Raw genomic sequence first — 68,795 nt, 5'->3', positions numbered from 1 at the left:
GTAAGTAATATGTATATGTAATCTTTAATTTTGTTTTTTATATTTTGACTTTGATATTGATTTCGTTTTTTGTTATTTTATAGAAATTAAAATAAAATAAAAAATAGAATAGGGAAAAATAAAATATTTTTCACTATTCAATTTTTTTTGACAAAAATTCGAAAACCGGCTAAAACCGGTTTTTTTAGAAATATCGAATTCGAAAACCGGTTTTTGTATAAACCCTAATTTCTACCGAACGATCGTGATTTTGGAGTGGAATTATCCAGTAACTATTCAATCCAGAAACCAGTTCCTTGCATATTCCCCAGAGTTACTATAAAGCAGAGGTTCCCAAACTTTTTTTTCTCGTGGACCATTTTTAAAGTTTTACTATTTTCGGTAGACCCCCTGCTGCTATATTTCTACTGTATTCCCAAAATTCCTAAAAAATATCACCCTAAATTGGGGGTGTTAAGAAGAAGAAAAAAGTAGCTCATTTTCTTGTGTCCTATTTATTAAAATAATACTTGTGGGTATACAAAATTATAAACATTTATTATTACAAACAATCAACAATTGACAAAAAATCAACAATGAACTCTGAAATGTAAATCAACAATAAAAAATAGTCATACTTTTAATGAGACGGATGTACTTGATGAATTCACAGCAAATTATCAATATTTGGCTTCAGTTTTGTAAGAAGTAATCTCAAATCTCCCCATTCTGTGATGTTCAATCTGCTCCTTTATTTTTGTTAACAGGTTGGTAACGGCGCTATAACTTCTATGACGAGGGAAACGCTATCAAAAATTTTCTCGCAATTTCCCACAGCCCAGGATATTTTTCGGGGATTTCTGCCTGCAGCCAAAATGTTTGATAGCCTTTTTTAAATTTCACTTCCAGTTCCTCGTTGGTGCTGAGCTCAAGTAGCTCCTCTTGTAATACCACATTCGCCTCTTCCGTTTCATCAAAAGGGGTTATGATCCATGGTGATATTTCCATCGTCAGAATATCTTCAAATATATTTTTGAAGTCATGATGTAGGGTATTTAAATGTTGAGCGTATGTCTGAATATCCTCATCAAGACATTCTATCTGTGACAAGTGCGGAAACTGGGAAAATTCGCGCCGACTAATATTTTGCTTCATTCATTTCAATTTACCAAGAAAAGCCGAAATTACACCCTTTGTTTTTATTAAATTAAGGCTGTCCCCTTGTAACTGCAAGTTAACGTCACTGAATTTTATGAACAAATGTGTTAAGTACGCAATGCCCGCTTTATATTTGATCAGATTTTCTTTTTAAATCTGGTGCTTTAGTTTCCAGACACTCTATCACTGATTCGAAAAGTGAGTAAAATCTCGATAAGCATGCACCTTTCGACAACCAGCGTACTTCAGTATGTAAGAGCAGTCGTTGGAAATCTTCATTGTTTTCATCGCACACTAGTGCAAATAAATTGGGTATTCAAAGCATTGCTTCTTATTTTATTAACTGCGTTAATCACAAATTGAAGCGATTGGTGCAATCTATCACTCAAATTTTTCGCTACAAGGTGTTGTCGATGGCTGACACAGTGAATTGCAATTAGTCCTGGTATTATTCTTTTAAGATGGCTTATAAACCCAAGATATCACCCGCATCACTTAAATCCCCTCGAAAGTAAAATCAAAAACTAAATTTTATGATGAATCTGAAAAGATTTTGTTGAATAATTCTTGATATATAACTTAAATTATGAAAATTATTCTGTAGTACACACAAAACTTAAATGCTCAACGACTTTATTTTCAGTACTCATATTGAAAAATAAAATGTTTGGTTTCATAAAAAAAGTTATTTTTTATATTAATTGCAATTTTATCATTTCCACTTCAATTTAATGTAATTTTTACGGGACCTGATAGAAAATTAGAAAGATACATAGTATATTATGACTTAAGGCCTCCATAATAGGATGGTTGAATTATATGACTAACAAAATTTGAAAGGTAGCTAGTTATAAATAAAAATAAGGAAAAAGAAGATGTTTCATAAAAACAATAATTATTTTACAGGAAGTATTCGGTTAATGTATAAAATCGACGGTTTTTTTTCAATGAATGCATGTACAAATAAATGTTTTATGAAAATAAATCTTATAATATATTAAAAATATGAGGTAGATGAAACATAATTTTCCTTAGTACTCAGAAAAAGAACGAAGTTTATGATAATTGCGATTTATCTATTTCCTATTTTTTTAAACATGATGATGTTTATTGATTAGACAATACCTATAAATTGGATAATGAGACTTGGATACGCAAAAATCATTCAAAAGACTTTAGAGGAAAGGTCGTTTGAATTTTAAAAATCAAATTTAACACATAATTATTTTTTAAGTAATAATTAATCCCCAAGGAAAAACTGCTCACAATTTTAATAGATTTTTAATCTAGAATTAACTGACATATTAATATTATTCCTTAATAATCTCGAATATTACTCAAAAATCAAATTTATATACAACCTTAAATATAAAAAAAAATTAGCTTTTCATCGATAATAATTTTATTTCTTTACAAATTTTCTAAATTCAGTAAATATATTTCCAAGTATATATTACAACAATACTTTTCATTATTTTAATTGCTGCATTTATATACCACCATTTTGCGATGGTATTAAATTAGTTTTTGTTTGCCCAATGTCGTTACTATAATAAAGAGGAAGCATTTAAAGCATAAGGCTTAAAGCCTTATCACGCTGCAATGGTTTTGAACTATAGTTTCGTTTAATTTCGTTTATTTTAAACTGTCTTCCCTTTATTTCAAAAGTATTCTTAACTTTTCAATAAAATGTCATCAGATGCATGAAATTTTTTAATTGAAAATAAATAATTTTACTATATAATTTATCTAAGGCAGAAAAAATAGGATTAGGTTTTTTTTTATTGATTAAATAACCTTTTATGGTTTTTATCTTAAATTTCAATTGATATTTCCAATTTAATTCTGTTTTTAATGTTTAAGTTTTTTGATCATTCATAAGACAACTTCAGTTTCTTTACTGGATGTCAATATATTTTAATCATTATACAAAATTTAAGTTAATTTAAATATTTTTAAACTTTAAATAACTACTTACTTATCAAAGTGAAGACGCAAGTGTATTTATCTTAATAACCTCTCATATAGTATTTTGTCTGTTAACTTTTAAAAAAAATAGCACTTTCATGGTGTATTTAAATATGTGCATTTAAATAAAATATTTGGTGATATTATCGTTCTTTTCCCCTGCTAAAACAATATTGTCACTTTTTTTTTCTACTGAAACTACATTTTTCACTTCTTCTTTTTTTTTTCTTTTTTTTGCCATCAGTTAAAGTGCAAATGTAGTTCTGACGGTCGTTACATTTTTGATATTCCTGAACAGGGATTGCTCTTTGATAAAGTGAACAGAAAAGGACCAACTGCTTTTTGATGTTGTGAAAGTCAATTACCTTTTGTTTCATCAAACACTAAAAGTAAACAAGAAAGTCACGAAACAGGATGACAGAAAAGTAAACACGCAGCTTTAGCGGAGTTACCTGGTATTTTGACCTAGAGAAGGTCTTCTACAAGCGGGATTCCCTTTTTTAAGATATCAAAAATATAGTAATACCCACAAATAAAAACCTTTTATAATACCTATAAATAAATCTTTAACTAAATAATTAATTTTTATTCCAATTGAAGCAACTAAAATAAATGTATAAAATATACTCTTAAAGACTCCGTTTTGAGAAAATCCAAATATTTTGTTAAGGTTTCAGACACCTCTTTAAATAACCTCTCGCTTTTGAAACAACACAAAGGATACTTTGAGACAGACCGCATACATTTCAAGAAACGGGAATAACACTTGTGCTTGCATCGCGTCCCCAGCATACGCTTAAGAATTAATTTTCAACAATTGGACACACACGGCTCACGCATAAACTCTTGCTGATGGGGTTTGGTTGGGTTTAGTTAAAAGAACGTCCCATTTTAAAGCAACACTCAGGCTATTTTGGGATGGACATCGTCATTTTGAAACGCTGTCAGATGATAAGGACAACGCCTGAACTTGCAAAAATGTAGCAAAATAATCATTCTTAGACAATATTAGAATAATATATCGTATATTACTATTAGAAATACCACGAATAAACCCTTCTTCTACATATGAAGCAATAGTAAGTTTTTAGAAGTTGAATAATTATGTGAATTTTAAACATTTTTTTTTATTTTTAAATTCTTTTAAATTAAAATAAACATCACAATAAGACATCTTATATTTTGATTGAAAATTCTACAAATAAATGATTTTTGTAGAAATGAAATTCGGAAGTTGAATGATTGTGTGTTAAAGATCGAAAAGTGATTAGAGTATCTTTTCTTATTTTTAAATTCTCTTCAATAAATACGGATCTTTAATTCCAATACAACAATAAAATATTAATAAACTAGCAGACCCGGCCACGTGTTGCTGTGGCTAAGGTTTTTGTTGTATTAAACGTTGCTACTTTTAACACAGCGCCATCTGTTAGAATACTTACTCAATCCAGTCAACAGATACCTCCATCTGTTAGAATCGCTTGGAGCTAACAGATAATTGTGACTGTCAAATAATGAACAAATAATTTGTTCCTTCTTAATACCTTCCTTCTTAGTATAAACCCTTTATGATGTATAATAAATCCTCTAACTTCAGTGATACAGATTCTGGTTTCCTCAGCTTAAAGGAAAGATTTAAAAAAAAGTTCTATATTCCACACATGAAGTTGCCATGAGATTTATTCCGTCATTGATACATTTGTCTGTTGCAATAATTCAAAACTCATTTACAAAATGAAATCAGTTTCAGAAACATTTATTAAATAATGATAAGCATTGTAGCTGAAGTGAATGATAGCTGAGTTGATGATAGCTGACATAACTTGATACGTACATGCAGTTTATTAGTAAAGAAATGAAAAACTGAAACGATTATTGTAACCATTTTTTATTATCATATCTAATGAAAAACTGAAACGATTATTGTAACCATTTTTTATTATCATATCTAATGAAAAACTGAAACGATTATTGTAACCATTTTTTATTATCATATTTTCAATAATTTATATAAAAAAAGATTAAATTTCATTTAGCATACAAATGAGTTAATATTTTTTTATTATCCGATTAGAGGAACTTATTATTGGTTCGTTCACTTACCTTTTTTACGATATCCTTAACAAAAGAAATAAAATCATTTAATTGAAAATTCAATGAAGGTAACAAATGTTATTGCCGTACAACATTTTTCTTAGTAAACAGTCAGATAAAGAATCGGAATTCATTCAAAACGAAAAGTAATAATTATCCGTGTGCACCTCCAAGTATTTTTCCAAACTTCTTTATAATTAAAAAAATGGCAGAATTTGAGTATGTTATATTAATCAGTGATCCATTAAAACATTTGTAATTAATCATTTTCGAATAAAATATCTTATTTCTGAGAATTGCCACCGTGCACAGTAATACAAAATTCAAACATAAGATCGTGATACTTTATCCGTTGCAACGTATCAAATTTATTGTATGCATTAAATAATTGTGGTAAATGATATCTTATTCCTGAGAAACGTTTTCGGATAGGATCATGCATAATTCGAACATTCGGATTCGAAACGTAACGCAAATGCGTGAGTTTTTCTACGCCAGTTGGGGTAACGCTATGCAGATTAGAAATTTCTATTTCCTTTATTCTGTTTTATTTTAATTCAAAAGTACTTAAGAATGAATCTGAAAGATCGATTAATTAACAACATTTAATTTTAAATGCATCAAACACTAAGAAAATAAACAGAATCGTTTGAAATAATCAGCCGAAAAATGTTAAGCTAAGCCTCATTAGAGTGGGAAAAAATACTGAAGCCGTACTCATTTGGCGGTGGGGAAAATAAAGAGTTTTTTGGCGGGAAAGTTAGTTTTTAATTAATAATTAAAATTCTAATTAAAAATTCAAAAAAGGCCTATCCTATCTTTTAAGTTAGATCAAACTGCACACGGTGTGCAAATTTGATTAAAATCGGTTAAGTAGTTTAGGAGTCCATCGTGGGCAAACAAAGTGACACGTAATTTATATATATTAAGATAAGAATGGAGATACAAAATGAATACATTTTAATAATCTGTTTTTGGATTGAAAACAAGTACTCAAAATAAAACAGACATAGGATTTTGGTTTTTATAAAATATGAAATTCGTTTTTCACATTTTGCTAAAGGTGAATAATAAGAAGGTGGTTTGCAAAAATGGAAAAAAATGAAAAGCTCCAAAAAGAAAATAGAAGTACTTCATAGTCAAGTAGGCATTATAAATCAGATACCAAATCCTTAAAACAACGATTAGAAAAGAAGTATCAAGCAATGGAAACAATAACATATGAATAATTTTTATATATTGTCAAGAGAAATAAAATATCATAATTTGCATTTAATATATCTCAATTTACGTTAAGTTTTTGACATAAATTCATATTCAGAAATTTAATACTGTTAAATTGAATTGAGTTAATAATGTCCATGGAATATATTTTATCATCTTATATTTCGAGGTCTTAACACTTGTATTCATAAAACTAAACCAAAATTAGGTCATTCATCATTTTAAATATAATTTACATCGAATTTTTGCAAGTATTCTAGAAACTCTGATTACAGAAACTACAAATAACTATATCGAAATGTGTCATTTTAATTAGATAATGTAGAAAATTAAAAATTTGGAGGAAGAATTTAAAAAAGTGAAAGAGGAAAACTGAGAGGAACGAATAAACACAATCCATCTGCCATAAAACTTTACAATATTAAATTAATATTAATTAAAAATATGCTTATGCTGCATTTTGTTCAAATATGGCAAAAATTGTTTTAGATTAAAAATTTATTCGCCTTTTATTACTAGATTACTATGGATAGAAAGTTAATCTATGAAATGCTTTTAGGGATCTAAATTTTTGTCGGCATTCATAAATAATCAAATTTTGAAACTTATTTCAATACGGATGCTTCATTTCTTTTACCGCTTTTTTTCTTGTTGTAGAAATATGTTCTTTCAGTATAAGCTAATTCCACAGTGGTTGTAAATATAATAATTCTATAATTTACTTCGTTCTTTATAAAAAATTGAATAAAAAATTATTTAAATTCTCAAGGCAATGGAATATTTTGATACATAGAGAACAGTGTCATAATAGAACAGAAAATGCTGCACCCAATAAGATCTTTGAAATTAACAAAGACTTTAACTAATAGCTTTACATTAAAGTTGAAATTAATAATTAACTTTTACTACTCTAAGAGTCCAGTTTAGAAAGAAAACAAATATTCAGAAAACAAATATTTTATTCTTCAAATGAGCCTAAGAAAGTATAAAACTTTAATTCAGAAACAGAACAAGCGATTTACATAAAAAATGACACGCATAGAAAAAAGAAAAATGTGAAACAGTTTTCAAAATATATATATTTCATTTTTTTCAACTGTACAAGAAAAAATACATACTAAGAGTAATTTTTAAAAACACAATAACAGATTTCTCATTTATAAAAAGGAAAGAAATGCCTAATTATTTTGAAAGAGAAAAAAATTTCTGATTGATACAAAAAAGAAAAAAAAATGATTAATAATTTTTGCAATAAACATTTTTTTTGTTCTGTAAAAGAAAAAAGTACAATAATTCCTCCTAATAAAAAAAAGAAGGCCGATTTCTCATTTATTGGCCAAATTTTGAATTATCGTACGAGATTGTCTACTTATTTAAATTGCCCACATTTTAAAATCTCCTGTGGCAACATTTTTTTTTTTTTTTTTTTTTTGATGGCATGAATAGATTTCACAAGGAAATGACATAGATTACAAATTTTGGTTAATATTCCGTGATTATGTTGGGTGATATTTGAGAAAAACCTTAACATTTTCGACTAAAAAAGTCTCTTCCCTATTTAGATATGTAAGCTACAGGCATTTTTAGTCATCAGTTATATTATTTTTTTATTTTTGTGACACTAAAAGCATCTATAAAGATATAAACTACATGTTTAAAATCAATCGCTATCTCATGTACGATAAAATATTTACAATGAAACTTTCTAGAAGAATTTCGATTCTTTTCAGCTAAGAAATATTCAAGATTATTGAAATTATTATTATTATTATTATTTAATTGTACCTAATCCCGAATCACCATTACGCTGAAAGTATCAAAATGGAAAGTGTTTTTTGTAAAAGTGTATGAGATTCAACAAAATTTTTATTGTGTAAAAGAAATATTAATTTTCTTGTTAGAGTTAATATCTCACCAATAAAGAAAAAATTAATTGATATTTATTCGTTTTCACTTTATTACTATATTATTAGTATATTATTGACTATATATCAGTATATAATATACCATATCAGTATATAATTTATTGCTTATAAATAGACATGAAATTATACATCCCTTTATTCAACGAATAACGTAGTGCGTTTCATTCACTGATTAAATAAACCAGTTTTTCCAGTGCTCAACCGGTAACTTAAGTCTTTATACAAATGCTTTTCGATTGCGGAAGATTTCGTTTTTTGAAGACACATCTGCAACGCCTATGCGGGCGAGAAAACCAGCATAATTATACTTTAAAGCTTAGAAACAGATACATGCTTAATCGTTACATTCATTCTTAGAGGTTTTTAAATTCATTTTAAGAGGATATCAGGAGAGTGCTTTAAAGCACTTGAATAGAATTATTTGGCAAATCACGATTGTTCATATAATTGATGTAAAAAAAAATGGCCTCAAATATTTTATAAAAATATCAATTAGAATTTCTCGTCTTCTCTGAATGTATTAAACCTGCTAAAAGATTTAATAACTTAAAAATGAATTTCAATCGAAGTTCTGCGATTTTTTTTTAAAAAAATACTTTTGTTTATCAAGACAAATTCTTCTAAAACCTTAGCTTCCAAAAATTCTATTCATTTCGACATTCAAGTAAGCTGAAATTTCTTGTTTCAAATTTTTATTAGATCCGATTTTGTCCTTCATTTGCTTATTAAGAAATAAATGTTTAATTATTTTATATATGCAAAAATAGTAGTAAAGTTAATATTAATCAAGACTTTATGAATCATTAAAATTATTTAAAATTCTTCATTTTCCTATGGGCAGGGAAAAAAAAGTAAAATAGATTTTGCATTCAAAAAAATGAGTACGAAATTGGTTATTGAATAAAGTATTGATACCTGAATTTCTCTATTCTGTATATGATTGTATACAATATTATAATAGTTACAATTACAGAGATTACACAAAATTAATTTTACAGAGATTAATTTTGTGAAATTTGTGACAGCTGAAAGAAATATTGAGTATATAAACTAATAATACAGGTTCAAAAAAACACAAAAATCCTTTCTTCTGAGAAGAAAAGAGCCACATGAGCCAAATATGAAGCTAACAAACAAATAAGAATATGGAAAACTGTAACGAAATATGAATTCCATTCTACATTAATGTTAAAGAGAAATAATTTGGTAAATATGTTTGTAAAATTAAGTAATTTCAATCCTCACAAAGGATTTATTAGGGAATAAAATTTCCAGTAAGTACCCCATTTACTTTCAGTAATATCTTACATTCTGTAACATTTTAAATGAAACTACGAATAAAAATTCGAATTTACTGAAAGGGGAGGCTTTTTTTTCACGTTACTGAGCCTCTTCATGCATCGTTTTAGAATACAAAATTTAATACAGCGTAAGAATTATGCGCACGAATGAAATGAAATTTCGGAAAGCGTCTTATGCTGAAATTTAGATTTTTTTTGCTCTTTAAAAAATTTTAATTTCTAATTTTGCGGTATTTTTTCGCGTATTAAAAATCACCTTTTGATGATAAATATGTGTAGAATATTTTATGTTTTCATAAAATAAAGATCTAATTATATTACTTTATAAGATGTAAATAAAAGTACAAAATTTAATTTTAACATTAAGAGATCAACATTTTGTCAACTTATAATTTCAAAACGAATAGACTTAAAATAATGAAGTTTGGTTTCCAGGATAAAGTTTGGATATAATTTTGAAATTTCATAAAGATAATGAAGGTTGGCATTGGAAATTTTGTAGCTTTCTCTTATTAGAGGGCGCATGAAATTTTAAATTCAAAAATCTTTAAAAGTATCTAAATTTCTTTCGAATGATAGGAATTAAGATACTTTTAAGAAAGGAACTTTTAAAGAAAGGGATTAAAATACTTAATTCCTTAATTCCTTTTTTAGGATTGTACGATGAGCGATGGCAGAATAAAACCGGTGTTTTCTTCCCCCCCCCCTTATTGTATATATACATCTAAAAATAAAAATGTAGTTTGAAATTTTTTAAAAATTGGAACATTAGTTATTCGAATCCTTTATCATTTTTTAGCGAATCTATTCATATTTCCTTGGTTGTAATAAAAATATTTATCAACAATTCAAATTTGGGATCTAACTTATTTTTAGTTGCTGCTGCTCAGTCTTTTAAAAGCAATTTATTGATACTTCCTATATTAATTTATTTTTTCTCCATCGTAGAATTTAATTCTAATTCTACGATTAAAAGTCGTGTTATGATTTCGGATTATTTTGATTGAAAATTATTTAATTATTTTTTTTATTTTTAAACAATTACAGCTTTTTTTTTCAAAAGAATTATCACATTCGATAAGATTAGATTAATCTAAACTACGATTAAATTTTTTGAATTTATAATTTATTTAATTATTTTTCAGAAATTATTCATTGAATTACTTTCATTTTCTGTGTTAGCGGATAAATAAAAGCCAGTGTGGTAAAATCCCTTTTAAATGAAGTAATATAGTAAACAATATGGTGAAAATTTAAAAATCCCCTTGAGGTTTGAAAATCCATGGTTTTATAAGGGTTGTAAAATGGAAGCATGAAAAACTTTTTCATGTCGTAATAACAGTCATCATTACAGGAAGACAATGAAAAGCTGAAAAATAACACATTTTTCAATTCAAAAATTCACGCTGAGCATAAAGGCAGAATAGGATATTATACAAACTTATTCACGCTCATTACTAAATTTAGTTGTATGTTTAAGTATTATGCATACTTTATATTTAATACGTAACATTTTCAAGATTATTTTTACAGCCGTCCATTTCCATATGTTTAAGTCAGTTTCATTTAAACCATTCATTATTGAACGAGTTCAATAAAAATAAAACATTGGACTAAATTATTTTTTGAGGAATATTTTACATATGAAAAAGAAACAAAAGTTTGTGTGTGAATCAAATTATCGGTTTATTTATTGTCCTCGTATTCAAATGAAGACTGAAACTGTCAATACATTTTTATAAATGGAGTAAATTTTTCAGTAATTTTTATAAATTTTTTGTCAGTAAATTTTTATAAATATAAATTATTTGAATGTTTATTATGATCCTACTTTTTAATGTTATAGCATTTTTCATTTAATAAAATCAAGAGTTTGCGATTGGAATATATATATTTTTAAATATTCTTATACTACCTACCTTAAAATAGTGGATCTCGAAATGGATGGATAGAAAGAAAACTGTTTGACTTTTTCTAAGCTTTTATATAATTTATACATCATAAATGATACATAAAAAATCATAACACAGAAGAAATTAGAAAGGCATGAACTTAAAGGCTTTTCTCAAATGACTGATGTTTCTATCAAATTATTTACTCAGCTGGAAATTATCTAGAACCATCCTTAACTGATTCTTAGTCGTATAATTCAATCGTTATTTATCTGTTCTAAATGTTGATTATGCTACATAATAAAAAATATGGAAACCACCGAAGATATGGAATGAACTTTAACGCCAGTAAAAAACTTGTGAGCAATGATTGTAATTAAATAGTGAAGTAAGATTAATATTTCGAGAAAAAAAAGAAATTGATTCATATTTTGCTCAAATTAAATTTGAAAAATAGATGAAATATCGAAGAAGATTGTATGACAATGAAACAGATGTTGCTGAAATGCCATTTTCTTTTCAGTTTTTATGATGATTTAAAACACATTATTATAGAAAAAATTATTTTTGAACGATAATGTACTCCCAATTTAAGGCAGAAAAAATGCAAAATCTTTTTACCCCATTTGATCTTCATCAGAAGGGCAAAGAATTGTTTTAATAGCGCAGTTAATCCTTCCAGATGCTAAGAAACATGTGTGCCAAATTTTTATTTGTATTCATTAAGGGATTTGAAATTGCATAAATTTCAAAGAAACAAAGAAAGAAATTACAAACTGCAAAAAAAGAAAGTATGAATAAACGAATATTCAATTATATATATATATATATATATATATAAACTTTTAGTCTAAGAAACCTTTGTAATGGTTTGCAGCTTCAAAATAAATATTACTCTTTCTTTTTCTAATTTTTCTGAGGATTTATATTTTTATCTTGATGCTGATCTGAATGAATATTTTTCTATTTATTTGGCATAATTCAAGTTTAATGCATGATGATGCCCATATTTTAATTCTTAATGATTTAATTTTAAGATCATTTAGAAATGTCATGTTAGAGAAACTTCAGAAGATAAAAACAACTAAAACATTTCCCCCCCCCCCTTTCAAAATGTTTCTTGGATGAAATTTAATCAACATAAGCGAATTCAGACAACAAATTTATGAAAATAGTTTCAATCTTGTATCACAAGAATTCTCTATATTGGTTATAAATCGTAAAAAATAACAACAAACCAAAATCAGATATTTCTTAGTCATAAAATATTTCTTGAGTGAAATTTAAGAAAAATGAATTATATTTATAATCAGTTTTCTGAAAAATTGAAATCAAACATTATCGAGAAGATTAAAATTTTTATGAAAATGAGAAATAATCAAAGACACTGCTAAACAAGAATTGCTAAAAATTATTCTCCCATTCATTGCGCACATTTGAATTAAATCGCACTTCACACAAAACAAAACAAAAAAAAACTCGTATGAAACAATATCTGAAATCATACTTACTCAACTCAATTCGGAGAACTCAACTGCTTATGATGGAAACCAAAAATCGTAACGTTGCTTGAAAAATTCATGGAATTGCGAACATTGAAATGTAATTAAATTGTATGCGTCTTGAAAAAAACGTGAAGGGAAAACAAACCATATTTATCTTTCATTTTCTTAAAACTAAACTGGATGCGTATTGAAACCAAAACTTGTCGTGAGGATTGTAAAATTTATGAAATTGAATAAGTTCAGAACGAATCAAATTGACTACGTCTTTTAAATAATTTCATTTGAAAAACGTGATTTAACAATGTCAACTATATTTACAAAATTTTATGAGAGTTGGTTGATAGGTCTAGAAAGTGAGAACTCGCATGCCAACTCTCGTGTTTGAAAAGTTTTAGGAAATGAGTGAGTCCAAAAATAATTCAATAAAAATGCGTCTTAGCATAATTTCATTTCATAAAACGTGAAACAAAAAAAATCGAAGATGATATAAAATTGATACAATATTGAAAACACCTGCTTATGTTTATTTTGTACATTGTTTCTAATCAAAATAAAGTCACGAGTTGGAACCTACTACATGCAAATTGCCTGGTTTCGGTAGTTTGCTTTCATAAATTGTTGTTTATATAACAAATAACATTTAGAAAAGGCTGCATTTTTGCATCACGGTATGCATACGAAATTTCAGAAAGTTAAACATATATTTCTAATACTAACTAAATTAAATTTGAGAAGGTCAAATTTTATTTCGAAAGTCGTCCCAAATAAAGCGAAAAAATTTATATTATGCAAATGCAATCAACTTTTGTGCGTCACATGCTGTTACTGATAAACGCACATTCATGCACAAAAAAAAAAATGCTCTGATAATGCAGCTGCTGAATAAAAATAAAAGAAAATTTCAATTAATTTCAATACCGTGAGGTTTATTGTGATAGTATTTTCTGAAAATTCTAGAAAATTTATTAAAGCAATTAAAGGAATTATTTTTAAACAAATGCAGTTTAATTTTTTAAAAAATAATAATGTTTCGAATATTAGAAAGTAGATGACTAACAATCTTACTTTACTTTCATTTAGATTTGAAATATAAAGATTTATTATCTGGCTATAATATACAGGAAATTTTATAACTTTTGATATAATTTATAAGAAGTGTACAAATATTGTTGAATATTTCATCTCCTTTTCTTTTTCCAAACTATAAAAAAAATCAATAATATCTATTTTTCTTTTAAGTACAGTTGAGATTTATTGAAAGATTATGTTTGAAATAAAAGAGAGGTAAATTTTTTTTTTCATATTTTGATATCTAGCTTCTAAAATTTGATTCAATTCAATTTTAAAATTTAATATTTTCCTCTTTCAAACGATATTTTGTTTATTTCAATATTTTAAAATAATTTTAAAATATTAAAGATAAAGTAATGACTGAAAAATTTCTTTTGTAACAATGCGTAAGAATTTCTATTAAAACAAGAACAAAAGAATGATATTATGAATGAAAAATTATATATTTTTATAAAAATCGAGATGATACAGCAAAAAATTCTATTCATTTCAAATTAGATCTTTATTTAATTTTAAACTCTAATATCGTGTTATTAAGCTAAATATTAATTTTATATTCAAACACATCATTCATTTACGCACTATTACCTACCATAAAAATTCAAAGCTAAAATCAAATGCCCTCATATATTTTGTTTGCCATACATTCTAATGTATGGACTCCTGAGAGAGTAAATCGGTACAGATTTCAAAAACATATCTGGAAAGATAAAAAGAGAATGTTGAATAAGTAAGATGTCATGGGTTAGTTTGTTCTCATCATATTTAAAGGTGTCATTTGGTAATCTTCAACGAAAAGGAAAATTCTTGAAAGTTTAGATAAAAATAGTTGTTTTGATAATATCAATTGACTCTTCCATGGACCACTGGAAAATAGGCAAGTTATTTGTATCAAGCAAATTTGACATCATAGAGAAGCAATAACAAGAGTGCCCTCAAGATTCATGCAGTAATCTAAAAAGTTTTTTTTTAATGATTGGTCAGTCAATGTCAATCAATTTCTTTATAATGTATTCTAACATCAGAAAAGAGATCACCTATAGAATGCCGGAAACATTAAATAAATTCAAAAAGGGGGGGGGGATCAAAATAAATTTTTACGTTTAACAGAATTTTTATATTTATTAATTATTATAAATTTATTATTATATTGAATTTTTATTTATTATTTATATTAAATTTTTATATTTTACTCGAAAACAACATGGGAGTCTTAGGAAAACGAAGCTATAAAATTTAGATATTAAATTCCTTTAAATATCTTTGGGTGCATCTGAATTATAAACTTAACTAAAGGGATAGGACTATATTAAAAAACAGGCAGTAAAAGTACCCAAATCTTCCCTTCAAAATCTTTGAAACATCTGCAACAGCTAGGGTATCAACTAAAGCAGAGGAGATCGTATATAAAACTATACCCTAGCGCGTACTTGTTCAAGGAGAAATGGTGGGGTACACATCACTACCTGTAAAAATGGTTTCAAAATTATCATTAATACAAAGATTTTTTCTCCTCTTCATCACATGCTTATGGACTAACCAGACTAATAATACTTGTCCATGTAATACTTGGAATCCCTTCCTTGAATCTGCAACTGCAGTACGAAACTCACCGAACAATATTCTATTAATTCAAATTTCCGCTTCAGTCAAATGTAACCACAAAGTAGACTAGAAGAAAAGGAGAGAAAAAAATAACCTGCTGTTCCACTTACCAACAAAATTCTTTCACCAAGACAAAATCTCGCTGAATGAAAATGAAGCTGCAAAAACAATTATCATTCAAAATTGTCTTAAAATATATTGGATGACTGTCAAGCAGAATTTGATGTCTTAATAGCATTCCTAATTAGGGATTGCAATACCGGGATACCGAATACCGGTATTTTGAGCCATTTGTACAATATTGTAATACTGGTATTCACAAGTTTCAATACCGGTTTTTCGGTATTTACTAGAAATATTTAAAATGGTCTCCACTATATGTTCAGGGATCGCGAACATAGCAAAATAGTATACATTTTTGTTTTCATGTCTCCCTAACAGGCGAAATTAATTAGCTAATTAATGGCTTCATTAATTGCTTAAATCTAAATTAGAGGAACATGGATTATCCCTGAAAGAAAGTATTGTATCCATAACGACTGATGGAGCAACAATTATGAAAAAAGTTTTAAAGTTGATTGGTGCAAATCAGCAGTTGTGCTATGCACATGGAATTCAATTAGGAGTAATAGATGTATTATACTAAAAAAATAAAGAACAGAAGTATCAAAATGCTGTAGATATAGAAACTTCGGATTCCAACTTTGAAGAGAGTAAAAGTGAGAGTGATATTGACAATGAAGATAATGACAATGTAATTGTTGAAGAAAATATTACTAATGACGATGAAATATTAATCTATCAAGAATTGCTTCCTATAATTTATAAAGTTCGAAAAATTGTTAAGATATTTAAACTTTCCCCTATAAAAAAGGATATATTACTAAAATATATACTAACTGAAAATAAAACAGAATATATGTTAATATTAGATTCTAAAACACGTTGGAACAGTTTACTCCAAATGATGGAACGATTTTTGAAACTGAGAAATCCAATCCAAAAAGCAATAATCGACTTAAACCTGTAAATTATTTTTTCAGATAGTGAATTCGACTTAATATCCAGAACTATATCAGTTCTACTTCCAATAAAACTGACTATTGAGGCATTATGTCGGAGAGATTCTAATTTATTAACAGCTAATGTAACAATAAATTTCATGTTGCAGTCACTGAAAAAACAGCACACATCACTATCTAAAGAATTATATATTACATTGAAAAATCGCACAGAAGAAAGTCATACCGAAATAGAAAATGTCTTATGGTATTTACATAATTATAAGGATTTTAAAAATGAAAATGAAAAAGAAGAAAAGAAAAGAACCAATTCAAATCTGATTAAGTTTAGAGTAAATTTTCTTAAAATTTTTTACACACAAACTTATCCACAATCAGAAGAATTCCGTTCAATTATCGAAGATTATGATGTTCCTTTTCACTACTGTCGATAGTGAAAAGGAATTGTCTCTTGAACAAAAATTAGAATTAGCGGTAAATAAAAAAAATTTCAACGAACCAAAATACAATACAGAAATCAGCTATATCCAAAATCATCCGACAAGAAATCGATTTATTTGAAGATGAGGGATTTAGAGGTAAATACTTGAAAAAAATATATCGCGCATTGCTAACAGTACCACCAGCTAACGAAAGAGCGTTTTCGAAGCTGTTAATTTTTACACAAAATTACTTTTCAGGTTTAATGAGAGTACAATGGATGCATTATGTTTTTTTAAGATCACATTTCAAAAATTTGTAATAGTACCACAGACTGAATAGTGATATTAACACTTTTTTTTGTGATTTAAATAAATGAGATGTTCCTGTACTTTTTTGTGATTATATACTGCTATAATTTATAAGTTACAAATTCCTTTTTGTTATATTTACACTCTCTAACAAAACTGGCAAATAAGAGAAAGAAACACCTGTGTTTTCTTTCTTTTTCTAAAATTTCTAATACCCGTATTAAAACCGGTATCCCGGTATTAAGATCTGAAGAATACCGAATACCGGTATTGAAATTTTGATCCGGTATTGCAATCCCTATTCCTAATATTAGAAATCAAGATATTGTCGGCCAAATTTAATGATAATAGCAAGTGGAAATTACAGCTTTGTTGAAAACATCCAACTGAAAAGCTGAATTGAAAAAATACAGTTGAAAAACTTGCAACTGTAAAAGACAACAATTTATAGGGGCACCAAGACAAGCGCTACATCTAACTTCGAAGCAAAAAAGTCCACCTTTTTTCACCCAGTTCATAACTTACCCAATAAATTCATAATTTAAAAAAATGATCTCAAAATGATTAAAAAGGAAAGGATAGATAGTATGGTTATAGTAATATGTTATATTACTATAACCATATAGTTATATAACATATATAGTTATATTACTATATGGTTATAGTAATTGTTAAAATTCAGAAACATAAAATAAATCAGAATATTAATTACTTGTTTTTAATTATTATCTGCAAAAAAGCAGATAAAGCAGAGGGTTGCTGCAAAGAAATGGGAATATAATTGACAAAAATCACAAAAAAATATACAAAACATTTCACAAGGAGAAAGAAGAAATATGCTTATTTGACATTAAGAATAAGTATGAACAAAAAATCCTTGGCTAAATCACAGACAATTAAGAAGGAAAAAGTGCAAGATAATTTGAAACATAAATATGGCCATTATAAAACTACTATAGTTATTTTAAGGTAAAGTAAACTAATGTTGTTATTTTTTTCTCTCAGAAAATATCTATTTCTAACGACCTGAAGAACAATAAAGAAATCATTTTTGAAATTTCTTAATGATGATAACATAATAATAATAATAATCTCACAAATATTCTATTTCGAGGATTCAAGCGATATTTGCTTCTTTTTTTCTGTGAAATATTGAATTATAGAGAAAAATAGAAAAGTAAGAAAGAAATGAATTCTGTAACAAGACATTTAAAAAATTTTTAAAGCTTTATAAATATAAAATTGCATTTGTAATTTCAAGATTTTTTTTCATGCAAATTATAAATAATTAACATTACTGGAGTAATTAATACCGAAATATATCTGATAAACATTAGCCTAAAAGAATTCTATAAGTATATCAGTTCAAAAATTTTTAAAAATGCATAAATATTCTTAGTTTTTTTTTTAATTAATGTTCATAGAAAACGCAAATACTCCCCTCTCCATCTCAAGAAATAAATATTAAAATCCATTAAATAATGATTAAAAATGAATTCTAAGACAATATTATTTTAATAACACTTCCATGAATATTTATACTCTCTCAAATACTCTTGAGGATGGCGCAAAATATTTTCCCTTCTCCAGGATATCAATATTGAACTTCATCTGATTTTAATTAATAAAATTAAGTAATTGAATAAACCCTATAACTGTGACATTTTAAAATCAAAATTTTATAAATTTCAAAGCAAATATTCTCCAAATCAGGTACAAATTATTTCCCCTTTACTAGAAACGAATATTAAATTCCATTTAATTCGAATAAGCAAATTTAAAAAAAAACTGAATCCAAATTATTTTACAAAATATGCAAAAAATTCCAAATGCACTTACAAATATGGAAATTTTTATTTCCAGCATCGAAATAAAAAGTAAACATAATTTTGATTGATTCCGGCTTTTCCATTAAATTCTGAGTCAGACGCTGGAGCAAATAGTGAGTAACACGCATCTCTTTCTTCCATGCGCAGATATCGTCACGCAATCGTGATCAATCTCAGTATAAAAGTGCGACCAGGCTGCCGAAAACTTCAGATCACTTCTGGAGACCAAAGCAGCAATGGTTCGCTTTACCACAGCAGTGATATTTTTGCTCCTAGCGCAATGTGCGACGACATATGCGAGAGGTATCCATGTATCGTCTTACACCCTTTTTTCGAACCCTTATACGGCTGAGAATTTCGCTCGGACCTTCGTGAACAACATCGTCAATAGTGGAGAATTCGGGGCTCAAGATGCTGCGGACTTCGATGACATCATTCAAAGTCTTCTGCAGGCCCAGAACATGCACAAGGGGCATGACACCAACGCTAAGGCCAAAGCGATGCAGATGGCATTTGCTTCCTCCATAGCTGAATTGGTCATCGCCGAAAGTGAAAGTGAAGGTTCAAATGTTCAGCGAAGGACCAACACAATTTCCAACTGCTTGAGAAATGCCTTGTATAGCACCACAGGAAGAGTCAACGAGGATTTCGTGAGAGAAATCGAAGACCTCATCAACCTCTTCTCGCAGGAGTCATTCAACGAAGTTGAAACCTATTTTTACAAACTCAGGTTCTGCAAAGAAATCTTTACGACGGTTATTGGAATAAACATCTTTATTAACAGCACAGCACAGAGACATACACAAAAAGACGTACAGTTTTACAGAGAGAGGTGCATTTATACTATAATTCTACATATGACATCATTTTGTGATGTAATTAAGAACCAATCCGCGACCGGCGCACATGACATCGCTTTAATCTTTGCGTCATAGTTTGAAGCCACGTTCGTGATCAGGGAAAGTTCAAGTATAAATAAATGGAGTTGCAACATTCTCCCACCCTTTTGAGTGTATTGCTATCACTCAAAAGCATGTAAAACCTCATTAAATAATCCAAGTCTTTCAGGTATTTTAACTAATCTACCTGATTTAGTGATTCTATTTCTTATGACTGCATTACTGGTTAATTCATTTTCTTTAACACTAGATGTCGGAACGCCATCAATTTTTACAATTTCATTATTTATAAACGGTACTTCGAGTGGATAAACTCTTTGAATTGGACGAATCAGTTCCGAGTTCTTAAATTTTAATTTCAAGGTACGGACTTTACCATCCCTACCTGGAAGCAGACTTATTACTTTTCCTAAAGGCCAATACACGCGCTTTTTGGATGGTTCTTCAATCATCACGACTTCGCCAACTTTGAAATCATGACCAGACTTTCCTGGGCGTTTTTGACGTAGTTGACCAAGATATTCTTTCCTGAAACGTGATCTAAAATCATGGATCAGTTTTCTACGATACCTTATTCTTTTCTGAAACTTAGAGAATTCACTTAAATCTAAATCTATGGTATCATATGAAGATTTCCCGTTTAAAAACAAACTTGGCGTTAATGGTATTAAATCATTCGGATCTTCCGAAATATAGGTTAATAGACGAGAATTCACCACCGCTTCACAATCACACAGAACAGTTAAAAGTTCTTCATATTTTAAAATTGCCTTACCTAAAGTACGCTTCAATAATTCTTTAATTACTCGTACTAATCTCTCCCACCATCCTCCCCACCAAGCGGCAGTTGGAGGATTGAACTTCCATTTAATAGGTTTAATGTCGGTCTCTCGCATTATCCCATCCCAATCTAGATTTTTCAATTCACTATTGGTGCCAACAAAATTAGTTCCGTTATCTGTATATATAGTTTCTGGTCTAGTACGACGTGCTATAAACCGTCTTAAAGAAAGCATGAAACACTCAGTGGACAATGAACTTACTAGCTCTAGATGTATCGCCCGATAAATGGCACAGGTATAAAGTACTATCCACACCTTACCTCCATCTCTAGTAAAAAGAGGTCCTGCCAAATCAATACCTGTGATGTCGAACGCGTTAGCATCTTTAACACGATCTGCAGGCAGACTCACCGGATCACTCATAGGAGAGTTTGAGCTATATCGACGACAAGGCACACACTTCATAACTACTTCCCTAACCGTTTTTCGCGTTTTCATTATCCAGAATTTTTCACGCAGTATAGACGTAAGAATTTGAACCCCAGCGTGACAGTTTTTTAAATGATAATACTCAATTAATCTTGTGGTTAAAAGGCATTTACTAGGCATCAAAATAGGAGCAATAAAATTTGGATCATCTTTTCTCTCGGTTATTTTAGTTTTAACTCTAAGGATTCCCTCATTGTCTTTAAAGACATTTACAATGGGTATCGACTTCAAATTAGGAAACATTTTACCTTGCACTAACCGAATTAACACCCTTTCAGCTTTTTCTATATCGTCCGACGATAGTTTGGAAAGTTTCCTTTCCTCAACAGGAACCCTAGAATTATTGATGAATCTTAAAATCCAACCCATTAAACGAACTATTGAATTGTATTTGGAAAATCGTACAGCATACCACGGGACCACTTCCTCAGAAATATTTACATTAACTAATTCAGACTTCCTTTTTTCCAAAATAACATCCTTAGGTTCACAATTAATTTCACTGGCAGGCCACTGTTCTCTACTTTTTTTTAACCATTGAGGTCCCTCCCACCATTTAGAATCTAACATCTGTTTGGGGGTACAACCTCGTGATAACAAATCTGCTATATTCATATTACCTGGAACATGCCTCCATGACTGAAATTTGGTAAGTTCCCTTATTTCTTTTACCCGATTGGCCACAAACACAGACCAATTTCCTTGCTCTCTTATCCACCAAAGAGCCACTTCTGAATCGGTCCAGTAAGTTACTTTTATTTCTGGTAGATGTAAAGCACGGACAATTGAATTTGCAAGTCTAGCTCCAATGCAACAGGCCATTAATTCTAATCTAGGAATGGTAAGAGATTTCAAGGGGGCTACTCTAGTCTTAGAACGTAAAAGTGAAACTTTTACATCATTTTCTACAACAGTTCGAACAAATACACATGCACCATATGAGCTTTTAGATGCATCAACAAAAACATGGATTTCAGAAGTTCCATTTATGGCAATATATCGAGGCACAGTAACTTCTTTTAACAAATACATTTCATTTATCCATTTCACAAATTTATTCACAATATTTTTAGGTAATTCTGAATCCCAAGGCAGTTTTAACCTCCAAGTTTCTTGCAATAATAATTTGGGAGGCAATGTAGCTGGAGATAACAACCCGTTTGCGTCAAAAACTTTTTGCACTGATGATAAAATGAACCTTTTAGTAATTTTTGTTTCACACGTTAAGATTTCAAAATTTATGTTACATCTCAAGGTATCTTCGTCTAAATTCCATAACATGCCTAAAACTGACGCATCTCCTGTATGTTGAGAAACATATTTACAAGCTACATTGCTTTGCCAACCTCGTAAATTAAAACAACCTTTTGACAATACCTTTTTAGCAGTATCAATGAAATTTTCTTCCTCCTTTACATTATGTACACCAGATAAACAATTGTCAACATAAAATGAACATTTTAATTTCTCTACAACATCATAGTATTCAAGTGGGGCGTTATCTAATAGATGCTTTATGGATGCGTTTAATAGGAAAGGAGAAGAATTTAAACCAAAAACAATTCGACAATGTCTATACACCAATTCTCCCTCTTTACTAGGGTAAAAAAATCTAAGATAGTCTCTATCTTTTGGATGTACTGACAACATTAAAAAAGCTTTCTCTATATCTGCACTTAATCCTATAGGATAGAGTCTAAACCTATCTAAAATATCGGGTATTACTTCTAAAAGATTTATACCTTTATATAAACATTGGTTTAATGATGGTTTACCCCTTTCACAAGCCGACCCGTCAAAACAGGGACGGTACTTTGTGGTTTCACTTTGCAGTTTTATTACGGGCCTATGCGCCAAATAATGACATTTAGTTGCTTTTACTTCCTCTTCCGGTACACTTTCAATAATCCCCAAATTTTCCCAATCCTCGAAAACCTTTTGATACTCTCTGAGAAAGCCATTACTTGCAGCCCGTTTGATCACTTTCTCATGTCTAACCCAAGTTAAACCTTTGTTATCAGGTAAATTAGCTGGATCATGTTTCCACGGAAGCTGTAACTCGTACCTTCCGTTAGGAAGAATTGTTAACTTCTGCTGAAAATCATTTAAAGCTTCTTCATAAGAATTGTGTTTGCTTTCCACTAGTGTTGGATTTGAGATGCCTAAATTTTCGAGATCCCAGAGATCAGTTAATTTAATACTTCTTACATACATTGCAAGTGTTGTCATAACATTTCTATCAATATGACACACTTCATTCTGCATTCCTATAATTGTATTTCCCAGTTTAGTCTCAACCACAGATAAACCGGAATCTAATTCACAACATTTCTTCAGTAAAATTCGACCCAACACGTTCGAACCCACTAACACATCGATCTCTAAATCTTCGCTGAATGAATCCGAAAACTCTATGTTCAATTCTCTTAAATTGTTAAGAATTCGCTGATCTGTTATTTTCGGGACACTGTTGCATATCTTTCCCTCTGAAAGAACTTCTAAACAACAAGAGTAATCTCTATTCAAAGCTGACAGCTCGATAGAATAAACTCCATGTTGCTTAGGCTTCGTTTGCGTTCCTCCAAACAGGGAGTGAATTACGTTTTCATATCTATGTGGTATTAATCCCAAGTGCGCAATTAATCTTTCACTCACGTGAGAATACTGGCTAGCTGAATCTAAAAGAATTCTTACGCGTTTTTCTCGACCTTGACCTCGCGCAATTACGCAGAGAGTCTGCAAATAAACTGTTCGATTTCTGCTACATTGATTAGAAAGAGTAATAGTGGAAGGAGAATTTTTAACACTTGGAGATTTATCAGGTTTTTTACTACACATAATATCATAATGAGATAAAGAGCAGAAATTACACTTCAGTTTAGATTTTAAGTCACACTGCCTACTGATATGATTTGATTTAGTTAAACATGAATAGCAGGCTCCCTTTTTAGACAATATTTTTAACTTTTCATTAAGAGATATTTTCTTTGCTGAAAAACATTTATGGCTTGGATGGGGTTTATCACAAAAAATACAGACAACTTTATTGTCAGTGGATTTTAAGCTTACCAGGGCTGCGGTAGTAGCCATATCTCCACTAATCTCGTTTAGAGGGGCAGGAACATATTCTTTTTTACGGGTAATTTGATTCGCTGCAAATCCTGTTCTTGCTAACACAACCATCTCTTCACCCTGCACCTCTTGACGGAGAAAAGTCATGAGATTCTCTAAGGAGCGAGTGTTCTTTTCGGCGGTGTTGTCGCATAATTCGTGGTGATTTCTGTTGCGTTCCCACGTCTTAAGCACTTCTTCGGGCAGGCAGCTCTCAACCAGGGGGGCTAGGAAATCGCCGAACTTTTCCTTTGTTCGTCCTAGGCTCTCCAGGGCTCTCAGCTTTCCCTCCAACTCGTCATATAGTCTTGAAAGGTCTGTTTTCGCTCTACTGGACACAGCATTCTTCATAACCATTGTCAGAAGATCCCGAACATAAATTTGGACGAGCAGATCTTCTCTTCCAAACCGCTCTTTCAATTGCGCCACTGCCTTAGGATAATTCGCTGCAGTAGCCGGAAAACTAAGAATGAGTCTCTCCGCCTTTGACTTGGGTTCGACAGAAGCCACAAGATACTGCATCTTGTCTTCGTCAGGGATGTCCTGGTCGTCGTGAATTTTTTGGAACTGGCTCCAAAACGAAAGGAACTCCTTTGGGTCTCCATCAAATTTCCTCAGTTCGAGCTTGGGTAACTTGAACTTTCTTGGTGTGTCTGGTACTTCAGAAATAACAGTCTCTTTCAACTTCTTATCGATGAGAGAGTAGTATTCTAAATACCTTTCACGGTAGCCTTCTGCCTCAGTGAAATCAGCCTCGAACTCTCTTCCATCATCTTCTAACTGTAGCAAAGCTCCAGACACTGCTTCTTGCACAGCTTCTAATCTTAAATATTTATCTTTCAATTGCACTTGTAGCAACGAAATCTTTCCTAAATCTACTACATCATTCTTAAGCTCATTTTCTATCTTATTTGCGACTAAGGTAAATGCAGTCCTTAGTACTCGTCTCTGTGCCTTTTGTGCTTTAAGATCCATATCTAATTCTATTTATCAAATTCTATTTCCAATAACACGTCCTGTCGCGGACGCCAGATTTTACAAACTCAGGTTCTGCAAAGAAATCTTTACGACGGTTATTGGAATAAACATCTTTATTAACAGCACAGCACAGAGACATACACAAAAAGACGTACAGTTTTACAGAGAGAGGTGCATTTATACTATAATTCTACATATGACATCATTTTGTGATGTAATTAAGAACCAATCCGCGACCGGCGCACATGACATCGCTTTAATCTTTGCGTCATAGTTTGAAGCCACGTTCGTGATCAGGGAAAGTTCAAGTATAAATAAATGGAGTTGCAACACCTATGGTCCAGGCACCTACTACCAAACTTCTACAACAGGAGGACAAGGAGGAACACCTGTTGTCACAGAAACAGTGACTGTCTCCGTGTCTGGAGGTGGAGGTGGAGGAGGTATGTTTCCACAAACTTTTTTTTATCTTTTCTTGATTTAGATATATATTTTTCTTTTTTTTTGGAATTCAAAAAATTAGCGCTGATTTATCTCTCTTTAATAGTCACCTTTAATTGCACTTCTCTCTAACTTAGCATTGTGATGTGGATTTATTTCGAGAATATTTTAATTGTATGATTGTTATCTGTAGCTTTCTTTTCAAAGAATCGCCTCTTTCTTAGCGGTAGCTGTGGCCTCTTTTTTTCCTTGAGACATTGAAACCCATTTTAAATTATCTACCTCATCACCACCATTAACAACAAGACTGGTTTGTAATCGTTAGCAGAGGTCTTAAATAATTAATTAGGTTAAAAATCTTAAATAGTTAAACAGGTCTTAATAGTTAAAATGTAGTTATCAATTATTTTTAAGAGAACGAATTAGGTACTGTTTCCATTTTTCATGAATCTTTGGAAGCTACCTTGCACTGTCATCTCCTTCCATATAATATTTATTTCCTTTCAATAATAAAGTTTTGCTTAATAGTCATGTTTATATAACCCTATTTACCTTAACGGATGCCTTCGACTTGGTTTTTCCAACAAAACTCTGAAATGTGAGGGGTTGTTCATATTCGCAAAGAATTAATTACACATTCTCGTCTGAATCATGTGTATTTTTGAATTCTTATACATAAATACAGTTATTTTACTATAAGAAGTTTTAATATTTGTGTAATCAAACGATAATTTAATAAAATGTATTTTGTTTATTTCTTCCTTACGAAATTATAATATTCATTATAATTGTAGAATAGGAAATTATCTAGAAGGTGATCTCTATTCACGTATTTCCTTAAATTAATTTCTAAATTACGTAATTACAACAAAATCTTAAACACTCTCTTAAAATGGATATTTTGCCAAAGAAACAAAGCAGATTCGTCTTTCCAAGTCAAAAGAAGGTAAAATATGTTGCCTTTTTCTACCATTGATAGAATCGTATATTTCTGCTGTTGTTGGTTTTCCCATCGTGTACATATTTAAATAAAAGGATGTAAAAGTTGAACTAATGAGTGTTTAAAACTGACAGTACATCTGTGTCTGCACAAGATTCCGAAGATCTTAGGAGGTCTCGAAATCTAACACAAAATCTATGCCGAATACCAAGGACTTATTTTAATTTTAAGAATTCATACTTAACATAATTTCACATTCCTGCAAACAAATTTTATGTGATCTTCTCATACTTGACTGACAGCGGGGTCGAAAGCTATTTCAGTGGATTCCAATTGACTTTGTGTGATCTAAAGTTTGAAACAATTGTCCTATTTTAAAGTCTTAAAAAAAGCTCATTCCAGCTTGCATGGAATGATGATCCTCTCAAAGAAAGCGCTCAGAAACTAAAAGAATGTCTTTCAAAAATAGATTTTAACGAAAAATAATTAGTGTCCTACAACTAAATTTCTTTGGCAGACAAACAACAATATGTGAATTAAGCTTTAAAGACGATATCAGAATGAATCAGAATTGTCACTCTATCTTTACAATTATAAAATATTGGACCATCCATCAAATAATTTGAGAAGCATAGGTCTATACCACAGCTTTAAATGCTCCAACTGCCATTTTCATTGAGTAGACATATATCAGAATTTCGGAAAGTGTATTAGTCGAGGATTTTGCAAACTGGAGAATAAAATCTGTTGAATTTCATAAAGTAATAGCCTGATAATCTTAGTATTTCCCATTTTAAAAGAAATATTTAGTGAATGGGATGGTAGCATGGGAAATTATTGAGTAAAAATTGTTCTAAGATGTTGTTTCTCTTTTTATCTGAAGAAGTTTCATTAATGGTCATAGGATTAAGGTGGTCTGTTGCCAGATCCTAGCTCTAAAAATACAGTCATTCATTCAAGACTATCCTACAACATGCAAGGAGATCAGATCACATGAATTCGTTCAAAGGCCAAAGTACCAAGGCGCCATTGGCTAAGAAGAGGCGCCAAGTCGATTCTAATGTCTGCTAACTCATTTTAGCTTAAAAGAATTATAATTTTAAACAAAAGGCCAAATTTACTAGGTTTATTGGTTTTGATTAGATATTTCTTTCCAGTTTTGCTAAGAATTATCGCAATAATGAAGAATAAGGATTTAGTGAAAATGGTGATTAAAAAATATCGATATGCATATATTTTCTATTTTGCGGAAAAATTAAAACATGGGGAAAGCTTTTCATAGCCAACGAATCAAGTCCCATTCATTATATTTCTCAGACAAATAAAAAAATGTACCAATTAATGAATATCTTTAATACACAATTCCTTTTATCAAGCCTCCCAAGGCATTTCAATTAATCTACCAATAAATTGTATTTTTTGAACCGTTTAATTTAACAATTTTAAGTCTAGTAGCGTACAATTCTTTCGACATTAATGCATAAAACTGCAGTTATTTTTATTCTTCTCAGAGTTATCACACTACATTCAATTAACACAAGGCTTCCAATTTAAAGCAAATCTACAGTAACCACATTTCAAAACTGTAGGATACCCACCTTCTTTCAAAATCTTAAATTCTTATCAAATTTTTATAAAAAAGAAATTTTTTTGAAATATGGACATGCCTTTAGGAATATTCATATATGCAAATAGTAGAAACAGAGAAAGACAATATGTACACTTCAATCACTACCAAAATTTAAAATAAAAAATTTTATCTATAAACAAGAGTTTAAAATCTGTACAACCTATTCAGATGAAAATTAACATAGTCACTATCAACAGGAAGCAAGACTGAGGCTAACAACTCTTATAATTGCGAAAAGGGGTCAGCAAGATCCATCCAATTTAAAATCTTTTGAAAAGTATAATTCGCATAAAAATTTCCAATATAAGGACTTTAAAAAGGACAATAAAATTTTAAACGAGCACACAAAAAAGGAAATTCATTAAAATAAAAAAAAGCTTTAACATTTTTCAAAAATCATCAAAACACCGTTAATTAATAGGAGCAGGAACTGGTGGAATAATAGGATCATCAGGACTGGGAGGAGCCGGAGCAACTGGTGGATACGGTGGTGCTGGAGGACCTGGTGGACCTGGAGGACCCGGTGGACCAGGAGGATTTGGAGGTGTAGGCGGAGGAGCAGGAGCCGGTGGTGTCGGACCTGGCGGAATCTCTGGAGGTGCTGGCGGTGCTGGCGGATCAGGTGTAACAGTTGTAGAGTCAGTTACTGTTGGTGGAGCCGGAGGACCAGGAGCTGGTGGTGTCGGTCCAGGAGGTGTCGGATCTGGAGGAGTTGGACCGGGAGGTATTTACGGACCAGGAGGAGCTGGAGGACTCTACGAACCGGGTGCAGGTGGAGCCTTCGGAGCAGGAGGTGAGAAATATTTTTAACATCTTTAGAACACAAATATAGGTCAGGTCAAGACAATTGTACACTCTATTTTGAGGCGGTCTGTAAATTGGAATCCTCGGAACACCTCCCGTCTTCTTATGCTGCTCTATAAAAATGCTTCATTCATTTTACAAACGACAATATTTCATTAGCAGATTCCTTTCGAACAGTGTTTTACGCTTTAACTCTTTCCTCAAACACTCTTTTAAAATATAAAACTGCTATAAATACAAAACGCTTCTATCTCGCATGAAGTGTCATTTATGCAAATACAGAGGACGAAATGATTAAGAACATGATCAGAAAATTAAGAAACCCCTTATGGATTAACAGTTTCAAATGAAGCATTTCGAAAAAAATACATGGTACCGAGCAAGAACCAAAAAACTACATGGTTTTGTTGCCAATTAAAGACATTAACCTGAGTCATCATTTCTGTGTACATTCCACTACTGCATCGCATTTTCCATCGAAAATGTGTGACACGACGAAATAACCTGGCAATGTTTTCAAATTCATGCTCTTCTCGGAGAACCTCTTTTATTCTATTTCTAGTCGATTATTTTAAAATAATTTCTCTTCCATCACACATTTATTTACTACCTCCAGAATGACTCATTTCCAAACCAGAAACATTGCTTTTCTGCCACAGTTAACACTGAAAAATTGCTTTTGCATCATAAAAATTATTCCGAGGAAAGAATGCTGTAATGTCACCGAGGTGTTTCCAACAAACGTATAGCTTTCCGACATGAAAATGTATGCGCCTCCTTTCCTTGGCTAACTATTATTACCTGTCCCTCCGACCCCTTTTTCTTAAATGGAACGATTTCTATAATAAATACCGCCTCCGGATTTTGTGCTTGCGAAAACTTCCGAGATATTATCAATCACTAATTTACTTTTTGATGTCATTTTGAATTGCTATTATAAATACAACTCAAAATTCATGCCTAAATATTTAAAGATTTTTCTATTTCAGTAATCGTTTCAAACGCATATCATTAATTCGAATATTTTAATAGACATCCTAATCCTGTAGAAACGTGCTACTTTAGCAGGCACAAAGTTTATTGAGTAAGTATTTCAAGTAATTTCATACACCCAGATGAACACAAGTTATGGCAAACCTACAACGAAATATATTTGCAGTCACTCAATCTACTATTACTTTAAATGCCGTTAAGAATATCCATTCCAAAGAAATCCTTGATTGAGCATTCAAGTACATTTGCCATGTTTTTTTCATAGGAGGAGCTGGTGCACCAGGAGGACCTGGAGGTCCAGGTGGACCAGGCGGCCCTGGAGGTCCAGGTGGATTTGGCGGAGGAGCAGGAATCGGCGGTGGTGTTGGACCAGGAGCTGGAGGTGCTGGACCGTCTGGAGGTGCTGGTGGAACAGGTCCGGTATCTGTCTCTTCTACTGTAAGTGTCGGTGGTGCTGGCGGACCAGGCGCAGGTGGACCAGGAGCAGGTGGAGCAGGAGCTGGTGGTGTGGGAACTGGAGGATTTGGAGGTCCAGGTGGATTCGGTGGACCGGGCGGTCCTGGAGGACCAGGCGGCCCAGGAGGAGGAGGCGGAGGCGCCGGAGGCGCTGGCGGATTGTACGGACCTGGAGGTGCTGGAGGATTTTACGGACCTGGAGGTGCTGGAGGATTGTACGGTCCTGGAGGATTATACGGACCTGGAGGAGCTGGTGCACCTGGAGTTCCCTGAGCGCCAGGAGCTCCGGGTAGAGCAGGAGGTATCGGAGGTATATCCGGAACTGGTGGTGTCGGACCTGGTGGAGTCTCTGGAGGTGCTGGCGGAGGAGGTGTATCAGTTACAGAATCAGTTACTGTTGGTGGAGCCGGAGGAGCAGGAGCAGGAGCTGGTGGAATCGGTGGACCATCAGGTCTGGGAGGAGCCGGAGCAACTGGTGGATTCGGCGGTGCTGGAGGACCTGGTGGACCTGGAGGACCCGGTGGACCAGGAGGATTTGGAGGTGTAAGCGGAGGAGCAGGAGCCGGTGGTGTCGGACCTGGCGGAATCTCTGGAGGTGCTGGCGGTGCTGGCGGATCAGGTGTAACAGTTGTAGAGTCAGTTACTGTTGGTGGAGCCGGAGGACCAGGAGCTGGTGGTGTCGGTCCAGGAGGTGTCGGATCTGGAGGAGTTGGACCGGGATGTATTTACGGACCAGGAGGAGCTGGAGGACTCTACGGACCGGGTGCAGGTGGAGCCTTCGGAGCAGGAGGTGAGAAATATTTTTAACATCTTTAGAACACAAATATAGGTCAGGTCAAGACAATTGTACACTCTATTTTGAGGCGGTCTGTAAATTGGAATCCTCGGAACACCTCCCGTCTTCTTATGCTGCTCTATAAAAATGCTTCATTCATTTTACAAACGACAATATTTCATTAGCAGATTCCTTTCGAACAGTGTTTTACGTTTTAACTCTTTCCTCAAGCACTCTTTTAAAATATAAAACTGCTATAAATACAAAACGCTTCTATCTCGCATGAAGTGTCATTTATGCAAATACACAGGACGAAATGATTAAGAACATGATCAGAAAATTAAGAAACCCCTTATGGATTAACAGTTTCAAATGAAGCATTTCGAAAAAAATACATGGTACTGAGCAAGAACCAATAAACTACATGGTTTTGTTGTCAATTAAAGACATTAAACTGAGTCATCATTTCTGTGTACATTCCACTACTGCATAGCATTTTCCATCGAAAATGTGTGACACGACGAAATAACCTGGCAATGTTTTCAAATTCATGCTCTTCTCGGAGAGCCTCTTTTATTCTATTTCTAGTCGATTATTTTAAAATAATTTCTCTTCCATCACACATTTATTTACTACCTCCAGAATGACTCACTTCCAAACCAGAAACATTGCTTTTCTGCCACAGTTAACACTGAAAAATTGCTTTTGCAGCATAAAAATTATTCCGAGGAAAGAATGCTGTAATGTCACCGAGGTGTTTCCAACAAACGTATAGCTTTCCGACATGAAAATGTATGCGCCTCCTTTCCTTGGCTAACTATTATTACCTGTCCCTCCGATCTATTTTCTTAAATGGAACGATTTCTATAATAAATACCGCCTCCGGATTTTGTGCTTGCGAAAATTTCCGCCATATTATCAATCACTAATTTATTTTTTGATGTCACTTTGAATTGCTGTTATAAATACAACTCAAAATTCATGCCTAAATATTTAAAGATTTTTCTATTTCAATAATCGTTTCAAACGCATATCATTAATTCGAATATTTTAATAGACATCCTAATCCTGAAGAAACGTGCTACTTTAGCAGGCACAAAGTTTATTGAGAAAGTATTTCAAGTAATTTCATACACCCAGATGAACACAAGTTATGGCAAACCTACAACGAAATATATTTGCAGTCACTCAATCTACTATTACTTTAAATGCCGTTAAGAATATCCATTCCAAAGAAATCCTTGATTGAGCATTCAAGTACATTTGTCATGTTTTTTTCATAGGAGGAGCTGGTGCACCAGGAGGACCTGGAGGTCCAGGTGGACCAGACGGCCCTGGAGGTCCAGGTGGATTTGGCGGAGGAACAGGAATCGGCGGTGGTCTTGGACCAGGAGCTGGAGGTGCTGGACCGTCTGGAGGTGCTGGTGGAACAGGTCCGGTATCTGTCTCTTCTACTGTAAGCGTCGGTGGTGCTGGCGGACCAGGCGCAGGTGGACCAGGAGCAGGTGGAGCAGGAGCTGGTGGTGTGGGAACTGGAGGATTTGGAGGTCCAGGTGGATTCGGTGGACCGGGCGGTCCTGGAGGACCAGGCGGCCCAGGAGGAGCAGGCGGAGGCGCCGGCGGCGCTGGCGGATTGTACGGACCTGGAGGTGCTGGAGGATTGTACGGTCCTGGAGGATTATACGGACCTGGAGGAGCTGGTGCACCTGGAGTTCCCGGAGCGCCAGGAGCTCCGGGTAGAGCAGGAGGTATCGGAGGTATATCCGGAGCTGGTGGTGTCGGACCTGGTGGAGTCTCTGGAGGTGCTGGCGGAGGAGGTGTATCAGTTACAGAATCAGTTACTGTTGGTGGAGCCGGAGGAGCAGGAGCTGGTGGAATCGGTGGACCATCAGGTCTGGGAGGAGCCGGAGCAACTGGTGGATTCGGTGGTGCTGGAGGACCTGGTGGACCTGGAGGACCCGGTGGACCAGGAGGATTTGGTGGTGTAGGCGGAGGAGCAGGAGCCGGTGGTGTCGGACCTGGCGGAATCTCTGGAGGTGCTGGCGGTGCTGGCGGATCAGGTGTAACAGTTGTAGAGTCAGTTACTGTTGGTGGAGCCGGAGGACCAGGAGCTGGTGGTGTCGGTCCAGGAGGTGTCGGATCTGGAGGAGTTGGACCGGGAGGTATTTACGGACCAGGAGGAGCTGGAGGACTCTACGGACCGGATGCAGGTGGAGCCTTCGGCGCAGGAGGTGAGAAATATTTTTAACATCTTTAGAACACAAATATAGGTCAGGTCAAGACAATTGTACACTCTATTTTGAGGCGGTCTGTAAATTGGAATCCTCGGAACACCTCCCGTCTTCTTATGCTGCTCTATAAAAATGCTTCATTCATTTTATAAACGACAATATTTCATTAGCAGATTCCTTTCGAACAGTGTTTTACGTTTTAACTCTTTCCTCAAACACTCTTTTAAAATATAAAACTGCTATAAATACAAAACGCTTCTATCTCGCATGAAGTGTCATTTATGCAAATACACAGGACGAAATGATTAAGAACATGATCAGAAAATTAAGAAACCCCTTATGGATTAACAGTTTCAAATGAAGCATTTCGAAAAAAATACATGGTACCGAGCAAGAACCAATAAACTACATGGTTTTGTTGTCAATTAAATACATTAAACTGAGTCATCATTTCTGTGTACATTCCACTACTGCATCGCATTTTCCATCGAAAATGTGTGACACGACGAAATAACCTGGCAATGGTTTCAAATTCATGCTCTTCTCGGAGAACCTCTTTTATTCTATTTCTTGTCGATTATTTTAAAATAATTTCTCTTCCATCACACATTTATTTACTACCTCCAGAATGACTCACTTCCAAACCAGAAACATTGCTTTTCTGCCACAGTTAACACTGAAAAATTGCTTTTGCATCATAAAAATTATTCCGAGGAAAGAATGCTGTAATGTCACCGAGGTGTTTCCAACAAACGTATAGCTTTCCGACATGAAAATGTATGCGCCTCCTTTCCTTGGCTAACTATTATTACCTGTCCCTCCGACCCCGTTTTCTTAAATGGAACGATTTCTATAATAAATGCCGCCTCCGGATTTTGTGCTTGCGAAAATTTCACCCTTATTATCAATCACTAATTTACTTTTTGATGTCACTTTGAATTGCTATTATAAATACAACTCAAAATTCATGCCTAAATATTTAAAGATTTTTCTATTTCAATAATCGTTTCAAACGCATATCATTAATTCGAATATTTTAATAGACATCCTAATCCTGAAGAAACGTGCTACTTTAGCAGGCACAAAGTTTATTGAGAAAGTATTTCAAGTAATTTCATACACCCAGATGAACACAAGTTATGGCAAACCTACAACGAAATATATTTGCAGTCACTCAATCTACTATTACTTTAAATGCCGTTAAGAATATCCATTCCAAAGAAATCCTTGATTGAGCATTCAAGTACATTTGTCATGTTTTTTTCATAGGAAGAGCTGGTGCACCAGGAGGACCTGGAGGTCCAGGTGGACCAGGCGGCCCTGGAGGTCCAGGTGGATTTGGCGGAGGAACAGGAATCGGCGGTGGTGTTGGACCAGGAGCTGGAGGTGCTGGACCGTCTGGAGGTGCTGGTGGAACAGGTCCGGTATCTGTCTCTTCTACTGTAAGTGTCGGTGGTGCTGGCGGACCAGGCGCAGGTGGACCAGGAGCAGGTGGAGCTGGAGCTGGTGGTGTGGGAACTGGAGGATTTGGAGGTCCAGGTGGATTCGGTGGACCGGGCGGTCCTGGAGGACAAGGTGGCCCAGGAGGAGCAGGCGGAGGCGCCGGCGGCGCTGGCGGATTGTACTGACCAGGAGGTGCTGGAGGATTGTACGGACCTGGAGGTGCTGGAGGATTGTACGGTCCTGGAGGATTGTACGGTCCTGGAGGATTATACGGACCTGGAGGAGCTGGTGCACCTGGAGTTCCCGGAGCGCCAGGAGCTCCGGGTAGAGCAGAAGGTATCGGAGGTATATCCGGAGCTAGTGGTGTCGGACCTGGTGGAGTCTCTGGAGGTGCTGGCGGAGGAGGTGTATCAGTTACAGAATCAGTTACTGTTGGTGGAGCCGGAGGAGCAGGAGCAGGAGCTGGTGGAATCGGTGGACCATCAGGTCTGGGAGGAGCCGGAGCAACTGGTGGATTCGGTGGTGCTGGAGGACCTGGTGGACCTGGAGGACCCGGTGGACCAGGAGGATTTGGTGGTGTAGGCGGAGGAGCAGGAGCCGGTGGTGTCGGACCTGGCGGAATCTCTGGAGGTGCTGGCGGTGCTGGCGGATCAGGTGTAACAGTTGTAGAGTCAGTTACTGTTGGTGGAGCCGGAGGACCAGGAGCTGGTGGTGTCGGTCCAGGAGGTGTCGGATCTGGAGGAGTTGGACCGGGAGGTATTTACGGACCAGGAGGAGCTGGAGGACTCTACGGACCGGGTGCAGGTGGAGCCTTCGGAGCAGGAGGTGAGAAATATTTTTAACATCTTTAGAACACAAATATAGGTCAGGTCAAGACAATTGTACACTCTATTTTGAGGCGGTCTGTAAATTGGAATCCTCGGAACACCTCCCGTCTTCTTATGCTGCTCTATAAAAATGCTTCATTCATTTTACAAACGACAATATTTCATTAGCAGATTCCTTTCGAACAGTGTTTTACGTTTTAACTCTTTCCTCAAACACTCTTTTAAAATATAAAACTGCTATAAATACAAAACGCTTCTATCTCGCATGAAGTGTCATTTATGCAAATACACAGGACGAAATGATTAAGAACATGATCAGAAAATTAAGAAACCCCTTATGGATTCACAGTTTCAAATAAACCATTTCGAAAAAAATACATTTTACTGAGCAAGAACCAATAAACTACATGGTTTTGTTGTCAATTAAAGACATTAAACTGAGTCATCATTTCTGTGTACATTCCATTACTGCATAGCATTTTCCATCGAAAATGTGTGACACGACGAAATAACCTGGCAATGTTTTCAAATTCATGATCTTTTCGGAGAACCTCTTTTATTCTATTTCTAGTCGATTATTTTAAAATAATTTCTCTTCCATCACACATTTATTTACTACCTCCAGAATGACTCACTTCCAAACCAGAAACATTGCTTTTCTGCCACAGTTAACACTGAAAAATTGCTTTTGCATCATAAAAATTTTTCCGAGGAAAGAATGCTGTAATGTCACCGAGGTGTTTCCAACAAACGTATAGATTTCCGTCATGAAAATGTATGCGCCTCCTTTCCTTGGCTAACTATTATTACCTGTCCCTCCGACCCCTTTTTCTTAAATGGAACGATTTCTATAATAAATACCGCCTCCGGATTTTGTGCTTGCGAAAATTTCCGCCATATTATCAATCACTAATTTACTTTTTGATGTCACTTTGAATTGCTATTATAAATACAACTCAAAATTCATGCCTAAATATTTAAAGATTTTTCTATTTCAATAATCGTTTCAAACGCATATCATTAATTCGAATATTTTAATAGACATCCTAATCCTGAAGAAACGTGCTACTTTAGCAGGCACAAAGTTTATTGAGAAAGTATTTCAAGTAATTTCATACACCCAGATGAACACAAGTTATGGCAAACCTACAACGAAATATATTTGCAGTCACTCAATCTACTATTACTTTAAATGCCGTTAAGAATATCCATTCCAAAGAAATCCTTGATTGAGCATTCAAGTACATTTGTCATGTTTTTTTCATAGGAGGAGCTGGTGCACCAGGAGGACCTGGAGGTCCAGGTGGACCAGGCGGCCCTGGAGGTCCAGGTGGATTTGGCGGAGGAACAGGAATCGGCGGTGGTGTTGGACCAGGAGCTGGAGGTGCTGGACTGTCTGGAGGTGCTGGTGGAACAGGTCCGGTATCTGTCTCTTCTACTGTAAGCGTCGGTGGTGCTGGCGGACCAGGCGCAGGTGGACCAGGAGCAGGTGGAGCAGGAGCTGGTGGTGTGGGAACTGGAGGATTTGGAGGTCCAGGTGGATTCGGTGGACCGGGCGGTCCTGGAGGATCAGGCGGCCCAGGAGGAGCAGGCGGAGGCGCCGGCGGCGCTGGCGGATTGTACGGACCTGGAGGTGCTGGAGGATTGTACGGTCCTGGAGGATTATACGGACCTGGAGGAGCTGGTGCACCTGGAGTTCCCGGAGCGCCAGGAGCTCCGGGTAGAGCAGGCGGTATCGGAGGTATATCCGGAGCTGGTGGTGTCGGGCCTGGTGGAGTCTCTGGAGGTGCTGGCGGAGGAGGTGTATCAGTTACAGAATCAGTTACTGTTGGTGGAGCCGGAGGAGCAGGAGCAGGAGCTGGTGGAATCGGTGGACCATCAGGTCTGGGAGGAGCCGGAGCAACTGGTGGATTCGGTGGTGCTGGAGGACCTGGTGGACCTGGAGGACCCGGTGGACCAGGAGGATTTGGAGGTGTAGGCGGAGGAGCAGGAGCCGGTGGTGTCGGACCTGGCGGAATCTCTGGAGGTGCTGGCGGTGCTGGCGGATCAGGTGTAACAGTTGTAGAGTCAGTTACTGTTGGTGGAGCCGGAGGACCAGGAGCTGGTGGTGTCGGTCCAGGAGGTGTCGGATCTGGAGGAGTTGGACCGGGAGGTATTTACGGACCAGGAGGAGCTAGAGGACTCTACGGACCGGATGCAGGTGGAGCCTTCGGAGCAGGAGGTGAGAAATATTTTTAACATCTTTAGAACACAAATATAGGTCAGGTCAAGACAATTGTACACTCTATTTTGAGGCGGTCTGTAAATTGGAATCCTCGGAACACCTCCCGTCTTCTTATGCTGCTCTATAAAAATGCTTCATTCATTTTACAAACGACAATATTTCATTAGCAGATTCCTTTCGAACAGTGTTTTACGTTTTAACTCTTTCCTCAAACACTCTTTTAAAATATAAAACTGCTATAAATACAAAACGCTTCTATCTCGCATGAAGTGTCATTTATGCAAATACACAGGACGAAATGATTAAGAACATGATCAGAAAATTAAGAAACCCCTTATGGATTAACAGTTTCAATTGAAGCTTTTCGAAAAAAATACATGGTACCGAGCAAGAACCAATAAACTACATGGTTTTGTTGTCAATTAAAGACATTAAACTGAGTCATCATTTCTGTGTACATTCCACTACTGCATCGCATTTTCCATCGAAAATGTGTGACACGACGAAATAACCTGGCAATGGTTTCAAATTCATGCTCTTCTCGGAGAACCTCTTTAATTCTATTTCTAGTCGATTATTTTAAAATAATTTCTCTTCCATCACACATTTATTTACTACCTCCAGAATGACTCACTTCCAAACCAGAAACATTGCTTTTCTGCCACAGTTAACACTGAAAAATTGCTTTTGCATCATAAAAATTATTCCGAGGAAAGAATGCTGTAATGTCACCGAGGTGTTTCCAACAAACGTATAGATTTCCGACATGAAAATGTATGCGCCTCCTTTCCTTGGCTAACTATTATTACCTGTCCCTCCGACCTCTTTTTCTTAAATGGAACGATTTCTATAATAAATACCGCCTCCGGATTTTGTGCTTGCGAAAATTTCCGCCATATTATCAATCACTAATTTACTTTTTGATGTCACTTTGAATTGCTATTATAAATACAACTCAAAATTCATGCCTAAATATTTAAAGATTTTTCTATTTCAATAATCGTTTCAAACGCATATCATTAATTCGAATATTTTAATAGACATCCTAATCCTGAAGAAACGTGCTACTTTAGCAGGCACAAAGTTTATTGAGAAAGTATTTCAAGTAATTTCATACACCCAGATGAACACAAGTTATGGCAAACCTACAACGAAATATATTTGCAGTCACTCAATCTACTATTACTTTAAATGCCGTTAAGAATATCCATTCCAAAGAAATCCTTGATTGAGCATTCAAGTACATTTGTCATGTTTTTTTCATAGGAGGAGCTGGTGCACCAGGAGGACCTGGAGGTCCAGGTGGACCAGGCGGCCCTGGAGGTCCAGGTGAATTTGGCGGAGGAGCAGGAATCGGCGGTGGTGTTGGACCAGGAGCTGGAGGTGTTGGACCGTCTGGAGGTGCTGGTGGAACAGGTCCGGTATCTGTCTCTTCTACTGTAAGTGTCGGTGGTGCTGGCGGACCAGGCGCAGGTGGAGCAGGAGCTGGTGGTGTGGGAACTGGAGGATTTGGAGGTCCAGGTGGATTCGGTGGACCGGGCGGTCCTGGAGGATCAGGCGGCCCAGGAGGAGCAGGCGGAGGCGCCGGCGGCGCTGGCGGATTGTACGGACCTGGAGGTGCTGGAGGATTGTACGGTCCTGGAGGATTATACGGACCTGGAGGAGCTGGTGCACCTGGAGTTCCCGGAGCGCCAGGAGCTCCGGGTAGAGCAGGCGGTATCGGAGGTATATCCGGAGCTGGTGGTGTCGGACCTGGTGGAGTCTCTGGAGGTGCTGGCGGAGGAGGTGTATCAGTTACAGAATCAGTTACTGTTGGTGGAGCCGGAGGAGCAGGAGCAGGAGCTGGTGGAATCGGTGGACCATCAGGTCTGGGAGGAGCCGGAGCAACTGGTGGATTCGGTGGTGCTGGAGGACCTGGTGGACCTGGAGGACCCGGTGGACCAGGAGGATTTGGAGGTGTAGGCGGAGGAGCAGGAGCCGGTGGTGTCGGACCTGGCGGAATCTCTGGAGGTGCTGGCGGTGCTGGCGGATCAGGTGTAACAGTTGTAGAGTCAGTTACTGTTGGTGGAGCCGGAGGACCAGGAGCTGGTGGTGTCGGTCCAGGAGGTGTCGGATCTGGAGGAGTTGGACCGGGAGGTATTTACGGACCAGGAGGAGCTGGAGGACTCTACGGACCGGATGCAGGTGGAGCCTTCGGAGCAGGAGGTGAGAAATATTTTTAACATCTTTAGAACACAAATATAGGTCAGGTCAAGACAATTGTACACTCTATTTTGAGGCGGTCTGTAAATTGGAATCCTCGGAACACCTCCCGTCTTCTTATGCTGCTCTATAAAAATGCTTCATTCATTTTACAAACGACAATATTTCATTAGCAGATTCCTTTCGAACAGTGTTTTACGTTTTAACTCTTTCCTCAAACACTCTTTTAAAATATAAAACTGCTATAAATACAAAACGCTTCTATCTCGCATGAAGTGTCATTTATGCAAATACACAGGACGAAATGATTAAGAACATGATCAGAAAATTAAGAAACCCCTTATGGATTAACAGTTTCAATTGAAGCTTTTCGAAAAAAATACATGGTACCGAGCAAGAACCAATAAACTACATGGTTTTGTTGTCAATTAAAGACATTAAACTGAGTCATCATTTCTGTGTACATTCCACTACTGCATCGCATTTTCCATCGAAAATGTGTGACACGACGAAATAACCTGGCAATGGTTTCAAATTCATGCTCTTCTCGGAGAACCTCTTTTATTCTATTTCTTGTCGATTATTTTAAAATAATTTCTCTTCCATCACACATTTATTTACTACCTCCAGAATGACTCACTTCCAAACCAGAAACATTGCTTTTCTGCCACAGTTAACACTGAAAAATTGCTTTTGCATCATAAAAATTATTCCGAGGAAAGAATGCTGTAATGTCACCGAGGTGTTTCCAACAAACGTATAGATTTCCGACATGAAAATGTATGCGCCTCCTTTCCTTGGCTAACTATTATTACCTGTCCCTCCGACCTCTTTTTCTTAAATGGAACGATTTCTATAATAAATACCGCCTCCGGATTTTGTGCTTGCGAAAATTTCCGCCATATTATCAATCACTAATTTACTTTTTGATGTCACTTTGAATTGCTATTATAAATACAACTCAAAATTCATGCCTAAATATTTAAAGATTTTTCTATTTCAATAATCGTTTCAAACGCATATCATTAATTCGAATATTTTAATAGACATCCTAATCCTGAAGAAACGTGCTACTTTAGCAGGCACAAAGTTTATTGAGAAAGTATTTCAAGTAATTTCATACACCCAGATGAACACAAGTTATGGCAAACCTACAACGAAATATATTTGCAGTCACTCAATCTACTATTACTTTAAATGCCGTTAAGAATATCCATTCCAATGAAATCCTTGATTGAGCATTCAAGTACATTTGTCATGTTTTTTTCATAGGAGGAGCTGGTGCACCAGGAGGACCTGGAGGTCCAGGTGGATTTGGCGGAGGAGCAGGAATCGGCGGTGGTGTTGGACCAGGAGCTGGGGGTGCTGGACCGTCTGGAGGTGCTGGTGGAACAGGTCCGGTATCTGTCTCTTCTATTGTAAGTGTCGGTGGTGCTGGCGGACCAGGCGCAGGTGGACCAGGAGCAGGTGGAGCAGGAGCTGGTGGTGTGGGAACTGGAGGATTTGGAGGTCCAGGTGGATTCGGTGGACCGGGCGGTCCTGGAGGACCAGGCGGCCCAGGAGGAGCAGGCGGACGCGCCGGCGGCGCTGGCGGATTGTACGGACCTGGAGGTGCTGGAGGATTGTACGGTCCTGGAGGACTATACGGACCTGGAGGAGCTGGTGCACCTGGAGTTCCCGGAGCGCCAGGAGCTCCGGGTAGAGCAGGAGGTATCGGAGGTATATCCGGAGCTGGTGGTGTCGGACCTGGTGGAGTCTCTGGAGGTGCTGGCGGAGGAGGTGTATCAGTTACAGAATCAGTTACTGTTGGTGGAGCCGGAGGAGCAGGAGCAGGAGCTGGTGGAATCGGTGGACCATCAGGTCTGGGAGGAGCCGGAGCAACTGGTGGATTCGGTGGTGCTGGAGGACCTGGTGGACCTGGAGGACCCGGTGGACCAGGAGGATTTGGAGGTGTAGGCGGAGGAGCAGGAGCCGGTGGTGTCGGACCTGGCGGAATCTCTGGAGGTGCTGGCGGTGCTGGCGGATCAGGTGTAACAGTTGTAGAGTCAGTTACTGTTGGTGGAGCCGGAGGACCAGGAGCTGGTTTTGTCGGTCCAGGAGGTGTCGGATCTGGAGGAGTTGGACCGGGAGGTATTTACGGACCAGGAGGAGCTGGAGGACTCTACGGACCGGGTGCAGGTGGAGCCTTCGGAGCAGGAGGTGAGAAATATTTTTAACATCTTTAGAACACAAATATAGGTCAGGTCAAGACAATTGTACACTCTATTTTGAGGCGGTCTGTAAATTGGAATCCTCGGAACACCTCCCGTCTTCTTATGCTGCTCTATAAAAATGCTTCATTCATTTTACAAACGACAATATTTCATTAGCAGATTCCTTTCGAACAGTGTTTTACGTTTTAACTCTTTCCTCAAACACTCTTTTAAAATATAAAACTGCTATAAATACAAAACGCTTCTATCTCGCATGAAGTGTCATTTATGCAAATACACAGGACGAAATGATTAAGAACATGATCAGAAAATTATGAAACCCCTTATGGATTAACAGTTTCAAATGAAGCATTTCGAAAAAAATACATGGTACCGAGCAAGAACCAATAAACTACATGGTTTTGTTGCCAATTAAAGACATTAACCTGAGTCATCATTTCTGTGTACATTCCACTACTGCATCGCATTTTCCATCGAAAATGTGTGACACGACGAAATAACCTGGCAATGGTTTCAAATTCATGCTCTTCTCGGATAACCTCTTTTATTCTATTTCTAGTCGATTATTTTAAAGTAATTTCTCTTCCATCACACATTTATTTACTACCTCCAGAATGACTCACTTCCAAACCAGAAATATTGCTTTTCTGTCACAGTTAACACTGAAAAATTGCTTTTGCATCATATAAATTATTCCGAGGAAAGAATGCTGTAATGTCACCGAGGTGTTTCCAACAAACGTATAGCTTTCCGACATGAAAATGTATGCGCCTCCTTTCCTTGGCTAACTATTATTACCTGTCCCTCCGACCCCTTTTTCTTAAATGGAACGATTTCTATAATAAATACCGCCTCCGGATTTTGTGCTTGCCAAAATTTCCGCCATATTATCAATCACTAATTTACTTTTTGATGTCACTTTGAATTGCTATTATAAATACAACTCAAAATTCATGCCTAAATATTTAAAGATTTTTCTATTTCAATAATCGTTTCAAACGCATATCATTAATTCGAATATTTTAATAGACATCCTAATCCTGAAGAAACGTGCTACTTTAGCAGGCACAAAGTTTATTGAGAAAGTATTTCAAGTAATTTCATACACCCAGATGAACACAAGTTATGGCAAACCTACAACGAAATATATTTGCAGTCACTCAATCTACTATTACTTTAAATGCCGTTAAGAATATCCATTCCAAAGAAATCCTTGATTGAGCATTCAAGTACATTTGTCATGTTTTTTTCATAGAAGGAGCTGGTGCACCAGGAGGACCTGGAGGTCCAGGTGGACCAGGCGGCCCTGGAGGTCCAGGTGGATTTGGCGGAGGAGCAGGAATCGGCGGTGGTGTTGGACCAGGAGCTGGAGGTGCTGGACCGTCTGGAGGTGCTGGTGGAACAGGTCCGGTATCTGTCTCTTCTACTGTAAGTGTCGGTGGTGCTGGCGGACCAGGCGCAGGTGGAGCAGGAGCTGGTGGTGTGGGAACTGGAGGATTTGGAGGTCTAGGTGGATTCGGTGGACCGGGCGGTCCTGGAGGACCAGGCGGCCCAGGAGGAGCAGGCGGAGGCGCCGGCGGCGCTGGCGGATTGTACGGACCTGGAGGTGCTGGAGGATTGTACGGACCTGGAGGTGCTGGAGGATTGTACGGTCCTGGAGGATTATATGGACCTGGAGGAGCTGGTGCACCTGGAGTTCCCGGTGCGCCAGGAGCTCCGGGTAGAGCAGGAGGTATCGGAGGTATATCCGGAGCTGGTGTTGTCGGACCTGGTGGAGTCTCTGGAGGTGCTGGCGGAGGAGGTGTATCAGTTACAGAATCAGTTACTGTTGGTGGAGCCGGAGGAGCAGGAGCAGGAACTGGTGGAATCGGTGGACCATCAGGTCTGGGAGGAGCCGGAGCAACTGGTGGATTCGGTGGTGCTGGAGGACCTGGTGGACCTGGAGGACCCGGTGGACCAGGAGGATTTGGAGGTGTAGGCGGAGGAGCAGGAGCCGGTGGTGTCGGACCTGGCGGAATCTCTGGAGGTGCTGGCGGTGCTGGCGGATCAGGTGTAACAGTTGTAGAGTCAGTTACTGTTGGTGGAGCCGGAGGACCAGGAGCTGGTGGTGTCGGTCCAGGAGGTGTCGGATCTGGAGGAGTTGGATCGGGAGGTATTTACGGACCAGAAGGAGCTGGAGGACTCTACGGCCCGGGTGCAGGTGGAGCCTTCGGAGCAGGAGGTGAGAAATATTTTTAACATCTTTAGAACACAAATATAGGTCAGGTCAAGACAATTGTACACTCTATTTTGAGGCGGTCTGTAAATTGGAATCCTCGGAAAACCTCCCGTCTTCTTATGCTGCTCTATAAAAATGCTTCATTCATTTTACAAACGACAATATTTCATTAGCAGATTCCTTTCGAACAGTGTTTTACGTTTTAACTCTTTCCTCAAACACTCTTTTAAAATATAAAACTGCTATAAATACAAAACGCTTCTATCTCGCATTAAGTGTCATGTATGCAAATACACAGGACCAAATGATTAAGAACATGATCAGAAAATTAAGAACCCCCTTATGGATTAACAGTTTCAAATGAAGCATTTCGAAAAAAATACATAGTACCGAGCAAGAACCAATAAACTGCATGGTTTTGTTGTCAATTAAAGACATTAAACTGAGTCATCATTTCTGTGTACATTACACTACTGCATCGCATTTTCCATCGAAAATGTGTGACACAGCGAAATAACCTGGCAATGTTTTCAAATTCATGCTCTTCTCGGAGAACCTCTTTTATTCTATTTCTAGTCGATTATTTTAAAATAATTTCTCTTCCATCACACATTTATTTACTGCCTCCAGAATGACTCACTTCCAAACCAGAAACATTGCTTTTCTGCCACAGTTAACACTGAAAAATTTGTTTTTGCATCATAAAAATTATTCCGAGGAAAGAATGCTGTAATGTCACCGAGGTGTTTCCAACAAACGTATAGCTTTCCGACATGAAAATGTATGCGCCTCCTTTCCTTGGCTAACTATTATTACCTGTCTCTCCGACCCCTTTTTCTTAAATGGAACGATTTCTATAATAAATACCGCCTCCGGAATTTGTGCTTGCGAAAATTTCCGCCATATTATCAATCACTAATTTACTTTTTGATGTCACTTTGAATTGCTATTATAAATACAACTCAAAATTCATGCCTAAATATTTAAAGATTTTTCTATTTCAATAATCGTTTCAAACGCATATCATTAATTCGAATATTTTAATAGACATCCTAATCCTGAAGAAACGTGCTACTTTAGCAGGCACAAAGTTTATTGAGAAAGTATTTCAAGTAATTTCATACACCCAGATGAACACAAGTTATGGCAAACCTACAACGAAATATATTTGCAGTCACTCAATCTACTATTACTTTAAATGCCGTTAAGAATATCCATTCCAAAGAAATCCTTGATTGAGCATTCAAGTACATTTGTCATGTTTTTTTCATAGGAGGAGCTGGTGCACCAGGAGGACCTGGAGGTCAGGGTGGATTTGGCGGAGGAGCAGGAATCGGCGGTGGTGTTGGACCAGGAGCTGGGGGTGCTGGACCGTCTGGAGGTGCTGGTGGAACAGGTCCGGTATCTGTCTCTTCTACTGTAAGTGTCGGTGGTGCTGGCGGACCAGGCGCAGGTGGAGCAGGAGCTGGTGGTGTGGGAACTGGAGGATTTGGAGGTCTAGGTGGATTCGGTGGACCGGGCGGTCCTGGAGGACCAGGCGGCCCAGGAGGAGCAGGCGGAGGCGCCGGCGGCGCTGGCGGATTGTACGGACCTGGAGGTGCTGGAGGATTGTACGGACCTGGAGGTGCTGGAGGATTGTACGGTCCTGGAGGATTATATGGACCTGGAGGAGCTGGTGCACCTGGAGTTCCCGGTGCGCCAGGAGCTCCGGGTAGAGCAGGAGGTATCGGAGGTATATCCGGAGCTGGTGTTGTCGGACCTGGTGGAGTCTCTGGAGGTGCTGGCGGAGGAGGTGTATCAGTTACAGAATCAGTTACTGTTGGTGGAGCCGGAGGAGCAGGAGCAGGAACTGGTGGAATCGGTGGACCATCAGGTCTGGGAGGAGCCGGAGCAACTGGTGGATTCGGTGGTGCTGGAGGACCTGGTGGACCTGGAGGACCCGGTGGACCAGGAGGATTTGGAGGTGTAGGCGGAGGAGCAGGAGCCGGTGGTGTCGGACCTGGCGGAATCTCTGGAGGTGCTGGCGGTCCTGGCGGATCAGGTGTAACAGTTGTAGAGTCAGTTACTGTTGGTGGAGCCGGAGGACCAGGAGCTGGTGGTGTCGGTCCAGGAGGTGTCGGATCTGGAGGAGTTGGATCGGGAGGTATTTACGGACCAGAAGGAGCTGGAGGACTCTACGGCCCGGGTGCAGGTGGAGCCTTCGGAGCAGGAGGTGAGAAATATTTTTAACATCTTTAGAACACAAATATAGGTCAGGTCAAGACAATTGTACACTCTATTTTGAGGCGGTCTGTAAATTGGAATCCTCGGAAAACCTCCCGTCTTCTTATGCTGCTCTATAAAAATGCTTCATTCATTTTACAAACGACAATATTTCATTAGCAGATTCCTTTCGAACAGTGTTTTACGTTTTAACTCTTTCCTCAAACACTCTTTTAAAATATAAAACTGCTATAAATACAAAACGCTTCTATCTCGCATTAAGTGTCATGTATGCAAATACACAGGACCAAATGATTAAGAACATGATCAGAAAATTAAGAACCCCCTTATGGATTAACAGTTTCAAATGAAGCATTTCGAAAAAAATACATAGTACCGAGCAAGAACCAATAAACTGCATGGTTTTGTTGTCAATTAAAGACATTAACCTGAGTCATCATTTCTGTGTACATTCCACTACTGCATCGCATTTTCCATCGAAAATGTGTGACACGACGAAATAACCTGGCAATGGTTTCAAATTCATGCTCTTCTCGGATAACCTCTTTTATTCTATTTCTAGTCGATTATTTTAAAGTAATTTCTCTTCCATCACACATTTATTTACTACCTCCAGAATGACTCACTTCCAAACCAGAAATATTGCTTTTCTGTCACAGTTAACACTGAAAAATTGCTTTTGCATCATATAAATTATTCCGAGGAAAGAATGCTGTAATGTCACCGAGGTGTTTCCAACAAACGTATAGCTTTCCGACATGAAAATGTATGCGCCTCCTTTCCTTGGCTAACTATTATTACCTGTCCCTCCGACCCCTTTTTCTTAAATGGAACGATTTCTATAATAAATACCGCCTCCGGATTTTGTGCTTGCCAAAATTTCCGCCATATTATCAATCACTAATTTACTTTTTGATGTCACTTTGAATTGCTATTATAAATACAACTCAAAATTCATGCCTAAATATTTAAAGATTTTTCTATTTCAATAATCGTTTCAAACGCATATCATTAATTCGAATATTTTAATAGACATCCTAATCCTGAAGAAACGTGCTACTTTAGCAGGCACAAAGTTTATTGAGAAAGTATTTCAAGTAATTTCATACACCCAGATGAACACAAGTTATGGCAAACCTACAACGAAATATATTTGCAGTCACTCAATCTACTATTACTTTAAATGCCGTTAAGAATATCCATTCCAAAGAAATCCTTGATTGAGCATTCAAGTACATTTGTCATGTTTTTTTCATAGAAGGAGCTGGTGCACCAGGAGGACCTGGAGGTCCAGGTGGACCAGGCGGCCCTGGAGGTCCAGGTGGATTTGGCGGAGGAGCAGGAATCGGCGGTGGTGTTGGACCAGGAGCTGGAGGTGCTGGACCGTCTGGAGGTGCTGGTGGAACAGGTCCGGTATCTGTCTCTTCTACTGTAAGTGTCGGTGGTGCTGGCGGACCAGGCGCAGGTGGAGCAGGAGCTGGTGGTGTGGGAACTGGAGGATTTGGAGGTCTAGGTGGATTCGGTGGACCGGGCGGTCCTGGAGGACCAGGCGGCCCAGGAGGAGCAGGCGGAGGCGCCGGCGGCGCTGGCGGATTGTACGGACCTGGAGGTGCTGGAGGATTGTACGGACCTGGAGGTGCTGGAGGATTGTACGGTCCTGGAGGATTATATGGACCTGGAGGAGCTGGTGCACCTGGAGTTCCCGGTGCGCCAGGAGCTCCGGGTAGAGCAGGAGGTATCGGAGGTATATCCGGAGCTGGTGTTGTCGGACCTGGTGGAGTCTCTGGAGGTGCTGGCGGAGGAGGTGTATCAGTTACAGAATCAGTTACTGTTGGTGGAGCCGGAGGAGCAGGAGCAGGAACTGGTGGAATCGGTGGACCATCAGGTCTGGGAGGAGCCGGAGCAACTGGTGGATTCGGTGGTGCTGGAGGACCTGGTGGACCTGGAGGACCCGGTGGACCAGGAGGATTTGGAGGTGTAGGCGGAGGAGCAGGAGCCGGTGGTGTCGGACCTGGCGGAATCTCTGGAGGTGCTGGCGGTGCTGGCGGATCAGGTGTAACAGTTGTAGAGTCAGTTACTGTTGGTGGAGCCGGAGGACCAGGAGCTGGTGGTGTCGGTCCAGGAGGTGTCGGATCTGGAGGAGTTGGATCGGGAGGTATTTACGGACCAGAAGGAGCTGGAGGACTCTACGGCCCGGGTGCAGGTGGAGCCTTCGGAGCAGGAGGTGAGAAATATTTTTAACATCTTTAGAACACAAATATAGGTCAGGTCAAGACAATTGTACACTCTATTTTGAGGCGGTCTGTAAATTGGAATCCTCGGAAAACCTCCCGTCTTCTTATGCTGCTCTATAAAAATGCTTCATTCATTTTACAAACGACAATATTTCATTAGCAGATTCCTTTCGAACAGTGTTTTACGTTTTAACTCTTTCCTCAAACACTCTTTTAAAATATAAAACTGCTATAAATACAAAACGCTTCTATCTCGCATTAAGTGTCATGTATGCAAATACACAGGACCAAATGATTAAGAACATGATCAGAAAATTAAGAACCCCCTTATGGATTAACAGTTTCAAATGAAGCATTTCGAAAAAAATACATAGTACCGAGCAAGAACCAATAAACTGCATGGTTTTGTTGTCAATTAAAGACATTAAACTGAGTCATCATTTCTGTGTACATTACACTACTGCATCGCATTTTCCATCGAAAATGTGTGACACAGCGAAATAACCTGGCAATGTTTTCAAATTCATGCTCTTCTCGGAGAACCTCTTTTATTCTATTTCTAGTCGATTATTTTAAAATAATTTCTCTTCCATCACACATTTATTTACTGCCTCCAGAATGACTCACTTCCAAACCAGAAACATTGCTTTTCTGCCACAGTTAACACTGAAAAATTTGTTTTTGCATCATAAAAATTATTCCGAGGAAAGAATGCTGTAATGTCACCGAGGTGTTTCCAACAAACGTATAGCTTTCCGACATGAAAATGTATGCGCCTCCTTTCCTTGGCTAACTATTATTACCTGTCTCTCCGACCCCTTTTTCTTAAATGGAACGATTTCTATAATAAATACCGCCTCCGGAATTTGTGCTTGCGAAAATTTCCGCCATATTATCAATCACTAATTTACTTTTTGATGTCACTTTGAATTGCTATTATAAATACAACTCAAAATTCATGCCTAAATATTTAAAGATTTTTCTATTTCAATAATCGTTTCAAACGCATATCATTAATTCGAATATTTTAATAGACATCCTAATCCTGAAGAAACGTGCTACTTTAGCAGGCACAAAGTTTATTGAGAAAGTATTTCAAGTAATTTCATACACCCAGATGAACACAAGTTATGGCAAACCTACAACGAAATATATTTGCAGTCACTCAATCTACTATTACTTTAAATGCCGTTAAGAATATCCATTCCAAAGAAATCCTTGATTGAGCATTCAAGTACATTTGTCATGTTTTTTTCATAGGAGGAGCTGGTGCACCAGGAGGACCTGGAGGTCAGGGTGGATTTGGCGGAGGAGCAGGAATCGGCGGTGGTGTTGGACCAGGAGCTGGGGGTGCTGGACCGTCTGGAGGTGCTGGTGGAACAGGTCCGGTATCTGTCTCTTCTACTGTAAGTGTCGGTGGTGCTGGCGGACCAGGCGCAGGTGGACCAGGAGCAGGTGGAGCAGGAGCTGGTGGTGTGGGAACTGGAGGATTTGGAGGTTCAGGTGGATTCGGTGGACCGGGCGGTCCTGGAGGACCAGGCGGCCCAGGAGGAGCAGGCGGAGGCGCCGGCGGCGCTGGCGGATTGTACGGACCTGGAGGTGCTGGAGGATTGTACGGTCCTGGAGGATTATACGGACCTGGAGGAGCTGGCGCACCTGGAGCTCCCGGAGCTCCGGGTAGAGCAGGAGGTATCGGAGGTATATCCGGAGCTGGTGGTGTCGGACCTGGTGGAGTCTCTGGAGGTGCTGGCGGAGGAGGTGTATCAGTTACAGAATCAGTTACTGTTGGTGGAGCCGGAGGAGCAGGAGCAGGAGCTGGTGGAATCGGTGGACCATCAGGTCTGGGAGGAGCCGGAGCAACTGGTGGATTCGGTGGTGCTGGAGGACCTGGTGGACCTGGAGGACCCGGTGGACCAGGAGGATTTGGAGGTGTAGGCGGAGGAGCAGGAGCCGGTGGTGTCGGACCTGGCGGAATCTCTGGAGGTGCTGGCGGTGCTGGCGGATCAGGTGTAACAGTTGTAGAGTCAGTTACTGTTGGTGGAGCCGGAGGACCAGGAGCTGGTGGTGTCGGTCCAGGAGGTGTCGGATCTGGAGGAGTTGGACCGGGAGGTATTTACGGACCAGGAGGAGCTGGAGGACTCTACGGACCGGGTGCAGGTGGAGCCTTCGGAGCAGGAGGTGAGAAATATTTTTAACATCTTTAGAACACAAATATAGGTCAGGTCAAGACAATTGTACACTCTATTTTGAGGTGGTCTGTAAATTGGAATCCTCGGAACACCTCCCGTCTTCTTATGCTGCTCTATAAAAATGCTTCATTCATTTTACAAACGACAATATTTTATTAGCAGATTCCTTTGAACAGTGTTTTACGTTTTAACTCTTTCCTCAAACACTCTTTTAAAATATAAAACTGCTATAAATACAAAACGCTTCTATCTCGCATGAAGTGTCATTTATGCAAATACACAGGACGAAATGATTAAGAACATGATCAGAAAATTAAGAAACCCCTAATGGATTAACAGTTTCAAATGAAGCTTTTCGAAAAAAATACATGGTACCGAGCAAGAACCAATAAACTACATGGTTTTGTTGTCAATTAAAGACATTAAACTGAGTCATCATTTCTGTGTACATTCCACTACTGCATCGCATTTTCCATCGAAAATGTGTGACACGACGAAATAACCTGGCAATGGTTTCAAATTCATGCTCTTCTCGGAGAACCTCTTTTATTCTATTTCTAGTCGATTATTTTAAAATAATTTCTCTTCCATCACACATTTATTTACTACCTCCAGAATGACTCACTTCCAAACCAGAAACATTGCTTTTCTGCCACAGTTAACACTGAAAAATTGCTTTTGCATCATAAAAATTATTCCGAGGAAAGAATGCTGTAATGTCACCGAGGTGTTTCCAACAAACGTATAGATTTCCGACATGAAAATGTATGCGCCTCCTTTCCTTGGCTAACTATTATTACCTGTCCCTCCGACCTCTTTTTCTTAAATGGAACGATTTCTATAATAAATACCGCCTCCGGATTTTGTGCTTGCGAAAATTTCCGCCATATTATCAATCACTAATTTACTTTTTGATGTCACTTTGAATTGCTATTATAAATACAACTCAAAATTCATGCCTAAATATTTAAAGATTTTTCTATTTCAATAATCGTTTCAAACGCATATCATTAATTCGAATATTTTAATAGACATCCTAATCCTGAAGAAACGTGCTACTTTAGCAGGCACAAAGTTTATTGAGAAAGTATTTCAAGTAATTTCATACACCCAGATGAACACAAGTTATGGCAAACCTACAACGAAATATATTTGCAGTCACTCAATCTACTATTACTTTAAATGCCGTTAAGAATATCCATTCCAAAGAAATCCTTGATTGAGCATTCAAGTACATTTGTCATGTTTTTTTCATAGGAGGAGCTGGTGCACCAGGAGGACCTGGAGGTCCAGGTGGACTAGGCGGCCCTGGAGGTCCAGGTGGATTTGGCGGAGGAGCAGGAATCGGCGGTGGTGTTGGACCAGGAGCTGGAGGTGCTGGACCGTCTGGAGGTGCTGGTGGAACAGGTCCGGTATCTGTCTCTTCTACTGTAAGTGTCGGTGGTGCTGGCGGACCAGGCGCAGGTGGACCAGGAGCAGGTTGAGCAGGAGCTGGTGGTGTGGGAACTGTAGGATTTGGAGGTCCAGGTGGATTCGGTGGACCGGGCGGTCCTGGAGGACAAGGCGGCCCAGGAGGAGCAGGCGGAGGCGCCGGCGGCGCTGGCGGATTGTACGGACCTGGAGGTGCTGGAGGATTGTACGGTCCTGGAGGATTATACGGACCTGGAGGAGCTGGTGCACCTGGAGTTCCCGGAGCGCCAGGAGCTCCGGGTAGAGCAGGAGGTATCGGAGGTATATCCGGAGCTGGTGGTGTCGGACCTGGTGGAGTCTCTGGAGGTGCTGGCGGAGGAGGTGTATCAGTTACAGAATCAGTTACTGTTGGTGGAGCCGGAGGAGCAGGAGCAGGAGCTGGTGGAATCGGTGGACCATCAGGTCTGGGAGGAGCCGGAGCAACTGGTGGATTCGGTGGTGCTGGAGGACCTGGTGGACCTGGAGGACCCGGTGGACCAGGAGGATTTGGAGGTGTAGGCGGAGGAGCAGGAGCCGGTGGTGTCGGACCTGGCGGAATCTCTGGAGGTGCTGGCGGTGCTGGCGGATCAGGTGTAACAGTTGTAGAGTCAGTTACTGTTGGTGGAGCCGGAGGACCAGGAGCTGGTGGTGTCGGTCCAGGAGTTGTCGGATCTGGAGGAGTTGGACCGGGAGGTATTTACGGACCAGGAGGAGCTGGAGGACTCTACGGACCGGGTGCAGGTGGAGCCTTCGGAGCAGGAGGTGAGAAATATTTTTAACATCTTTAGAACACAAATATAGGTCAGGTCAAGACAATTGTACACTCTATTTTGAGGCGGTCTGTAAATTGGAATCCTCGGAACACCTCCCGTCTTCTTATGCTGCTCTATAAAAATGCTTCATTCATTTTACAAACGACAATATTTCATTAGCAGATTCCTTTCGAACAGTGTTTTACGTTTTAACTCTTTCCTCAAACACTCTTTTAAAATATAAAACTGCTATAAATACAAAACGCTTCTATCTCGCATGAAGTGTCATTTATGCAAATACACAGGACGAAATGATTAAGAACATGATCAGAAAATTAAGAAACCCCTTATGGATTAACAGTTTCAAATGAAGCTTTTCGAAAAAAATACATGGTACCGAGCAAGAACCAATAAACTACATGGTTTTGTTGTCAATTAAAGACATTAAACTGAGTCATCATTTCTGTGTACATTCCACTACTGCATCGCATTTTCCATCGAAAATGTGTGACACGACGAAATAACCTGGCAATGGTTTCAAATTCATGCTCTTCTCGGAGAACCTCTTTTATTCTATTTCTAGTCGATTATTTTAAAATAATTTCTCTTCCATCACACATTTATTTACTACCTCCAGAATGACTCACTTCCAAACCAGAAACATTGCTTTTCTGCCACAGTTAACACTGAAAAATTGCTTTTGCATCATAAAAATTATTCCGAGGAAAGAATGCTGTAATGTCACCGAGGTGTTTCCAACAAACGTATAACTTTCCGACATGAAAATGTATGCGCCTCCTTTCCTTGGCTCACTATTATTACCTGTCCCTCCGACCCCTTTTTCTTAAATGGAACGATTTCTATAATAAATACCGCCTCCGGATTTTGTGCTTGCGAAAATTTCCGCCATATTATCAATCACTAATTTACTTTTTGATGTCACTTTGAATTGCTATTATAAATACAACTCAAAATTCATGCCTAAATATTTAAAGATTTTTCTATTTCAATAATCGTTTCAAACGCATATCATTAATTCGAATATTTTAATAGACATCCTAATCCTGAAGAAACGTGCTACTTTAGCAGGCACAAAATTTATTGAGAAAGTATTTCAAGTAATTTCATACACCCAGATGAACACAAGCTATGGCAAACCTACAACGAAATATATTTGCAGTCACTCAATCTACTATTACTTTAAATGCCGTTAAGAATATCCATTCCAAAGAAATCCTTGATTGAGCATTCAAGTACATTTGTCATGTTTTTTTCATAGGAGGAGCTGGTGCACCAGGAGGACCTGGAGGTCCAAGTGGACCAGGCGGCCCTGGAGGTCCAGGTGGATTTGGCGGAGGAGCAGGAATCGGCGGTGGTGTTGGACCAGGAGCTGGGGGTGCTGGACCGTCTGGAGGTGCTGGTGGAACAGGTCCGGTATCTGTCTCTTCTACTGTAAGTGTCGGTGGTGCTGGCGGACCAGGCGCAGGTGGACCAGGAGCAGGTGGAGCAGGAGCTGGTGGTGTGGGAACTGGAGGATTTGGAGGTTCAGGTGGATTCGGCGGACCGGGCGGTCCTGGAGGACCAGGCGGCCCAGAAGGAGCAGGCGGAGGCGCCGGCGGCGCTGGCGGATTGTACGGACCTGGAGGTGCTGGAGGATTGTACGGTCCTGGAGGATTATACGGACCAGGAGGAGCTGGTGAACCTGGAGTTCCCGGAGCGCCAGGAGCTCCGGGTAGAGCAGGAGGTATCGGAGGTATATCCGGAGCTGGTGGTGTCGGACCTGGTGGAGTCTCTGCAGGTGCTGGCGGAGGAGGTGTATCAGTTACAGAATCAGTTACTGTTGGTGGAGCCGGAGGAGCAGGAGCAGGAGCTGGTGGAATCGGTGGACCATCAGGTCTGGGAGGAGCCGGAGCAACTGGTGGATTCGGTGGTGCTGGAGGACCTGGAGGACCTGGAGGACCCGGTGGACCAGGAGGATTTGGAGGTGTAGGCGGAGGAGCAGGAGCCGGTCGTGTCGGACCTGGCGGAATCTCTGGAGGTGCTGGCGGATCAGGTGTAACAGTTGTAGAGTCAGTTACTGTTGGTGGAGCCGGAGGACCAGGAGCTGGTGGTGTCGGTCCAGGAGGTGTCGGATCTGGAGGAGTTGGACCGGGAGGTATTTACGGACCAGGAGGAGCTGGAGGACTCTACGGACCGGGTGCAGGTGGAGCCTTCGGAGCAGGAGGTGAGAAATATTTTTAACATCTTTAGAACACAAATATAGGTCAGGTCAAGACAATTGTACACTCTATTTTGAGGTGGTCTGTAAATTGGAATCCTCGGAACACCTCCCGTCTTCTTATGCTGCTCTATAAAAATGCTTCATTCATTTTACAAACGACAATATTTCATTAGCAGATTCCTTTCGAACAGTGTTTTACGTTTTAACTCTTTCCTCAAACACTCTTTTAAAATATAAAACTGCTATAAATACAAAACGCTTCTATCTCGCATGAAGTGTCATGTATGCAAATACACAGGACCAAATGATTAAGAACATGATCAGAAAATTAAGAACCCCCTTATGGATTAACAGTTTCAAATGAAGCATTTCGAAAAAAATACATAGTACCGAGCAAGAACCAATAAACTGCATGGTTTTGTTGTCAATTAAAGACATTAAACTGAGTCATCATTTCTGTGTACATTCCACTACTGCATCACATTTTCCATCGAAAATGTGTGACACAGCGAAATAACCTGGCAATGTTTTCAAATTCATGCTCTTCTCGGAGAACCTCTTTTATTCTATTTCTAGTCGATTATTTTAAAATAATTTCTCTTCCATCACACATTTATTTACTACCTCCAGAATGACTCACTTCCAAATCAGAAACATTGCTTTTCTGCCACAGTTAACACTGAAAAATTGCTTTTGTATCTAAAAATTATTCCGAGGAAAGAATGCTGTAATGTCACCGAGGTGTTTCCAACAAACGTATAGCTTTCCGACATGAAAATGTATGCGCCTCCTGTCCTTGGCTAACTATTATTCCCTGTCCCTCCGACTCCTTTTTCTTAAATGGAACGATTTCTATAATAAATACCGCCTCCGGATATTGTACTTGCGAAAATTTCCGCCGTATTATCAATCACTAATTTACTTTTTGATGTCACTTTGAATTGCTATTATAAATACAACTCAAAATGCATGCCTAAATATTTAAAGATTTTTCTATTTCAATAATCGTTTCAAACGCATATCATTATTTCGAATATTTTAATAGACATCCTAATCCTGAAGAAACGTGCTACTTTTGCAGGCACAAAGTTTATTGAGAAAGTATTTCAAGTAATTTCATATACCCAGATGAACACAAGTTATGGCAAAACTACAACGAAATATATTTGCATCTACTATTACTTTAAATGCCGTTAAGAATATCCATTCCAAAGAAATCATTGATTGAGCATTCAAGTACATTTGTCATGTTTTTTTCATAGGAGGAGCTGGTGCACCAGGAGGACCTGGAGGTCCAGGTGGACCAGGCGGCCCTGGAGGTCCAGGTGGATTTGGCGGAGGATCAGGAATCGGCGGTGGTGTTGGACCAGGAGCTGGAGGTGTTGGACCGACTGGAGGTGCTGGTGGAGCAGGTCCGGTATCTGTCTCTTCATCAGTTACTGTCGGTGGAGGCCTGTCTACAGGTGGTGTTTTACCTGCCGCTAGTTATGCTCCTTCGACAAGTGGATATGCAAGATTACCAAATTTGGTTAATAGTATTAAGAGTTCTATGCAGGGAGGAGGATTTAATTATCAGAATTTTGGAAATATGCTTTCGCAGTATGCCACAGGTTCTGGTTCTTGCAACTATTATGATTTAAATCTTTTGATGGATGCCCTTTTGGCAGCGCTTCACACCCTCAGCTACCAGGGAGCTTCTTATGTCCCTTCATATCCGTCGCCATCTGCGATGTCAGCTTACTCGCAATACGTTCGAAGATGCTTCTGAATGTGATCCAGTTTTCGTGATGCGTCTAATCGGCTTTAACTTTTTCTACATTACTACAAAAAATAATTGCTTTGTGATTTAATTGCATATGTTTTCAAATAATTAATAATTTTATAAGAGAATAAAATATTATTTTAAAAGCAACAAAATAGAGTGTCTTAATTTCTGCCGTCGTTTTTGTTTGCCTATTTTATTTATTGTGCTTTTATATTAGGGAGCACTTTTATGTAATTTACTATTAAAACACTCTTTTCAGTTTCAAATATGAAATCATGAAATTTATAAGCACATTTAGCAATTGTTCTGTTTCAGGATGATTAGATTTATAAATTGGAAGCAACTTTAGAAGTCTTTTGTAATTTGTAAACTAAATATCTTAATGTTGTAATATTAACTGTCGAATTTTTTGGTAATTAATTCTACCTCTTAAAGTAATGAAACAAATAATGTGTTTACAAAATATTTTGTAATATATTTAAAAATCGTATACATTCATCAGCTTCTACATTTTAATGCATATGCCAACGGATATTCGCTTATGACTGGCATTATTTGAATGAGATAGCTTATTAGAAGTTATTTCTAAGCAGATACAATGTTTAAGTATGAAAATTGTATCTGCTGAGATACAATTCAATACAATACAATACAAAATTTCTTTTTTTTAGAAATTAAATTAAGAATTCTTAAAAAATACATTTTTAACATTAGACTATGAAAAACTGAAAGTTCACTTATTTTCTAGTCTTGGTTCAGAATTATAAATTTCAGCCAGTTTTACATTCTGTTACTTTTAAGTTCACTTTTAGACAGCGAGAGTGGAAGGAAAGAATTTCATTGAATTAATCGATAAACTTAATCAAATTCTAAAAAAATGTCAAAATAATGAGAATACTCATTGTATAAATTTCAAAATGCTGGGAAGTGGATCGAAAATTGATTACAAAATTAAAACCAGATTAACAAGTATAGAACATGTTAAATAAAATTACACAAAAGCAATATCAGATGCTCGCATTTTCAAATGTTGTAATATGTTTTATATTTAAAAGATCAAGCAAAATCTTCAGGGGAACAGTGACGCATATGTGTGTATTGATTTTTCACTAAATTAAATTAATTTTTGTGGGATTGAATAATTTAAACTTGATGAGGGAAACGTTACTCTTAATTTGTTTCCTTTTCATGATTTACGTAATAGTTGGCAATAAAGCAAAAAGTTACAATCTATACTTATAATAAAGCTCAATGTATGTGTGTTGGCGCTCAACAAGCCAGACCGTTTGATATACAGCTACAAAATTTGGACCATGCATACTTTAGAGGTCGGAAATGTGCACCTCGGAGCTCTTTTTTTAAATTTTTAATTAAAATTTCAATTAATTAAAAATTAAGCAAAATTTGGCACTTTTACGCTATAACTTCCTAAAATATTACAGCACAAAATTTATTTTACATCATGTTGAAGATCAAAAATAATCTTTTCAATGATATTTATGTTTTAACCAATTAATTAAATTTCTGTTTTTAAATAATTTTTTAAAAAAATTACATTACTAATATAAATGTGAAAGTTTGGATAAATGGATGGATGTTTGTTACTCAATAACGCCAGAATGCCTAAACGGAGTTGGATGAAATTTGGCACAGAGATAGATTATAGTCAGGAATGGGGCATACGCTACTTTTTATCCCGGCTAATTGAGTATTTATTTTTTTTAAATTAAAAACCAACCTTCCTATCAAAAACCCTTTTTATTTTACCACCTCCAAATGAGTAAGGCTTAAGTTTTTTTTACCCCACACTAACGAGGTTAGGCTTAACATGTTTTCGACCGATTATTTCAAATGATTCTGTTTATTTTCTTAATTTTTAATGCATTTAAAATTAAACATTGTTAATTAATCGATCTTTTGGATAAATTCTGAAGTAGTTTTGAATTAAAATAAAACAGAATAAAGAAATTAAAATTTTCTAATCTGCATAGCGTTACCCAAACTGGAGTAGAAAATGCGTTGCCATAAATGGCGTTGAAAATTCACGCATGCGCAGTGTGTTTTGATTGTTGACAACTGTATTTTCAACGGATACGGACTTGATTTTGCATAATTGGTTTGCAGTTTTGTTTTATTTCAGTTACACACTGTAAATAAATTGTTTTAGGTTAGATGTGAGCTTTTCTGATTGAATTGCATTCATGTTATATATTTTTCGTATATGCTTATAGTTTTAGGTACATCGTTTTTTTTTTTCAGTAGTTTTTTTTCCACACTAACGAGGTTAGGTTTAACATGTTTTCGACCGATTATTTCAAAAAATTCTGTTTATTTTCTTAGTGTTTGAAGCATTTAAAATTAAACGTTAATTAATCAATCTGTTCATTCTGAGAAAATTTGGTTGAAAAATTCTTGAGATATTACATAAATTAAGAAAGATATTTTTTAGTGCCCATAAGGTTTAAATGCTCAGCGACTCTGTTTTCAGTACTCATATTTTAAAAAATGTTTTGTTTCAGTAAAAAATTTTCTTACATTAATTCCAGTTTAATCATTTCCACTTTAATTTAAAGCATAAATTCTACGGGAGCTAACATAAAATTAGAGTGACACATATTACGTTATGGCTGAAGGCCTTTATAATATTATGAGTGAATTATATGAATAGCAGAATTTGAAGCTAAAATACTTTGATGAAGAAGCTATTAAAATAGGAGTTACATAACATATTTAATTATTAAAATTTTAACGAGCATTAAGATTGGCGAACCGGCTGGTCACCAAAGGTGGCTAATAATAAATAAAATAATATTTCACTGAAAATTGCTTCAAAAAATCTTAAAGATCAGAAAGGCGCCAAAGGCCTTATAAACCTTCATCATTACCATTGTTTTGGCCCATGATATCTCATTTAAAAAAAAAAAAACTCATTGAAATATAAATGTAGAGACATGTTCACTCTGGCTCGAAAAACAGGCCTCTACTAACCGGATAATATGTCAAATCAAATATCTCTCACGGGCCCTAGGGGAAAGCCCGGTTGAGATGAATGCTTAGAGAATGCTGAAATTACAAGATTCACACATTAATTTAACATAAACGAATTTAATGAACTGGACGAACGGTTGGGCCGTTTTACATCGACGAACGCTATTACAGTACTGAAATCAGTTTTAATGGCGGGAATCAGAGAGCTTCTTATTGGCTGTTGAGTGATGACGCGAGCGCCGCCAGGATGGGGCTACGTACACCTAATAAATAAAACACAAAATCTTGGACTGTGTCACCATTGCTTTATTTTCAACACTCACAGAAACGTACTAAAGGGTTATATCATTTGGCCACTTGATGGCTCTTCAAAATTAGTTGATAGAACGTTATGCTGACTTATTTGAGCCAACAACCAGGATCATATTTGTGAGGGATGACCATGAGTTCTTTCATGTGGCGCATGACATTTAAATGTACATTGTTTTACTCAATGTACAATAGTATCAAAAGTATTAAAAAAATTTATGAAACAATTTTTTTTTACAATTTAAATCGGATGAAGTTGGATGGAAATAAATCATGCTGCATTTCAAATTATATTTTGCAGTGAACGAAATGCAGTGAACGAATTATTTTGTTGGACTTCAACAGCAATTGACGATTTGTTAGATGGAAATCATTTTGAATTGACTTTGATGGAAATATAGTTGTGCCCCTCATTATAAAATCTAAAGATTCAAGACAAACTATCTATAAGAGGTTTAAATCATGTAAAGGGTTTTTTAAGGTGTTTTTTTCCTTCTTATTTGTAATGTTCTAAAGACTTTAATTTTTTCATTAATTACCTAAAATATATTTAACTTTGTATGCAGTATTTTCACAGTATTGCAAAAGCACCACCCATATTTTCTGTAAATCGTTAAGATTGCATCTTTAAACAGCCTTGGCGAAATCAAGATTCTCATTTATTATATACATTTAAGAAAGGTGTAACATCTTGCAGGTGTTGATTCTTAAATCTATCCCAGTCAATAACTAAAGGGGATTGATGTGCGTTTTTTACATTCATTCGTTGTTCATTCATTCATATGTACATTCATATATTTGCGTTTATGTACGTTTATCTATATTCTCTTGACTAAAGTAAAAGTGGTGTACAGCCGCAGAACAAAAAGGAGCCACGCAGTTTTTTTCTTTCGAACAATCATAGAAAGGGTATCATTCGAAAGGAATTAACGAACATTTAAAGATTTTTGAAGTTAAATTTTCATAAGAGGTCGCCCATATATTGAGATATGAACAACTTTAAAATTTCTAACACAACACAAATTCTTCTCATCAAATTTCAAAACGACATGAAACATTCTTTCCAGAAACCAAATTTCATTAGTCTAGGTCAATTATTTTCGATATCATGAGCTAACAAATTTTGAATAAAATGTTAAAATAAAATTTTGAACTTTCATTTATATACTAAAAATAATATATTTATTGACTTCAACTCTTTTTGCTATGAAAATACAAGGTATTCTGCACATTTTACATACATAGTTATGATTTAAAAATAATTTTTAATACGCAAAAGAATTAAAAACTTTTTTAAATGGCAACACATCTAAACGTGGCCATAAATCGAAGGGCAAAGTCATTTTATGGGGACCTGCAAAATTTCATCTCATTCCCACAATGAGCTTTTTTCAGTTACATTAAGTGTTTTGTTTTGCCTCTAAAACGATGCACTTAAGGATACATTCACAAATCTCAAAATCTGGGTAGAGTTTTGTTTGACATTCAAATGTAACTGTTTATGCATTTCGTGAACAAAATATTATTTTCCACACGGTTATAAATTAGAATATCTATAAAAAATTAACATCAAAAGCAAAAATACGAAATCAATATAAAAAAAATGCATTCACGTAATTTTATTAAAAGTCGCTGATTTTAAATGTGGAACATAGTCTCCGTGCTTCTGGCAATTTTTTTTCGTTAATTTTTACTCGTTAGGTGATATAATGTCATTTACAGAATGTCAGAAATTACTACAAAACGGGAATTTTATTTCTTTATAAATTCTTTATAGAATCGTAACTATTTAATTTTATAAACTTAGTAACTAAATTATTTTCTCTAGAACTAATAATAACGAACTCCATATTCTGTAACAAGAAAAAAATAAGTTCTGTACTTGCTTAAATGTATCGTAAGTATGTTACTGTCCTCAATATTTCTTACTAAAGTCTCAAATCTCATAAAATTAATCTGCTGTAGATGTAATTATTAAAACACTAGCTGGTAAATGTGCGTTGTTGCCACAGAAGAAATAATTTTGGAAATATCGTTTGAAATAGCTATCTTCTTTAATTAGGAATGATAGAAAAAATGATATTTATTTTCTTGTCGATAATGAATACATTCATTGAAATTGAATGATACATAAAGTAGCAGTATAAATATTATTTATTCTATTTTTTTACGTTAAATTTAATAAATTGTACTATGTCTATAGTCTTCGCGTAAATGCAAGCAATAAGTTGGCAAAGTTTTATCGCAATTGGATGAATAATACAACAGCGCATAAAGTACGAAAAACAAAAATTCACTTTTATATACAGATATAATATTAGTACTATGCTTATAACTTTCGCGCAAGTGGAAGCAATAAGTTGGCAAAATTTTATAGAAATCGGATGGATGGCACGGCAGTGCATAACATACGATCAAACAAAAACAAAACAAAAATCCTTTTTATGCATTAAATTTTGTATAATTATAGATAGAATTATAAAAAATTCTAGATTAAAAAATAATTAAATAACACATTCAGTATTAATTCTTGGATGCAAAATATAGCATTCATTTCCTATACATGTGAAACGAATAATTTCAAATAATTTTAATGATTCACGAAGTTTATGTTATGAATTTGTAATGTTCTTTCCCAGTGCAGTTAGTCAATCGCAAGGAAAACAGTCAACTCTGTTGGATGCTGATTGGATGCCCAATCTTCGACAATCAGACTTAGCGACAAATTTGGAGACTTTGGATACAAAATGCATTATTCTAGAATCTTCAGCCAGTGGGCTAACTGAAGTCAGTCGTATATTCATCGTCATAGAGAAGATGAAACAGAAGTCTTATTCGCGTTGACACTAACGGGAACTCGTTTAACACGGCAATCCACGTAGATTGAGGCGCCACTCGTCGCAGCAGTTGGCACTAAAAGGAAATACTTCACTCTGATGTAGTGAAAATAGCTGAAATTTCCTTGTCATGACAACCATGTAAGCAACAAGATTTTTTTTCAACGTTTATCATAAAATTCAAGAAAAAATATTATTTCTTTCTACCCATTTTCAATATTTCTGCCCAAAAATGCACTTCACGAAAAGCAAATGTATCAATTTGTGTTCTTTTTCCACTTAATTTTTGCATTAAATAAAATCCCTCAATAACAAGTTTAGAATATATATTGATATATAAAATAAATGTAATCGCATTTTCGTAATAACGCGACAGTAATTTAAGACTTAAGTCTTGTAATTTAAATTTAAGAATAATAATATTTACTCTTTTTCGAGAAAAAAACCTTTTAGATCGCCTTTTTTTAAACTCCACAGGATATTAAGTTTTATTGATTAAAGTAATAAAATAATAATACACAGAAAAATTGTTTAACTTCAACAGTAATTTGCTTTTAATAAATTTATGATCTCTCTTATCTAATTAAAAAAAAATTAAACATTCGTGAAGTCAACTAATTTTTAACTTGAAAGAAAATTAATACATCTTTTAACCGCAGCATTTGCAGTATGCTATACTCAAAAAGCACCAACATTCAATCGAAATAATCAAAATAATGTCAAATAATTTTATTGAACAAGCATAACAATTAATAAAACAATGAAAATACAAAACATTTCCAACACATAATGAAAATTCTATAAAGCAAACTCGTTTTTGTAAAGTTAATGTATTTAATTAAAGAATTTTGTTAAATATATATTAACACCTTACATATAAAAAGTTGCGGTGAAAACTTTCAACGTTCTTAACTTTTAGCAGATGCAATTTAAAGACCGCTGCAACTAAATGATAAAATATCTAAAAAAATAAACAAATTCTGATGAGTCAAATTATGCAACATCTGTTGCTTTTTGTATATAAAAAACATCATTCAAAATTTCCATGCTTAACTATTATGAATAAATATATCCTTTAAATTATTATTTCATATGAAAATATGAAGAACGATCTATTTTATTTTTATACAATTTCATTTAACCTATTTTCATACTGGAAATACATTTTCACTTATGAACTCATAAATTTTGTACACTTGCGAATTAATAATGAAAATATACTATTTTGACAGAATTTAATAAAAATTATTCGCTATTTTTCATCCTTACATGTCAAAGCAACTGAAAAAATTAATCTAAAATTTAATTTCTCAAGTCTATAAGATTTGCAATGAAAATTATAAACTAAAAAATAAACATACTTATGAAATATGTATGTTTATTTCATAGTATTTCATAGTATGTAAAAAATTATAAAAAGCAAATGTACATTTCACTGAAGATAACAAGTTTTAACATTCTGAAAAATAATTCCGTTACTTCCGCGTCAAACCGTTAGAATTAAAATATTCAAATGTACTTTATTAAAACCAATGAAAATATCATTGCCAGAAATATCAATCCACAAGTTGAAAAATTTTAAAAATTATTATATAAATAATAATAATAAGGAAAAATTAAAATATCATAAATATTCCATACTAAAATCGAAAGTAATACATTATTTAGGCTAAAAAGAAACATAATTTTTAAAAATAACTTATTCCAAAATATAAATATGTGGGAACTGTTAACAGATATCATCTCCTGTATGGCGCCATGTTGGCCATCTTGCGTCATTAATCATGTGATGCTTTCCCGCCATTATTGGCAGACGAGAGTTGGGTAGTGAGTCTTTAAGATGTTCAGCTCACGCTCATGTATCTGTATGTGTTCTACGTTGTTAATGTTTTGTCCTTTAATCTTAATAAATATATTTCACATATTAATGCTGGTCGTTGCCTTTCCCCACATTTTGGGGGGCTCGGCCTTTCTCGTGAATAGCCCTAGCAAATCCCGCCAAATTGTTGAAAAAGCTGTGAACGTTAGTACAATTTAAGACGCTAAATTGATGCTAAAAATTTTGATAAGAGAGGATTTTTGCTGTGGATGATTTACTGGACTGATGAGTGGACGTTAGTGCATGTTTTTGATGGATATGATTCAAGTGAAAAAGTGAAAACTTTCAAGATTCAATTACTTCGTGTTCTTGTGCAACTGTGCTGACATATACTGGCCGCTTTAAAAAAGGAACATCGTCTTGTTCGACATTACTAAATTAAAGAAGAAATTGAATTATATGGTAATGTGTGATTCATTTAGGAGTGAATAGTTCGACTGCTCCCAACCAAGTAGGCGCAATTTTTTCACCATTTTCCTTCTCTAAATAAACGCGATTCTTGATAAGTTTGTAATTTATAGTGCTTTACTTTATTTCATTCTCTCTTTAAATTTTAATCCCGATTGAATATGTGTTAGTTCTATTTTAATTAATTAAAATGTCTAAAACTAGGCAATATTCATTTAATCGTCAATTCTCTTAAATATGCTAAAACTAATTCAGTAAAATTGCTAAACTCTGTGTTAGGTTATATTAATTTTGACAATTCTTCCCGAAAAAGAATGAGAAATTTTGAAAGATTTGAAAATTTAGATGTAGAAAAACATAAACAAGAATTGTTGAAGAATTTTTCTTTATCTGATTAAAAATTAAATTTTAATCCAAGAATTAGGTGAATAAATATTTATTTTTGCATAAAAAATGGAAAAGATATTAATTAAAACTGTTAAATTATTTTGAAATAATTATGATAAAGAAAATAAAATTATTATGAAATAATTAGAAAGAAAACAAAAAAATACTAAACCAGGATCGTACCTCAGTCCTCGCGAATGCTACGCCAGTGCCGTAACCACTATACTATTCAAGCATTCGCACACAGCGAACATTATTAATATAAAAGCTAAATTGAAAGTGTCAAGGTGGTTATTGAGCCTTAATATTTTCATGAATGAACATTCTAAAAGTCTACTATCATTATGCAAAATCTCATCCCCCAGCTCAATTTTAAACCTAATGTATTTCCCCTTGTTAATATAAGTTTTCAATCTTTCTTCTGGTTTAAAATGCTTCAATGCTTCTGGTTTATAATTTTGCCGGTAACTTTGATTCTAACTACCGTATAAACAAAAGTAAATCATTTTTAGAATCTTAAATGTGTTAACTTTAATACAAGATAATAAAGAAATTCGAAATTTTTATGAAAACGGTGATTTTAGGATATGTACATACAGTAAGTTATTAATAAATGTTGACATTAAGACAACATTTTTATAGGTAAAGATATCATTTCTTTCTTTAATAGTTTCTTATCTTTAGAATGTCCACTAGTTACTTTTTAGATTTTAATTAAAATTTATAAAAAACATGCAATTATTACTACCACATTTATGAAATTTTACTATATAACATTTTCAATAAAACATACGTTTTATTTTCACTATTTCATTCACAATGATGATTTAATATCGTTCTCGGTATTATAATACGATTCGAATATTTATGGTAAAAAAAACATATTGGAAATAATAAGGAGATTTATTTGCATTAAAATAAATACACAATTATTAATTGATCAATAATGTTTATATATACACTTGTATTGGCGAGAAAAAAAAAATCATGCCAAGCTTGCAGTCAAGCGCGTGTAACACATTCGAGATTAAAATAAAGCGAGTAGCAAAATATAATGCAGTTATATCAATGAAGCTTAATAACAAGTTAACTAAATTAAATACAATAACTAAACCAAACTATGAAATATTATTGTTATAATATCAAAATCACTGAGTGATCCAAGTTACGAAATTTTAAACTGATTTAAAATGAATATAAATAGAATATGTTCATTGTACATAGCTGTGAAATGATACAGGACAATCCTTAGAAGATTTTTCTTTGCATTTTATTTCACAGCAAGAGTTAATCATGACTTAAATAAGTTTTAAAATTTAACATTTAAAAGCGAGAAACAATCTGCCATTGAAATATAATGGAGAATGCGGTTACAGCGAATACAAATTCTGTCCCGAATGTCACGTGACTTTTATCTTGTCCTACACCAAAGTAGAGTTGCACTCCCTCTATCAGTATCTCAGCTCTATGGGTTTCTCAAACCGAAAATTCATCTTGTAATGCTGGTAATAATTTTTCCTTCCCCATCCCCGTTACTTCAGATGAATCATTCATAAATAACAGTCAGGCATTAATTACTGGCGCCAAAAGGGAATCATGATACCTCGAATAACCAAACAATGAATGAAATAAACCTTCAATTTTGTTTTTTATTACACGATCTCTGTGGCAGTTGTAGAAACTTCGCGGGCAATGATTCCTATTCAATTAAAAGTTTTTTTTGTGATGTTGAAGAGAATTTTTCGCTTTTTCCTTCTTTAAGCCAACAACAAAAACTAATCTTTGCAAAGAGGTTAGTTTCCGATGCAGCTAAATCTTTTTTATTTTATCAAAGAAATCTAAATTCCTATCATGCTTTTAAAAATGCATTAATTAATGAATTTTCCGATAAAGCAACTTCTATGGAAATACATAAATAACTATAAAGACCTAAAATGCGCTCGAATGAAACTTTTATGCAGTATTTTATTGCCATGCGTGAAATTGCGAATCAGTCTGAAACCCTTATTGACGAATGTTCTGTTATTCAATGCACAATAAATGGGATACAAGGTTCCCCTTCTGATAAAATTATTCTTTACGGTGCAAAATATTATTCTAAGTTTAAAGAAAAATTACGAATTTTCGAAACTATCGAAAGTGCAATGAACGCAAATAATTCAAAGACGTCGTATTCTAGGTATGCTAATGATTG

The 68,795-nt window shown here is 36.2% G+C and overlaps 4 protein-coding genes across 4 annotated transcripts; all 4 read left to right on the top strand.

Moving 5' to 3' along the window:
* The first annotated feature begins 19,476 nt into the window (after positions 1–19,476).
* On the top strand, positions 19,477–31,133 carry LOC129975991 (uncharacterized). Its single transcript, XM_056089312.1, has 4 exons — positions 19,477–20,016; positions 25,897–26,006; positions 28,996–29,367; positions 30,637–31,133. The coding sequence occupies exons 1-4, from the start codon at positions 19,541–19,543 to the stop codon at positions 31,098–31,100; spliced, it is 1,422 nt and encodes a 473-aa protein (XP_055945287.1). The 5' UTR covers positions 19,477–19,540; the 3' UTR covers positions 31,101–31,133.
* A 1,609-nt stretch (positions 31,134–32,742) lies between these two features.
* LOC129975032 (PE-PGRS family protein PE_PGRS16-like) lies at positions 32,743–35,461 on the top strand. Its single transcript, XM_056087896.1, has 3 exons — positions 32,743–32,752; positions 32,886–33,833; positions 35,103–35,461. Exons 1-3 carry the CDS (start codon positions 32,743–32,745, stop codon positions 35,459–35,461), a joined length of 1,317 nt encoding a protein of 438 aa, XP_055943871.1.
* Positions 35,462–53,097, top strand: LOC129975990 (uncharacterized PE-PGRS family protein PE_PGRS54-like; the record flags this gene model as incomplete). Its single annotated transcript, XM_056089311.1, has 9 exons — positions 35,462–36,101; positions 37,371–38,324; positions 39,594–40,532; positions 41,802–42,728; positions 43,998–44,963; positions 46,234–47,172; positions 48,442–49,407; positions 50,678–51,595; positions 52,864–53,097. Coding segments are annotated over 9 exons (7,476 nt in total), but the record flags the coding sequence as incomplete, so codon positions are not given.
* Positions 53,091–57,961, top strand: LOC129975031 (uncharacterized PE-PGRS family protein PE_PGRS54-like; the record flags this gene model as incomplete). Its single annotated transcript, XM_056087895.1, has 3 exons — positions 53,091–53,817; positions 55,087–56,031; positions 57,291–57,961. Coding segments are annotated over 3 exons (2,178 nt in total), but the record flags the coding sequence as incomplete, so codon positions are not given.
* Positions 57,962–68,795: the final 10,834 nt, after the last annotated feature.

The sequence above is a fragment of the Argiope bruennichi genome, chromosome 7 (assembly GCF_947563725.1).
Source record: "Argiope bruennichi chromosome 7, qqArgBrue1.1, whole genome shotgun sequence".
Classification (NCBI taxonomy): Eukaryota; Metazoa; Arthropoda; class Arachnida; order Araneae; family Araneidae; genus Argiope; species Argiope bruennichi.
The sequence above is the reverse complement of the archived record's forward strand: the minus strand, read 5'-3'. Positions and strand labels throughout refer to the sequence as shown.

Excerpts from the sequence above, each read along its gene's own strand:
- LOC129975032 (XM_056087896.1), top strand. Across the intron at positions 33,834-35,102 it reads TGGAGCCTTCGGCGCAGGAG|GAAGAGCTGGTGCACCAGGA; the intron begins GTGAGAAATATT and ends TTTTTTTCATAG.
- LOC129975991 (XM_056089312.1), top strand. The coding sequence starts at position 19,541 with ATGGTTCGCTTTACCACAGCAGTGATATTTTTGCTCCTAGCGCAATGT. Across the intron at positions 20,017-25,896 it reads TCATTCAACGAAGTTGAAAC|CTATGGTCCAGGCACCTACT; the intron begins CTATTTTTACAA and ends GAGTTGCAACAC. Across the intron at positions 26,007-28,995 it reads TGGAGGTGGAGGTGGAGGAG|GAGCAGGAACTGGTGGAATA; the intron begins GTATGTTTCCAC and ends GTTAATTAATAG.